The sequence below is a fragment of the Trachypithecus francoisi genome, unplaced genomic scaffold (genome assembly GCF_009764315.1).
Source record: "Trachypithecus francoisi isolate TF-2019V2 unplaced genomic scaffold, Tfra_2.0 Lachesis_group2, whole genome shotgun sequence".
Taxonomy (NCBI): domain Eukaryota; kingdom Metazoa; phylum Chordata; class Mammalia; order Primates; family Cercopithecidae; genus Trachypithecus; species Trachypithecus francoisi.
Window position 1 is genome coordinate 39,140,482 of NW_022681465.1, and position 51,704 is coordinate 39,192,185.

A 51,704-nucleotide genomic window follows, 5' to 3' on the forward strand; every position below is an offset into this window, starting at 1 on the left:
TAAAATATGATGATGCATTTAAATATTTACATTCAATTATGATTTAACCCAAAATATACAATGCAATCTAATTCTGCAAATTTCAAAAGATTTATTAAAAATGCAATGTTATATGAATTATATTCCTTTCTCTCTTGTATCTCTGTGAGGGCAGATTCAACTTCATTTGGAATGATCTCAAAAATCTACCCTTGAGGTGCTTCATGAATGTAAGGCTTAAACCAAATGGTATGAATCATATTCCTTTCCCTCTTGTATCTCTGTGAAGGCAGATTCATTCATTTGACCAGAGACCATTCATTTGGAATGGTCTCAAAAATCTACCCTTGAGGTTCTTCATGAATGTAAGACTTAAACCAAATGGTATGAATTATATTCCTTTCTCGCTTGTATCTCTGTAAGGCAGATTCATTCATTTGACCAGAGACCATTCATTTGGAATGATCTCAAAAATCTACCCTTGAGATTCTTCATGAATGTAAGACTTAACCCAAAAGGCCTTCCTGGCCTTCTTGATAAACCCTGACATCTAGTTCCTGATAATCTGAGATGTGGTGACAAGTCTCTGGTTTCCTGATCCTTGCCTTTCATAGTTTGTATCTTTTATGCATTGGCTAATTTTTCTTGGACGTAAAACTGGTTGGGCAAACTATAGAATACAAGGTTAAAAAAAAATTAAAGAAGCTAAATAGTGGCATAGAGTGAAGCAATGGAGAAAGTCGCTTGAGGCTAAATAATTACAGCTATATCTATATATCTATGTCTGTATCTCCACATAAATCCATTATTCGGGACGTTTACTTTTAAATAGGATACTGAACTGGCCTTCCCCCACCACTCCATCATCATGCATCTTTTGGCTGGATATGATAGCTGAAAGCAGGCAACTGCATTGTCTGATTTCTTGAAACTTCTTGTTAGACAGAATATCCGCAGCTCTCGACTTGAGCTTTGCTGGTGTTACCCTGTGTAACTTCATGCAGGTAGTCACGTCTGATGTACTTTTTCTTTTCTTTTCTTTTCTTTTCTTTTTTTTTTTTTTTTGAGACAGAGTCTCGCTCAGTCACCCAGGCTAGAGTGCAGTGGCGCAATCTCGACTCACTGCAAGCTCCACTTCCCAGGTTCATGCCATTCTCCTGCCTCAGCCTCCCGAGTAGCTGGGACTACAGGCGCCCACCACCACGCCCGGCTGATTTTGTGTATTTTTAGTAGAGACGGGGTTTCACCACATTAGCCAGGATGGTCTCGATCTCCTGACGGCGTGATCAGCCCACCTGGGTCTCCCAAAGTGCTGGGATTACAGGCGAGAGCCACCGTGCCTGGCCTACTTTTTCTATTGACCATTTAAGTATTAACCAGTAGCCACATCCTCAGAGTGGGAAGATTCTTCTCCAGCCATTTTATATTTTTGGTTATCGTTTCCAGAACAATTTGAAAAATATCCAGATGTGATCCTTGAGCCTCGAGAGATTCAAAAAATAGTTTCACCTGTAAAATATTGTAGAAAAAAAATTACTGACAGTTCATAAAACACTTTGTCTTGGCCGTGTGTGGTGGTTCACACCTGTAATCCCAGCACTTTAGGAGGCCAAGGCGGGCAGATCAATTGAACTCAGGAGTTCAATACCAGCCTAGGCAACATGCCAAAACCCCTGACTCTACAAAAACAACAACAACAACAACAAAATTAGCCGGACATGATGGTGCATGCCTGTAGTCCCAGCTACTTGGGAGGCTGAGGCGGGACGATTGCTTGAACCCAGCAGGTGGAGGTTACTGTGAGCCAAGATGATGCCATTGCACTCCAGTCTGGCTGACGGAGTGAGGCAGTTTCAAAAACAAAGAAACAATAAAACCACTTTGTCTTCCAAAAATTTTCAAAAGAGCTTGCAAATTATATACACACAGGTATAGGCATTTCTCTGTCAACCTCTACAAGATTATTTTCTACTTTTCTGCATAATTATTCACTTTATTTTTAAACAATAGGTAAAGTAAGACAAAAATTATAAATCCTTATCTTACAAGTGACCACGATGTGACTAAAGAAGTTAAATGATTTACCCAAGTCATAGAGTAAATGGTGAGCTGGGATTTAAGTTCTGGAATTCTGAATTTGCCTAAAGGGTAAATAAATTCAAGATTTATTGTGAAAAAAAGATGCAAAGACTATAATGCTTTAAAAAAAAAAAAAAAAAAAGGCTGGGCGCAGTGGCTCACGCCTGTAATGCCAGCACTTTGGGAGGCCAAGGTGGGTGGATTACGAGGTCAGGAGATCGAGACCATCCTGGCTAACACAGTGAAACCCCGTCTTTATTAAAAAAAAAAATACAAAAAAAAATTTAGCCTGCCATGGTGGCGGGCGCCTGTAGTCCTAGCTACTCGGTAGGCTAAAGGAGTAGAATGGCGTGAACCCGGGAGGCGGAGCTTGCAGTGAGCGGACATCAGGCCACTGCACTCCAGCCTGGGCGACAGAGCCAGACGCTGTCAAAAAAAAAAAAAAAAAAAGACAACTGGAATTACCAGCAATAGTTTTGTTAATAAGATCATTAAGTACGCTTCCAAACTTTAATATAATCACTCTTGCATCATAATACAATATGAAAGAAATAATACAAAAGGGTTCACCTCTCAAGTCTATTTTCATTTTGAATGCTACAAATATATGCATTTTAAGTATTTTAAGAGTCAGGGTTTGTTGTTGTTGTTGTTGTTTTGTTGAGATGTAGTCTGGCTCTGTCACCCAGGCTGGAGTGCAGTGGTGTGATCTCAGCTCACTGGAACCTCTGCCTCCTGGGTCCAAGTGATTCTTCTGTCTCAGCCTCCCAAGTAGCTGAGACTACAGGTGCGCACCACCACATTTGGCTAATTTTTGTATTTTTAGTAGAGACAGGGTTTCACCATATTGGTCAGGCTGGTCTCGAACTCCTGACCTCATGATCTGCCTGCCTTGGCCTCCCAAAGTGCTGGGATTACAGGTGTGAGCCTGGCCAAGTGTCAGATTTTAATCTTGTCCCTTCCATTTACTTGCTATGTGGCGTTGGGCAAACAACTTTTTTAAAAAATAAAATGAGAACTTCGAATCAGATTATATCTAAGTTTACTTTCAGTTCTACAATTTGAATTTTTTTTTGAAACTGTTAACAATAGAAAGTCACAAACCTCTTGCAACTGATCCTTGGAAGAAAAGTGAGATGTTGTGCCAGAGATGATGATCCTTATGGCAAATGAGCCCAAGTCAAACCTGAAAATAAAAAGAAACACCATAGAAAGTCATAGAAATACTGACCTTATGTTTATTATATCCTGTATTATATTTTTAATGTATATTAATAACTATGCAATAAGCTTATGTATTACAATAGATACTGTTAATTACCATAATAACATTCATTCAGTACAATTCTAAAGCTGTGAAACTTCTCAAATTTTACTATAAAATGAAAATGTAGATACAGCTTCTTTGGGAAATATGGTTAGTTATTCAGCAATGTTTATGTTTAATTTTATGTTTCTGTTTAAAGCAGTGTTCCCTACTTTCTTTTTTTTCACTGCATACTCCTGTCAGTAAAGATTTTTTGAGCAAGAACTTCTCAATATACACATTTTTATTTATAAATTATATGGGCTGGGTGCGGTGGCTCACACCTGTAATCCCAGCATTTGGGAGACTGAGGCGGGCGGATCACCTCATGTCAAGAGTTCGAGACCTGCTTGACCAACATGGAGAAACCCCATCTCTACTAAAATACAAAAAAATTAGCTGGGCGTGGTGGCACATGCCTGTAATCCCAGCTACTCGGGAGGCTGAGGTAGGAGAGTTGCTTGAACCCGGGAGGCAGAGGTTGCAGTGAGCCAAGATCGTGCCATTGCACTCCAGGCTGGGTAACAAGAGTGAAACTTCATCTCAAAAAAAATTAATTAATTAAAAAAATTATATGCATATGTTAAGGAATGATAAAAAAATTAAAAGCATGAGATAAATAATGCAAATAATATATTTAACTGTTTATGCTATATATCATTTATGTTTATAAATTTATAACAATATACAATTTAAAATTAGGTAAGAAATAATAGACACTCTAACGTATTGAACTTCTTGCACACTTTCTCATCCCATTTTGGATACCACTGTGTTTAAACATTGTGTTTAGTGGGGCAATGTTACTTGGTTGAACACTCATTAACGGCCACAGAATGCATCCTTCAACCCGATGTTTTATATATGGAAAACTTGTATTACGGGTCAAAGTGATTCATGCTGATAAAGCAGAGCACAGTTACAGCTCAGAAAAAATATGGTTCCAAGTCTGGGCTCTGCACATGGTTGGACAGGGACATCATTTCCTATTTAAAATGAAATCCACAGCATTGTAGAAAAAGTCTGATCATTTCAGGAGGAAAATGACAATCATGCAAACAGACAAACAATGGCTCAAGTAGAGTTTTAAAGGAAACATACACACACATACATATTAAAGCAGTTTCTATTTGGTCTCACGTGGACGTCAACTCCTTGAGCATTTGGGAGAGAAGTGGAAATGTGCTTTTTGCTTATGCAAAGCTGTCTGAGGACTCTAAACCTTCCATGGCTATGAAATGAAAGAGAAGGAACTAGGAATTAACGACATCAGGGATGCTAACTGGCCCTGACATAAACGAAGCAAACCATATCTCTCTGATTCAACATATTTCCATATAAGTCATAAATGACATTTTAAATTTGGATGGAGAATGGCTGAATGCCTTACAGGGTTTTGTGATGTGTGCGTGTGTGTGTGTGTGTGTGTGTGTGTGTGTGTGTGTGAGAGAGAGAGAGAGAGAGAGAGAGAAAGAGAGAGAGAGAGAGAGAGAAAGCAATGCTGTCTTATACATTCCATTCCAACAAAATCTAATTGTTACTGGTTATTTCTGAGGGATATTTTAGATCCAGGAACATATTGAAATGAGCTCCAGTTCTCCCCAAAGTTGAAACCACAGAAAAGACTTAGAACCAAAACAATTTGGAGTGAGGGCTCCCCAAACACTCCTGACTCGGTTTCTTTCACCTGAACCAAGGTCTCCACTGTGCCACCTCCACAGAGGCTCTCGGGGTGAGGAGTAGTTCTTACCAAAATTCCTGAGGTTCTCCCCCAGCACAAAACTGTATTAACAAACGAGGCCACACATGTGTGATGCACTATACAAGGCATCTTGGGATTCTTCTGGGCTGAGGAGACAGCCAAGAAGGAATGGTGGGAGGGGGCTGATGACTGCGTTTAATTTAACTCAGACTTGCTCCCAGTGGTTTCTTGCCTGTACTGAATGAGAGAAGGCTGTTTCCCATTCCCTTATTCTCACGTCTCTCCCTTACCCCTGGATAGGATAATTTGGGCTAGGGAGTTTCAAAGTTGACTCCACTGAACTATTTAGATACAAATGGTATCATTTATATACTTTGAGAAACATTCAGTTCCACTTGGTTTGAGGCAACTGAGACATCTGTATGGAAGAACACACACTGGATATAAACGAATACCAACTTTTTCAGAAGATGGGTCCAATTTTCTCTTACAAAATCCCACGCTAGTTGCTGCCCCTTTGGACGTCTGGCAATTGCATGAAGGAGAGCTGCCAAGTCCTGTGTCTTGATAACCTTTCCTTCCATTCCTAGTTCAATTAACCTGAAGAAAGAAAAATAATTTGTTTCTAAATAGTAGTTATTTTGTACATGGACATTAACTTAAGTTACCAATATATTAAAGGAATGGAACAGAAAGAGGGATGATAAAAGTATAATTACCAATTTTTTAATGTTCCAATTAAACTTTTACTTTTTTAGAAATAATTTTTATTTTGTTCCTAGCAAAAACGTTTACTTATTATTTCAAAGAACTTTGATTAGCATCATTTATACATCTTATATGCAAGCGTGTACTTTTACAACAATAATTTTCCTTCAAGGTTCTGAAGATAAAACATAACCACTTGTCTAGTATCAATCATATGATTAATAACTAGGGAATACCTATTTTCACTATTTGCATTTTGTCAATATATTCTTTTCTGAAAGTAAAGTTAAAGCCATATACATTCTGATTCAATTATCTTATGCCTTTAAAACTGGTGGCTGAAGTTTTAGTGACTTCATTGAATTTGTGTCAGTTTACTTATAACCATTTAGTTAAACTATTGAACTTACTTCTGTAACTTTTCCTGATGCTTGCTCGTTGACAAAGCATACAGAATTTTGTTTTTTTCAGCACTTGACATTGACAGTTCATATAGCTCTAAAAGGTAGTTCCATCCTGTTGTCGTCTGAGCACCCACAGAATACACAATCTTTAAAACATCTGTTGGTATACTGTAATATAAAGCACAAAAATGAAGAAAAAGTTTTATGAAAGAAAAACTCTTTTCTCTTATGACAATTTTAAGTTCCATAACAGAATAATCTCTGAATTGTTTTCAGTACTCAATGTATTAAATCTTTTTCTCTGCCAAACTCTATAAAAATATTTTATGTGCTTTTACTCTGCAAATCATTTGTGTTTTATCTCCTACTGATGACAAAATGTTAGCAAGAAAATAAGCATAAAATTTTAACCCACTCTGTGGTGAAAATAGAAAGTTGATGCCGTCAACAAATATAAAAGCTTTCTGAAATACAAAACTACTGGTTTATATAAATTCTACCATGTAGTAACCACTATTGGTGCTATAAGAATTTCTTTAAAAGATGATTACTTGATGCTTTTTCATCACCAAGTTGAGGGCATTTTTTTCTTTTCTTGTTCTTTTGTTTTTTTGAAATGGGGTCTTACTCTGTTGTTCAGGTTGGAGTGCAGTGGCGTGATCATGGCTCCCTGTAGCCTCAGCCTCCTGCACAATCCTCTTGCCTCAGCCTCCTGAGCAGCTGAGATTATAGGCACACAGTACCATGCCTGGCTAATTTTTAAATTTGTTTGTAGAGACGGGCTCTCACTATGTTCACAAGGCTGGTCTTGAATTCCTGGGCTCAAGTGATCTTCTCACCCCTTGGCCTTACAGGCATGAGCCACTGCACTTAGCCTAGTTGAAAGCATTTTCTGAGGCCTGTCTAGGAGTCATCTGACTCTCTAGGCCTAGAGCATCTTAATTTAGTACAAGTCATTAGTGTCTAGTTATTTTGTAATTTTTTAAAACTGATAAGATGCAGTGACATGATTTTCTGTCCTTCTACAAAAGACACCACTATTTTGATTTTTATTATCTTGAGGACATTAACCAGTTTTTATTCTAAATGGGCATATGACTTTTTAATCCCAAATGTCAATGGATCAACAAGAACTGTTATTGATGTCTCAGAAAAAACACAACACGGAGCATTGAGGAGGGAGCTAGAAACTTGCATTTGTGAAGCCAGAAACTTGCATTTGTCACGAAGTGACTATGTGGTAGAGATTGTACTAGCCTCCATACATCTTATTTGACTCTCAAAAGCTACCCTCTGAGATAGCTATTATCCTGATTTTTTTAAAGCGGAAATAAATCTCAGAAAAGTTAAGGAACTTGCTTGCACAAGATGACATAATTTGCAATTTTGCAGATGGGATTTAAACCTATGACTCTAATACTTGTGCTACTTCTGCTATACTATATGTATTTAAATACTTCAAGTGACATTGAATAATATAATGAAGATCAAATAATTAAATTATAATATATTGTTTTCACTTTGTGTATTTTGCTGAACAAATTTATAACAATTGGTAACAAACACACTGTAAGCTTCTTGAAGGTAGGCCACATGGTTGTTTTGTTCACCACTTTATCCTTAGCTCCTACAGCAATACCTGGCTGGCATAAAGGAAATATGCAACTAGTTACATTTCAAATCCACAAATGAATGAAGTAATCAATTAATCTATGTAAAGAAATTCTTCGTTAAAAGTCATACTAGCAATCTTGGAGTTTAGAAAAAACCAACAATATTTAATTACATATTTTTGTTTATGAGCATAAGTAAGTTTACCTAGAATATTCTCATAGGTATATTCAACATGTTGAACATTTATATCTACTGTAGGTGGGTTACTGCAGGTTAAGATTATCCTTCTTGTAACCAGCATAAAGATGAAATAACAGTATTCTATTTTGTATAGGGCAGTGGGATGTTTACATTTTAGCTTCATTCATACAACCCATTCAAACAGAAACAAAAAGAAGAGAATAATAGATTTAAAAGGTTTTTTTTAAGTTTTTTTTTTTTTTCTTTTGGTAAAACAGATTTCAGGCTTGAATTCCAACAAGAAAAAAAGTCCAAAAAGAAGAAAAGTTGAATTACTTTTTTAAAAAGAAGAATTCAAGAAAGGATTTCAAAAAGCTCACTGAGATTTAGTTATAGCGAGAGAAGTTATGTTATGATAGCATCTTATAACAATTTGACATGGGAAATTTTTTTTTTTTTTTGATACAGAGCCTTTCTGTGTTGCCCAGACTGGAGTGCAGTGAAGTGATCTCGGCTCACAGCAACCTCTGCTTCCCAGGTTCAAGCAATTCTCCCACCTCAGTGTCCCAGGTAGCTGGGATTACAAGCATGCACCACCACACTTGGCTAATTTTTGCATTTTTAGTACAGACAGGGTTTCACTGTGTTGGCCAGGTTGGTCTTGAACTCCTGACCTCAGTGATTCACCCTCCTCGGCCTCCCAAAGTGCTGGGATTATAGGCATGGGCCACTGCACCCAGCCAGCACAGGAATAATGGACACCATTACATTTCATGGTAGAGATTGTACTAGTCTCCATACATAGCACTTACAGTGTGAGAGCATGAAACAGGGTTTGTAATTCTCAGCATGGTTTTTTTTTTTTTCTATCCTCACTAAAAGGTTTTAGATCTAATGTCTTGCTTGATCAAAGACTTTTACATCAAAGAGAAAAGAACAAAGAGTAGGACAGAAGTCTATATCTACTTTAATTTTCCACTGGATTCCATCCACTGAGAGAAGAGTTCAGCAGCTTTCTGGATGCAAGGAGCATGGTTCAGGTCACAGGCCAGCTTCAAGAGAGCCGAGCGGAGCATCCTGTCCCAGACTGAGCCCTCGTCACTCCAGCTTTGCCTGTCAATCACTGGCTTAAAATACTGAAGAAGGTAACGCTGCAGAAAATATGACATGGTTAACAGAGAGGCTAAATTTAGTCCTTAACACAGCTCTTGCCCATCTAAAAGGCTCAACTCTAAACTTTCTGCATATTTCCCAATCTTTCCCCAAACAGTGTATCTTTGTATTTCTCTTATCTTTTTCTGGCTCCTACCCACCACACTTAGGAAACAGTTTTTGCATTAAAACATGGTTTAATTTCCTATCTGAAAGGGGAATATCAATGGATATAAAATAAAATCACCTTTAGTAGAGATGCTTTGCACGTGATCCTGGTATCTAGTTCTTAGGATTGGCAATGATAAAGAATGAGGGCCATTGACCATTAAATGCTATCAGTCAGTCTCCTGAGCTGCTCCAGATTTAACCTCAAGGACTTCCAACAAAACAGACTGAGCCTCACTGATACTCCAGACACCGTGTATTTACTTAATACATTTTCTAAAAGCAACACAAACCTTGAGGTTTTCAGAGATATCTGAAATATTCCTTCTGTCCATCATGTGGTAAAACAATTCCAAGTAACTCAGACCTTTGAGAAGTGCGGGGCTGCTTGTTTCATGTTGGAGGTATTGAGTCATGTCAAGAGCTTTGTCTAGGGTCAGTCTCCCAGCACTGAGGTATAAAAAAAAATGTTGGTGGTTTGTGCGTATCTTATGGTTTTTAATATTTTTAACATTAAAACAAATATGAAATAAAGAACAATAACAGAAGTAGGTCATTCTAGCTGGACCATTCAGTTTAAATCTTAGCTCTGCCACTGACTAGCTGGGTAATCTTGGACAAATTACCAAACCTCTCTGGACCTATTGCCTTCTTTGTACAATGGGGATAATAATACTATCTTCGTCATAAGTTTGTTGTGGGGACTAAGGAGCTAATATTTTAAAAAGCATTTGGAATAGTGTCTACCACATAGCAAAAGGTTAATAAATGAAATAAATATTAGCCAATATTAACATTTAGTACTAAATAATATCAAACTTTTACATATAAGATCATTCTCTAATTGCTTCACGTGTGGGTTTGACTTGTTTCTCCAAGTACATTGGGAACTTTGAGGACAGGTGCCATGTCTTGTTTTTCTTTGATGTTTGTCCTTAATCCTACCAGAGAAGTGATAATCATTGTGAATAGGGCAAAACAAGTATTTTCACTTTTTAGATTCTAAAGTTACATGCCTTCTCTATGTTTTCTTTTAATGAGAAGAATAAATAACATGTTTATTATTCTAAGTACCAAAATGCTGGCGCATCTTCTGTAGAGAAAACAAACCATTATAACCTCACTATTAGAAAGTGCTTCTCACCTGTGTTTCTGGGAGATTATGTGCGCACACAGGGTCTATAAGCCATTCTTGTGAGCACCCAACTCCCAGACTAACACAATCATGTAATGTGGAAACTGATTCCAGAACAAAGGATATCTTTCCGAGCTAATCATTAACATAATGCTCTACCTCTGCTGGGCTTATAAATTTTTTAAATTCCTGTCTAAAAAGAGGAATGAAAAAGGAAGGAAATGAAAAAGAACCAATCTTTGTTGTGCCTTTAATCTCCTCAATCATGATGACTTACTGCTTTAAAATAGACTTATGGAAATTTTTTTCAAAAATTTCGCTTGAAGACAGAAGGCTGGACCATATACTCATGATTCTGTGGTCTGCCGTATTTTTTTTTTTTTTTTTTTTTTTGGAGACAGAGTTTTGCTCTTGTCAACCAGGCTGCAGTGCAACGGCATAATCTCAGCTCACTGCAACCTCTGCCTCCTGGGTTCAAGCGATTTTCCTGCCTCAGCCTCCCGAGTAGCTGGGATTACAGCCATGTGCCACCATGCCCGGCTAATTTGTAATTATTAGTAGAGATGGGGTTTCACCATGTTGGCCAGGCTAGTCTTGAACTCCTCCTGCCCTCAGGTGATCCACCCGCCTCAGCCTCCCAAAGTGCTGGGATTACAGTGCTAAGCCAACCCCGCCCAGCTAGTCTGCAGTATTAAAAAAAAAAATCCACAAAATGTTACTACTCCTTCCCACCTGTGTGAGTAGCACAATACCTGGCACAGTTGATACCTTAGAATCAGAAATAGGTGGAAATGATATTCCAGGGTCACGAGTTTAGAAAGAATATTTGACATATTAAAACTACTTTATATTAAACCAGTTTTTCTTTTCAGCCCAGCCTAATTGATTCTTACTAAAATCAATGCCATTATTAAAAATACTTACTTTTATAGTTGCCTATTTCTTTTAATTTTAATATTTATTCATAAGCGACTCCTTTTCTTTTTATATAGTTACTAAATTGGTTAATAAAAAAAATCTAAGTCCTCATTACTCAACCTATGCTTCAAAAATGCATAGAATATTTTCTGAATGTTTGTTTAGCTTAAAGAATAAAAATAGATAAACATAAACTTTAGCCCAACAGTAAAAATCTACACCTACTTACTTGTATACAATTTCAGCTAGATTGTACCCTTTGAGAAATAACATCATAGTCTTGAAGCACCAATTTGGGCTTTTTTTTTTTTTTTGAAACGGAGTTTCGCTCCTGTTGCCCAGGCTGGAGTGCAATGGCACAATCTTGGCTCACTGCAACCTCTGCCTCTTGGGTTCAAGCGATTCTCCTGCCTCAGCCTCCCAAGTAGCTGGGATTACAGGCATCCACCACCATGCTTGGCTAATTTTTTTTAATTTTAGTAGAGGTGGAGTTTCAACATGTTGGCCAGGCTGGTCTTGAATTCCCGACCTCAGGTGATCTGCCCGCCTCGGCCTCACAAAGTGCTGGGATTACAGGCGTCAGCCACCAAGCCCAAACTGGGGGTTTCTTTTTAAGGTGTGGGACTAAAAGAAACAAATATAGCTTTTTCTATAGGCAAATTGAAGTTGTCATTTCAATTCCACTCAACTTATACAAGACCCATGTCTTTAAATTACATTTAAAATGTATGAAAACCTAACTAAAATAAATATCAACTCTTGCATCAAATTCTGTCTCCATGCTGGGTGCAGTTGCTCATACCTGTAATCCCAGCAATTGGGGAAACTGAGGCAGGAGGATTGCTTCAGCCCAGAAGTTTGAGACCAGCCTGGGCAACATAGGCAGACCCCATCTCTGTCAAAAATTTTAAAAATTGGTTGGGCGTGGTGGTGTGTGCCTGTAGTCCCAGATACTCAGAAAGCTGAGGTGGGAGGATCGCTTGAGCCCAGGATATTGAGGCTGCAGTGAGCCATGCTCACACCACTGCACTCCAGTCTGAGTAACAGAGCAAAGCCCTCAAAAAAGGATGAAGAAGGAGAAGGAGAAGGAGAAGGAGGAGAAGGAGAAGGAGGGGAGGGAAGGGGAAGGAAAAAAAAAAGAGACAGTGTTGTGTTGTGGTTAGGAGAATGGCTCTGGAGCAAGCCCTTGGATAACGATGTCTTGTCCATTAAGAACTAAATAGTATCACCTCTTGTAAAGATCGATTTACACTGGGTGTGGTGGCTCATGCCTGTAAACTCAGCAATTTGGGAGGCTGAGCAGGAGAAGTGCTTGAGGCCAAGAATTCAATATCAGCCTGAACAATATAGGGAGATCCTGTCACTACAAAAATAAATAAATAAATAAATAAATTTAATTAAAAAGAAAAAATTCTGTCTCCAAACTAAATATGATCACTATTGTTTCCTTTAATTCTTTTTTTGTTTGTTTTTTGAGACAGAGTATCATGCGGTCACTCAGGCTGGAGTTCAGTGGTGTGATCTTCTGGGTTCATACGATTCATGTGCCTCAGCCACCTGAGTAGCTGGGATTACAGGCATACACCACCACACTGGGCTAATTTTTGTGTTTTTAGTAGAGACGGGGTTTCACCATGTTGCCCAAGCTGGTCTCAAACTCCTGGCTTCAAGTGATCTGCCCACTTCAACCTCCCAAAATGCTGGGGTTACAGGTGTGAGCCACCATGCCGGGCCTCAATTCTTTAATAGAAGTTTCATAAAGCAGGGAGGAAAGTGGTTTATAGTATTGAGAAAGAACAGCAAGTAAAAATATTTTATTTATTTTTATCTATTATGAGAGCTTTAAATTGTTTTCCTATACAATTGTTTTTTGTTATAAAAGTAATATAAGTAAATATAAACAAATTACAGAACAACTGGAAATGAGACTCATAATGACAAAACAACCAGAAATTAGAGAAGACTCATAATTTCAATACCCTACACACTCACCAATAGCATTTTAAAATAATTCCTTCAGGTTTTTGTTTCCCCTTCGCACTTATTTTTTTCATATGCAGTTGCAAACAAACATAATAATACACAAACTTACATTCTGCCTTTTTCCTAACTTCACATTATTTGAAATGTACTTTCCTATGTTGTCACCTCCTCTTCCTATTCATCTCATGACATTTCAACTAATTTGTATTCGATCATACTAATAATGTTAACAGCTGACATTTTTTGAGTAAGTACTGTACGTACTACTTTATCTTCATTACCTGCGCAATCCTCCAAACCCTGTATGTCAGATATTATTAGTAATAAAGTTTTAAAGACGGTAAAATTTAGGCTTAAAAAGGTTAAAAAAAAACTTGCCCAAGTTCAAAAAATTAGTAAGTGAAGGCATAGTACTTGAAATCTTCTGTTTTCATATAAAATTTGTATTCTTAACTTCATTAATCTGTTTACTTAGTGAAGAAAAGGTGATTGGTTTTCCACCAATGCACCAGTAACTGCAAATTTCCTCTGGCTAAATTTAGACAATCTTAAGTGTATAGGCTAGAAATAGCAAAAAAGACTTCACAACTACCTAAAAGATTAATTTGCTCAGCTGTCAATATTCTCCATTTTTTCCTAGTCTTGCATTGTTAATCTGTCTTCTCTTCAGTCTGCTCAGAGCTTCCTCCTTTGAGCAGGCAAGCCTCCTTCAGCCAGCAATAGCCTGCTTCTTAGCGCACCTTTCATGCATTCACTCATATGTAGGATGGTGTTTTTCCTAATTTTGGCCTCCAATGAGCTGTGCCTCCAAGATGTTCCTGAGACCCATGGTACTGAGGATTAAGCCTCACTTTCTCTTTTCTTTCTAACTGAAGGATTCTAGTGTACTAAGAAACTTTGTTTCAGAGATGTCCTGCTGGTCACTGTCACTCAATTTGACCTAAACAAGCTTCTGAAAGAAAATTTTATGCCAAGTTGAGTTAAGTGAGTGCATCACAGTAATTCTCAGAATAAAGAAAGCTTACAATGCACAATATACTTCCTGGTCCTCAATTCCCTCCACCCATTGGTGATCTTGTGACCCAATTCATTCTACACATTATTCTGTTGATGATACATAGAAAAGGAAAGAAAACATTTTGTCCTTCCAGGAAAGTCTAGAGGGGAATAAATGCAAAGAGCCAATTATTACTTCATTTCCCTATAAACTTCATACTAATTTCTCCAGTGTAAGTAATGATTAGATTTCATAACAACCCATTTAAAATTGTAAAGATTAAGCCTATATTTGTACTTTTTATTTAAGAGATTACACAGGTATTTGGTGTAGCAGCTACTATCATAAATACATTTTAAATGTGAGGTCAAAAGCTCAAATACTTAGAGAGTCCACACTAAGTGAATGAAACAGGCCATTTGGAATATTGGTGCTTGGGAGAAAGTAGGCCTGGCATAAAGGGAGTTTGGCCCACTGCACTCTCCTTTATAGCTATCCTGTGGCTCACAGGATAAAGACCCACAGTTGCCAGATATCATTTTTAAAAGATTCCAGGGGTCAGGATTTTTAGGTAAGGTTCTCCACATTTTAAAATATTGGATTACATTTATAAACACAGTGTGGGTCAAAATGTGTTATTAGTGGATAGCCTTTGGACTAGTGTTACTGTTTGAATTCCATTCAAATCCATATCAAATGAATGATCAATGCTGAACATTCGATATTGAAGTCTAGCATATCTGGTTACAAATCAGTTATTTCCCATGAAGTCAGAGAAAATGTTGCCTTACCCAACTAGCTGAAACACATCATGAATCAGACCTATTCTGTCCTTAGGTCTGAGAAGTGTGTGGTTCTGATTCAGCTGTGTGATGAGTTGGTCCCATCCATGACCCTCATAGTGAACAATGTAGTAACCATTTGAGTCCACATTAAATTTCACCCAACTGGTCTTTTCAGGTAAATCCAGAATATCTAAGAGGATAAAATTGGCATAGGCATTTTATTATCAACATACTTATTCAGAATATCTCCACAACTGTTAGTTTTAATCCAATTACTTATAAATTAATGGGAAGAGGAAGTTTGGGGAGAGTCATAATGATATTCATTTACATAGTTCACTGGATGATTTCTTTTGGGAAGATGGTCTTATTAAATTAATAAATAAGTTGATTCATAGGAATAAGACTGCTGAATTTGTTCTAAAAAGTTGTCTATGCAGGTCTAAGAGGCATGCAAGGGCCCAGTGAGCCAGATAACTAGCATGACGGGAATTTGGCTTAATTTGATGATGTCCTTGTCTCAAGATTTAGTCACTAGTCATTGAAATATGTATGTGTAAATAGGTGATCCATTTGTTCATTTTAGAAAAAGAAGGACTCCAGGTTAAGCATGACTTTGTGATGGGAAACCTCTCAAATTGTATTAAAGTGTTTAGAGGAAAATTAAAATTATACTATGTATTTTTAATATGGCATATATTATACTAGAGGGTAAAATTACATTATAATATTCTCTCAACAACTCTGTGAGATTTAGTCCTTATTCAACATGAGATGAAAAAATTGAAGCTCAAGATGAGCTTGTAAATTTTCTTAAGGTCACACATCTAGTAAGTGAGAGAGTGAGGATTTGAATCCAGAAGCAATCGATTTTAAAGTATATGCTTTTTTCCACATTTTTTGCCTCATCCATAACCTGTAAAAATAGATTAGTGTGTATTATAAGACATAAGATGAATTTCTGTTATTTCTTGATGTAAATAATCTATCTCTAAATGATAAAAGCACGAGAGAACTTCCCACTGAATGAAAAATCCAGATTTTCTTTCTAAAAGAGTTATTTTAGTAACATATGGATAAATGACAATTTCTCTCAAATACAAATCTTTTATTATTAGATTTACTTATTGTATCTTTCCTTCAAATAGCTCAACACATGTTTAATTTCAACATTGAAATACCTGTTTGGCTAATGAGTTCATTACCTGTCTTTGATTTTAGAATGTGTCTGTGGATCACATTAGAGGAACTCGTGGAGTAGGTCAATGGGATATGCCACAGGTACCTGTGACAGAGAGTAAAGACAGTTACAGACCAAAAGAATGCTGCTGTGATTTTTCACATTGTCAGACTCAGATAGACTGTAAAAGGCACCTAAGTACCCATCATCCTTCACACCACCCACAAGTGGTCCTATAAATTTTATAGGCTAAGATTAGCATATCCTTAATTATGCAAAAAATTACTCCATGATAATCATAAAGCAGCAGCCATGTCTACCTAGTTGAACTCTGCCACAAATAATTGTGTCATTTGCTGTCCTAATCTCTTATCATAACAAATTCTGCTGTTTGTATGAGAAAGAAAATCCAATATTCCCTTCACATTTTCAAAAACTACCAGCCTGATGCTGATTCAAATAACTAAACCAAAGCTGTCGGGAAAGCCCTTAAGAGGTAAATAACTTACTCCAGTATGATTTTTTAATTATACTTTTGTTCAACAGTACCACTCACATCCAACCTCCCAACTGCTGAATGACTGCAAATAAATAGTCAATGATACTACAGCTCAGGATTTGTAGGAGAGCTAAGTGCAGAGAGCAGAAAAGCAGAATGGATTAGAGGAAAAGTTCTCAGCTACTTTTCAATGGCCCTGCTGTAGTAAAGAGGCGAAATTGGCTTTTTCTGATTAACTTTCTAGCAGCCTCTAGAATTAATTTCCTCTATTAAATCAAGTCATATTAGCTAAAATAATCCTGCATATTTAATATCATGTGCTTGATAACACCAACAGGTGTAAAGCAGACAAAAGAGAAACTGAGATCTTTACACAAAAAGGTAAAAAAGGCCAGGTGTGGTGGCTCACGCCTGTAATCTCAGCACTTTGGGAGGCTGAGGCAGGCAGATCACTTGAGGTCAGGAGTTCGAGACCAGCCTGACCAACATGATGAAACCCCGTCTCTACCAAAAACAACAACAACAACAAAATTAGCCAAGCATGGTGGTACGTGCCTCTATAATTCTGGCTACTTGGGAGGCTAAGACAGGAGAACTGCTTTAACCCAGGAGGCCAAGGTTGTAGTGAGCCAAAATTGGCCATACTCCAGCTTGGGCAACAGAGTGAGAATTTCTCTCAAAAAAAAAAAAAAAGAAAGATGAAAAAAACTCCACATAGATGAATTTCTAAGACTTAATTGATTGGGATCGGTCAGTGCATCTTGGCTCCAGAAGAGAAAGGATTTTTCCAAATAAACACATCTGGGGCTAGAGAGAGGGAGAGTAGCACTTCATGAGTTTGGATAGCCATGAAATAGCGGGCCATCATTTTATAAGAATTGTCTAAATACTGCCTCAGAAGGAGGAAAAATACAGATTATTGTAGTAGATCTTTGTTATTCTGGGTCATTCACAGTTTTGAACTCTCTCATCATACTTTGATAAGTTACAAAATTGTGAGTCCTGTTTTCCCAATAATGAAGCAGACATTAAATTATTCAGCCCTGTTTACCAAGCTGCAACTTGTGTAAGCTCTCTGAAGTTCAGACTTCAGAACAACACACAGAAAAAATAGAAGGATGCATACATAAGAAGTGGCATAAGAGTTGGTTCCACTGGATTGGAAATGTGTAACTGATTAAACAAGCCAGCCCCAGTAATTTTATATGTCGAAGCTCTCTAATTGTTTCTGATTTCCAGAAAAATTCTAGCATTGACAGCTCAGTTCTTAGAAAACAAAATTATCATCATAAGAACCAGAAAAGGTTCACTTGGATTATTTCATTTTAAATTAACCTCATTCATCTTATTAACAGAGCTAATAGTGAGACAGAGTAGGAAGGGGACTTAACTTCAATTCACTCCCACTAGAGCATTCTTTCCTGTATCCCCAGGGATCACAAAACCTACACCACTACCTCACTGATGCCATAATGTTTGAATCATGCCTCTTAATTTAATGTTTGAACCATTCCTTTTAATTCCAGGAGCTGGCCTTAGGAGATAACCAAGGTCATGGAGTGTCCTACTTAGGGAAGAAATGCTGAACAACTGATTTACAGCCTTGTTGCTTCTGGCCAGACTACCAGGTAGCCCATTACTCAAGGTAATTGTAGCAACCAGGTAATGCTTATCTGCCTACCTTATCCTTCATGTGCTTTGACCAGTCCAACCTGCATACCCTACCCCTGATACCTATTCTTTCGCCTAATGAAAAGGTTCTACCAGCTCTTTTTAAAATGTCAGTCAAGGAATTCTCTCTTTCTCTGTGTGTGTCTCTCTCTCTGCCTCCCTTATGTCTGGGCATAAGCTCAAATGAAGCCTTCTCTGGGAAAACTCTTTTGGCTTCTTGTCAATTTCTATTGCACTGACGGCCCAAGAACCCAGGTTAATAGCAATAGTTCAGAGAAATGTTTACAGTGTGTTACTTGATTTCGGTAGTCTTTACTAGGATTTTTTCAGGATGGGCTGGTGAACATGATGACAGTGTGTTTAATTGGATTTGCTTTTATTATTACTCATAACATCATATGTTTTAAGACAGTATAGTTTATTACTGAAAAATGAAAGGCAACAGGAGATCTTAGCATCTAATTTATCACATAGGGGATATCTTTTGTCTGATGATAAGAAGCATTGTTGTCATACTTCCTAGGTATAGACCAGTCACAAAGCTTATTAGGGCCCAGAAGTCAGTGCATTGTAACATAAGTTTAACTAACCACCATTGGCGTTAGAACTGAGGTTCTCAAGGCTGATGGAATTGCTAAGAATGGTGCTGCTGAACAAAGAAGTCTGGGTCATATAAAGCTCTAAATCTTACCAAGTCTACTTTAGGCCTTCGATTCCTATATGGAACTAGCCTCCTACAAAATTGCCAGAGGAGCTGAGAGAAAGCTAAGGAAATGATGAGGAAACTGAGATGAGGTAAGCTAGACCTAAAGAGGAAAAGCAGCCACCTCTCCTGCAGGGCCCTCCATTCAGGGTCCTCCTGGAAAACCCCCTGGAGGAAGCGCTCCTGTTGCAGTCGGAGTGAATGTCCATCTTGTTTAACCACCAGCAGGGGGATTCCTTTCTGGAGAGTCCACGTAGTCATCATCTCTTTGACCTCTGCATTTTCCCCCAGAAAGGTGAGCTGAAATGACAGGTGACTATGATAACTCAAGAGAGAGGAGACAACCCAAAGATAGAGGGACAGAAACTTCCATCTCCTTTGGATGCCAGAAATAAGACTTGGGGAACAGAAGACTCGGGCTGCTATCTCAGGGAAGAGCAATCCAGGCAACTGGATGAGGGATGGCTATCCCAGGGCTGCTCTCTGACAATTACTTGAATTGAGGGATATATATAGGATTTCGTAGAGTTAATACATGGCAGGAAAAGCCAGTGAAAAGGGGGTTGAGACTGGAGTCTCTTTCCTGCCCTCTTTCAAAAACAAATAAACAAAATCAAACAAACAAACAAAAACCCTCTAATAACAGTAAAATCCAAGAGGAGTGGTATAAGAGGGAAATATCTGTCTTCAGGGAAGCTTTAAATATTTCAACAGAACAATTTTATATCAATAGAGGTATAGTGAATGGAGAACAAAACCTCTGGCTGCTGCACTTCCAGTATGGGTTTCTGATCACTGGATAACGCTGAATCTTCCTTTAGAAAACACAATTTAGTGCTGGGTGCGGTGGCTCACACCTGTGATCCCAGCACTTTGGGAGGCCGAGGTGGGCGAATTGCATGAGGTCAGTCTGGCCAACATGGTGCAACCCTGTCTCTACTAAAAATACAAAAAAATTAGCCAGGCGTGGTGGTGTGCACCTGTAACCCCAGCTACTCGGGAGGCTGAGGCAGAGGAATTGCTTGAACCAGAGAGGTGGAGGTTTCAGTGAGCCGAGATCATGCCACTACACTCCATCCTGGGCAACAGAGCAAGGCTTTGTCAAAAAAAAAAAAAAAATTAGAGGGATTAACACGACTCTTTTTTTAAATAAAAAGTTTTCCTTTTTTCCCCTGTGATGACTGACTTTCTTTTCTCTTTCCTGTAGTGATTCTATAACTTCCCAGAAGGAAAAAGAAAAACATATACTGTATTTCCAAACCTAACAGCATACTTATTTTGCCATTTTTCAGAGCTTAAGGGATGCCAATGCAATAGTAACCACTCAAAAACATTTTGAGCTGATTTTTAGCTAGCAGTGGGGTTGTGGGAAAGCTGAACTATAACAACAAAAATGTAGTAGCAACAGCATCATCCCCCTAAATATCCCAACCATTTCCCCTTCAGTTTTGTTTTACAGAAAATTGTGGGGACTCTCTTTCTCTCCAGCTTTTAAAAGGGACAGGTGGGCTACTCTGTATGTCATACTCACTCCAGGTCAGGCTATTCCACAGATCTCTTCTACTCTTTGACTCTCTTTATCCTTACCATGTTACTTGTCATCTTGGGATCTGAATGACAAACTCCACCAGATGTAAAATCACTTTCTAAACAACTCTACAAAACAAGAACAAAAGAGCACTGCCATGTAGGCATCATTAGTTGGCTGAACATGCACAGTAGCCACGGATGCAGGCATTTATTAAAAGAGCTGTATGAAATAATTCATCCAGACATGATAATGAACATGAAAATGAAAAAAAAGGCATGTTTGTAGTGACCTAGGATAGAAGTTCACAAAAGTTATTTATTTGTGCTATATATATGCATGTGTAAAGTTTCCTTAAAAAGTTCAATAAAGTCAATAACTGTTCTAAGGAAGAATCAATTTGTTGAATTTTCTATCCAATTCTTCTCTTTCCCTTAAGAAAGGTCTTATTTTATTATTTCATTATGCATGTTACGCATGCCCCTATTTAGCATGTAGGCAACTCTGGTACTATTAACTCTCCCCTGACATATTGCAAGTTCTTTGACAGTAGTGGAAACACCTCTGTTTACCTGGGTATTCCTACAGTGCCTAGCACAACAGCATTTGATGACTGTGCAATATTTTAAACTAACTGGGAATAAAATAAGAATTAAGAAAAGTACCAACTTGGCAATCAATCTTGAATAACCAGTAGTTAAGGGCAACTGCAAATGAGAAAAAAATGAAGTATGTGCTAAGGCTCTCAAATGCCTTTAATTGATCTTATGAAAAATAACAGCAAAGAATTCTTCTCATTCTCAAGTTGCTATTGGCAAGTATTAGAATTGACTTTATGTGACACAATGGTGGACAAGATATTTTCAGTAATTTGTTATTTTAATACTACAGGGCCCTTTGGTGTCAGAAGGGAGTCGGTTAAAATCTAAGACCTTTAGGGGAAGGTTGATGGGGGACTTTTCTTATAACTAGGAAGTAGCTGTGATACAATTGAAAGAATAACTATTGGACTTGGAGTCAGAAGACAAATTTTAAGTACTGATTTTCTCACTGACTTGGTGACTTTGGGCAAATCTCTCCCTTAGTATCAGTTTTCTCACCTATAAACATGGAGTAATGATGATTACTTTAATCTCTTGAGATGATTATAAGCATGATGTGACCAAAAATAACACGGGAATCTACACTGCTGGACTAAAATGATCTGGTAACTGCTGGCCACATTTTCTTTCTAACTCCCACTCTTTACTGCCAGCATGCACACCAAATGATAGATTCTTCCGTGTTGGAGAGGGGCTAAACTGATGTCTACAAACATGCATACATGCACACACACATAGCAAGGGAGAGGGAAATGGAGAGAGATGAGAGAGAGAAGCAACACAATACTTGGTGTTGAGAAGCTTAAGCGGAAGCATGGAGAAAGAGTGTCTGGACCACTGACGGTGGGTGATGGAAATGGATAGTAAAGAGCATCTTTATATTTTTTTGTTTGTTTGTTTGTTTTGGTTTTGAGACAGAGTCTCACTCTGTCACCAGGCTGGAGTCCAATGTCGTGATCTCAGCTCATTGCAACTTCCACCTCCTGGGTTCAAGTGATTCTTCTGCCTCAGCCTCCCGAGTAGCTGTGATTACAGGTGCGCCACCATGCCTGGCTAATGTTTTTTTTTTTTTTTTGTATTTTAGTAGAGATGGGATTTCACCATATTGGCCAGTATGGCCTCGATCTCCTGACCCCATGATCTGCCCGCCTAGGCCTCTCAAAGTGCTGGGATTACAGGCATGAGCCACCACACCTGGCCTATAAGTATTTTTATAAGTAAGAACTATGTATTTCAATATGCCTCAGGATTTTCAAGAAATGCAAGTAAAAAATTAGAGCTGTGAAATAATTTTTGATTGTTGGAATTTGTTTATTTAACCACAAAATCACACATCAATTGGACCATAAGAGTGTTTTATAAGGGCACAAAAATATCAAATGAGATAATGAACATGAAAGTGCTTTTTATTCTTTAACATTGATTCTTATTTATTATTAATTATTGTTGTTATTGTTATTATTATTATTATTGAGACAGAGTCTCGCTCTGTCACCCAGGCTGGAGTGCAGTAGTGTAATCTCGGCTCACTGCAACCTCCAGCTGCTGGGTTCAAGTGATTCTCCTGCCTTAGCCTCCCGAATAGCTGGGATTACAGGCAAGTGCCACCATGCCAAGCTAATGTTTGTATTTCTAGTAGAGACGGGGTTCCACAAATTGTCCAGGCTGGTCTCAAACTTCTGACCTGAAGTGATCTACCCACCTCAACCTCCCAAAGTCTTGGGATTACAGGCCTGAGCCACTGTACCCGGCCATGAAAGTGCTTTTTAAACTGTAAACTGCTGCACAAATATTAAGCAATATTATTACTGTCCCTGGGACACAAGTGCTTATAAAAAAGAAAGGATCTCTTCTGTCTACAATGACTTGGGGTTCTTCTAATTACAGGTATGAGTTCTCTGGGTCTAATGGTTCTATAAAAAATTTTCTTTGCAGTTGGAAATTTTAAAATATTTTAATAATTATTAGAATCATCTGAATTAACTGAATTTTTCTGCTTTGCCTCTCCTATGATCTACATGAATCCCAAAGATAAAGAGACCATGAGTTCTTTAATCAATCATTAACCACTTGTTAATCACTATTACAGGATCAGCATATGCTAGGTGCTATCACATTTTTTAAAAAAGACTAGACACAATTTTTGTTCTTAAGCACATTATCATTATTGAACTAATAAAAACAATAAAAGAGGGTACTATTATGTGGAACAGATTATAAGTGCACTTCTAAGAATTTAGCAGACAGGCAAACGAATGAGAGCTGGAACAGTCTGTAAGGAGGAGGTGAAATCTCAGCTGGATCTTGAAAGTTGGGTGGCATTTGAATTGTTGGAAAGAAGAAAGAGCATTTCAGATAGTAAAGGCACTAGAAATATAGACACAATGATCCAGGGATTGAGCAAGATTTCTTCTTATGAGGGAGAAGATTAGTTTTGCTAAACAAATAATATACGTTGGGGAATATGGTTGACAACCTTAAAATTTGCCAGAGATTAGGTGCTATATGGTAGAAATGACAACATTTTAAAGATTTTGGATCAAAGCAACATAAAAATGTAGGATTGGCCATAGAAGAGAAACCAAAGAAAGTCAGGTCAAATAGTGAGCCCCTGGGGCCACTCCAGCATGACATCCTACTGTGACGTTAGAGGAAAAAGGGAAGTGCTGCCTTCTATGGACCACGACAACCTAGCAAGCAGAATAAATATGGTTGACTGACAATATATAACTATAAACATTCACAATTATTCTGTTACTTTCTAGATTAAATACCAGTCTACCGTTACCCAACATATGACTTACATTTGACAGACTGTTCCACAAATCGTCATTCTTAGCATTTCTATAGCTGAACTTCTTTAAGTACTGAATTATTCCTTTCTGGAATTTCTCCTCACCCAGAAAATCCTTGAGCATATTCAAAATACAAGCTCCCTTTAAAAAAAAACAAAAGAGTTGAAAAAAGAGATAAAGAAAAGGGTAGTATGGTATGTTTTTAACGGAAGCTTAAATTTTATGGAACATGTGTGATGTCTGAAAAATGAACAAATAAAAACTGAAACAAGTAGCAAGAACTGGCACCAATGACCTAAACTGTTGATTTTATAGTCATTATCACATTTCTTCTGAAAGCAGAGCTTCCACCTGCACGTGATATTTACTACCTTGTTATAGGAAACTTCATCAAACATTTCCTGTATTTGAGTCGGAGTTTCTGCTGGTTTGGAGATAGGGCGGGATGAATTCAATGAATCTTTTGTAATTACTTCAAAACACACATCCAAAAAATGGTAATCCTAAACAGGGAGAAAAATGTTTAGTTTTAGTTTCTATTTGACACTGTAAAAGCAATAGAAAACACAGTAGGTTTAGTAAGATATTCTTAGAGGTAAGATTTCAATCAATATTTCTTGGAAGATGTTTCTTTTCATTTATGTATTCCCTTTTCACCGTTTCTCTACTTTAAAAAGATACAAATCCAATATTCCTTCAGACATTGCCTGAATGTTTACCATGTACCAGCCCTTCAATACAGAAATAAAATAATGGTTTCCATTTACTGAATACTTGTTCTGTGACTAGACCTATCATCTGCAATCCTGTCAACACCTCTGCAAGGGAGATGTAATATAAGCTTGTTACAAATGAGAATATATAAAGCTTTGGCATTAAACCACAACTTCAGTACATACACCGTAACAAGAAGAGCCTAAGTTTGAATCCATGTCTGTCTATAGTGTACTGGACTAAATATAGATCCTAAAGACCTCATTAACCATTACTAACCACCTTGATATGCAAATTTGTATAGTGTTCAGATCACTATATTTGTTTTTAAAAAAGACATACCTGAAGAAATCCCTTCACACATTTTGGGGAAGCCAGCAGACTCTTTAATGTTGATTTCAGGTTACATGCCAAGAACTCTGTATAGTACCTAGTAGCTGTGGGCATTCCTGTGCGGATGTATACAAACAGTGTATACAACCCACATACACAGCTCTACATTTGTATTAGTTTGTCTTCTCTGTTTACAAACTTTGGGGTGACAGATTTATGTTGATTGTTTTCTAAAACTTTCAATGTTTCATCCAGTTCTGTGATCTGTTTCATGTATCAAACAAAATGCCATATGTTCAAAAACCACAACATTATGTAGTTTTTCTCTTTAACATTAACTTGAAATTTTAACAGTGAATTGATGATTCTTTACACCATATAGTATGATACACAGAATTGTGAACTTACAAATTGCAGCTCTGGATATGTAGCATTAACAGCAATAAGTTCCATGTAATTTGCAAAACCTTCATTAAGCCAAATATCATTCCACCATTCCATGGTGACCAGGTTGCCAAACCACTAGGAGGTAAAAACTCAATGTTATTAGAAGTTAAACAAATAAAAGTTATTAACTTTAGCAAAAAGAAAAGTTGCTAACTTTTTTTATTAGTTAGGATGTCTCTTCTCCCTTTGCTACCCTTTTCTCTTTGTACAGTTTTCTTCTACTGATTTTCTTGCCTTCTTATTCTCACCACCACATTTTTGCTTGATTTTCTTTTTTCTTTTTTTTGTATGTTCTCAATGCCCTTAACTCTTCGACTTTCATTCTATCTGCCCAACATTTCCTAGCTATTAGATTTAATATTAAGAAAGAAAATGGAACACTTTGTGGAGGTAGTTTTTTTTTCCTGCACAATAAGAACAATCTCACCTTGTCCTTGGTATATGATGATGTTCAAGGGAGAAATGTAAACCCAAGTGTCCTGGGTGAAGTTATATTTTTATATTAAGTAGCAGGTACTTAGGAGAATCATAAGAATTCATTTAGGGCTCTCAGATTGTTATATAATTGTTATATAATATTACTGAAGAGCAAATTCTGTTGTTAGCCTCTGCCCCTGACTTACTTCCATGGGCCACTAGAAACAATAAAGGTCTAAGATTTAAAATATATACAAATAAAATAAAAAGGATGCGTAAAGATAATCGACATGTTTACCCTTTACCTATATTTGATCTGTATTATACATTTTAAATATTACTATTCTTTTATATGCTTTTATATTTTATTTATTTAGTCTATATGCCTAATACTGTACATCTAGTGTATGTCTCTAAAATTGCAATCTCTAGAAGGACCAAAGCTTCAACAATAAGATTCTAAGATTCAGAAGAGCCTGGTTATAGTTACAGAACAGAAAATTATAAGTCTGTAGCTTCTAGAAACCGTTTAAGCACTATGCCTTTTCTGACAGCCTTCACATTACTTTACAAGTGGGCACCAACTTTCTGAAGGGCATTCATGGAAAGGGAGAGGCGTTTCCTCAATTTGAAAACTGGTGAATAAAAGAAGTACAGGATAAACTGACTCTGGTCACTTCACCAGTTAGTAAAAATAGTTTATTCATTCATTCAATAAATACCTATGGAGAAACTACTGCATTCCTGGCACCATGCCATATGTTAGAAATACAAAGATGTATATAATACAGCCACTCCCTCAATACAAATGATGGAGGTCAACCAGTAGACAAATAAATACAGTAAAGCAGGTGCTAAGATCAATGTCTTTGCCAGGGACAGAGGGGATTCTAGGAGGAAATAAACAGTTTTGCCAGGACGGTATTCATTTCCTGAGCCTTGCAAATAGTACTCAGGTATGCTGAATATCAGGTAGCAGGAGCAAAGGCAGAGTGATACAACCTGTCATGCTCAGAAAATGGCAGATAATCTTGGATGGCTAAAGTTTAGGTGTAGGCAAGAGATGAGGCTGGAGAGGTAAAAAGGAGCTGGGTCATGGGGACCTTGTATGCCAGGCTAAGACAGTTGGCATTGGAGAATCCTTGCCAGGATTATGCACAGAGTGACATGTTAATATGGTCATCAATGGGAAGACAAAAATGTGGGGGCAAAAATTCCAGTGCTGTTTGCTGCTTCAGCACTTGACTGCATCTCCGTGGAAGAGAAGCTATTAAAGGGAGGGCCAGAGGGAGCGTGGAGCCTCAGAGGTAGAGCTCACAGAGCACTTCCCTACAAACAATGGGCAGAAAGAGAGAAATCCCCAGACTCAGTGAAGTGCTTTAGAGCTCCTGGTGACTCATGATCAAAACACCTAAAATGAGCCAGTGGGGAGATTCTGAACCAGAGGAAGCAGCCCATGTGTTCTCGAAGCACAGTGCTGAGCGTGGCTCTCTGTGTAACGGAGTATTCAGTTCACTGGTTTAAAGAACAACAAGTCATTATTGTGGTGATGATAAAGGATAAAGTTAAAATGTTTTAAATAACAGATTTTACCAGATTCTACAACGGAATGGTATTTGCCCACTTGGTGAAAGACAATTTTGGTGCCTTTAATAATTTACTGCTTTACAGAGAGTTTTCAGAAATGAAAGAGGTAATAGTCTCTAATCTCTATAGACCTAGCTTTACAATTCCAAATTTGTAGGTAACACAGTGTTGATAGATGGCCCTTAGATACCTTATTCTGTAAGAAATAATAGTATTTCTTGTAGATGTAGTGGCCATTGTCATCATCATTAATAACTAACACTTATTGAGTGCTTACTATGTGATCTGCACACTTTCCCTATCCATAATCCTCACAATGACTTTATGAAACAGAACTATTATTAATTTCGTTTTATAGATGGGGACACTGAACTTCAGAGAGTTAGGTAATGTGCCCAGGATCATCAACCCATCTAGTTTCACTTGAAGTATTTCATTATGGCCGTGTAAGCACAGGTTCCAACTGAAGGAAGATTGATTTTGCCCTAGATTGGAATGTCAGAGTACCAGGGGATATAAGGAGAAATATTTTTAGTAGAAATCTTTATTTGTAAGGTTCCCAATTCTGTGCTTCATGTGTCTGTATAGTCGCTTCCCTTCTTTTCCCAAATGACATTTGAAGGCTTTGCTTTGAAAGGTTTTAGAGGATAAATGTAATGGCTACTTCTCGTGATAAAATTCCAGTATGCACACCGCAGTTCAGAGACTGAGTACTCTGCTACTTGACATGTTGTATTAGGTTTAGTAATCTCTAAGTTCCCCTCTAGAGGTAAATGAGTTGATTTATTTTGTTTCAGAAAGATTGGTGGTGTTCTATATAATGTTATTTTGAACTGATATCGAGATAATGTCATGAGTGCCAAGTACCTGGTGTGCCAGTTCATGGGCTATGACTCTGGTGACCCACAGTTTATCAGAAGCAGAAGAGGTCTTCGGGTCAAAAAACAGTGATGTCTCCCTATATGTAATGAGGCCCCAATTTTCCATGGCTCCAGATGCAAAGTCAGGAATAGCAATCAAATCTAAGAAATAAGAACAACCACAGTTGATTTTTATGGCTCCCACACCAGAAATAGAATTTGCTCCCTGCTCAAATACACTATGATCCTTTAAGTATATGTAAGCACACTTTTTGAAAACATCAAGAATATCTTAACACTGACAGGGTGTCTTATAGTTGCGCTGAAAATAATCAGTGCCCATTATCAAGTGGAATAAGTTGTATAAAGCATTTTGTAGATGAAATAACATATTGACATTTAACCATTTTCTTCCTGAAAGTGCTGAACTCTGAAAATATTTTGGGTGCCTTACCACCAAGAAAATAATTTATTTAAAAACAATCATATTGTATTTTATGTTAGTACTGCTGAAAACTTTAAAAAAGGTATCAAATAATTTCTAATATGTTTGAGATTCATCAAAACATATAATGAACTCATTTCTAGAAAAAACAAAAAGATACATGATTTTAATTTCAGGAGAACACCTCTTATGGGCCGTCTCTATAGTCAATATTTTGACTGATATTTCTAGCACATCCAGCCTCTATTATGAGCACAAGTCCTTCTAAGACAGCAGAGGAAAAAAGCTCTGGGCAGCATTGATTCTTTCTGACTTCAATTTCCTTTTCAACACTGGTATTTCCTCTACTTCTTAAGAAAGTGTTGTGGGGGATAAAAGTGCAACCTAATCATCTTTAAACAACTCAGGTATAATGCATTAATTTGCATTATGTGTATGTGTGTGTATATATATGGTATATGTGTGTGTATATATTATATATATACTTGTATATGTGTGTGTGTATATATATATACACATATATACACATATGCACACATATATACATACACATATATACACATATGCACACATATATATGTGTATATATATACATATATATACACACATATGCACACATATATACATACACAGGTATATGTATATGTGCATTGTTTACTATCCTTTGCTAATGATTTCACGTAAGCTAAAAAATTTCTGGCTAATATTTAGTCTTTGAATTCTGCTAGCTAAAATGTTCTGTTTAGCTGGAAAAAAAGATAATTTTTTAAAAGTTCAAAATGAACCAAGTCACTTGGCTTATAATTGCATTGTCTGGAGTTAATACTGGTTAATTCTAGTAGATTAAAAACAAGTATACATAACACAATCAAAAACCAAATTAGCGCTAATAAAGATTAGTATTCATTAGCACTTCAAATGTGGGAATGACTTTTCTTCTAAATTGCGTTGATGATTTTATAGTAGTGGGACTTACATCTGCTCTATTTTTTCTTAAGCTGCATGTTTCCTCTCTGTTAGTCTTAAAGGTATTTCATATGCTTTTTAAGACTGCATTTTTCAAGAACATGCATTAATATGGTTGATGGTTGTTATTAATCTTTCCTTGACTTTTGACCTAAAGTACAGCAATAAATTATGTATAAATTGGATTTAGTATATCTGACCTAAAGGGTATGTAGAATCTGCACAATAATAATAGAGTAAGACTCAGGAACTATCAAAATAAGCCCCTGGATATAGCTTTTAATTTTCTTAAGCCTAGAACTGTATGCCAATTGAGGATCCCTTTTAATTTATGGAGGGAACATGCATTGGAGTTGGGGGCAAGAGGTGAGAAAGGACAGGATAAGAAGTATATCTTAAATTCCAAAGGAAAAAAATTGTTTTGTCATTATCAGAAACCCCAAGCACTAATCTTTATATGCTATGAAACTTTCTTCACAGTTTTTATATGCTCTACAACAGGGGTCCCCAATGCCGGGGCCGCAGACCAGTACCTGTCAATGGCCTATTAGAAACTGGGTTGCATGGCAGGAGGTGAGCAGTGGGCGAGAGAGCATGACTGCCTGAGCTCTGCCTCCTGCCAGATCAGTGGTGGCATTAGATTCTCATAGGAGCACGAATCCTATTGTGAACTGCTCATATGAGGGATCTAAGTTGCGTGTTCCTTATGAGAATCTAATGCCTAATGCTCTGAGGTGGAACAGTTTTATCCAAAAACCATCCCCTCAACCTTCGTGGAAAAATTGTTTCCACAAATCTGGTCCCTAGTGTCAAAAAGGTTGGGGGTCGCTTCTCTACAACATTCTAAAAATAACGTTTTTATTTTTTAAGATAGAAAATTAAAAGCAAGATAGACTATGAGTATCATCTCGTGTAAAGACCTACTACCACACCCAGATGATCTGTTTCCTGCAATTTTTTTTAATCTGTTCCACAGTCTTACCATCCAACCTCAGTGCCCAATACAGATAACAGATGGAGGCACAGTTTTCAGTTATCTCTCTATATAAACTTTTGATAACTTTTATAAAAGATTGCTGATCTTGTACAAATAGGGTAGAGCGATTCCTCCCGAAATCCCTCTAATTCTAATATGCAATGTGTGTGTGCGCGCGCGCATATGTGTGTGTGTGTGTGTACTTTATAATGGAAAATCTATTCTCTAATCAGTGCTGCTGGGGCATAGAAGAGCAGCATGATGGGAGGTGTGTTTCCCTCCCATAGAAGAGGAACATAATGGGTGAGAGCCTTGATGTCCGCCACAGGGAGCCACAGCATCACTGTGGTAGACAAATATTCAAAGAGCATTCCTGTGATGAACTCTTGGACATATAGACCCTTATTTTGAACAGAACAGTCACTGTTTTCCTTCTCTTTTTCTCCCCATCTCTTTCCAGGGCCCTCTACCTGGCTTCCGTACCAGCCTCCAGCGTGTGCCCTTTTTGATCGGCCTGGGAAAGAGTGCAATGCAGATATGTTAGCATTAAATCTGATAAAATAATACAGAAATGATCCACACTACTGAGGCATCTCATAAATATTTTATTTTCTAAGATCAAGAATCATCTCTGAGGAATAAATTATTTTTTCCTGGGCTAACTGAATTCCTCAGTGCTCATTTAAGTCCCACAGAAAGAGAAAGAGGGAAGAAATCAAAGCAAGTTCTATGAGCAAAAATGAAGACAATAATGTGGAATTTGAACATACCCAGTTTGGGGAGTGGATAGTTGATATCAAAGTACTTTTCATAAAAATCAAGTAGCTTCAGTGACACCTGCAAAGCATAATGTGTTTGATTCCGTTTGTCCGGGGATGCATAGATGGACACCTGGGAAATGTGGATCAGAAGAGGTTTTTGAATGACAGCTCTCTGGCAAAATTTCATTTCTGATAACCCTCTCACACAGAAAGGCAGACTGCATCTTTTCAAGGAAGTATTAAGATACCATTAAGCATGTTGTCAATAAGGATAAGAGTTTCTGTGACGTATTAAAGCAAGTCAGTCTTGAAAATTACAAACACCCTGGACCTTCTATTACAATCCATTTCCTCAGTGCTCATCGGTAACTTTCAAATTATATTAACCCATCGTATCATAACCCAAGTATATCATAGAGATGAACCCACTTGAGTTCATCTCTATGATATACTTTAGCACTTGACAACTAGCTTTCCAAAATAATGACCACAGACACAATTCAAATAAAACATAGGTTTCTTCTAGACCTACGTAGGGAAGCCATGAAGAATTTATTGGATCCGCCGTCTGTCAAGTTTGCTTTAAACTAAGAAATGCTCAAATATGTTCAATGGTTCCCCCAAAGAAACTAGCTATCAAGTAGAAAAAATAGAACTAGATTCAAATTTTATTGCCTTCCAAGTATAGGGCTACTTTTATTTCATGACCCACATTTACGCTCTGAATTAACTGAAGTCCTGCAAAACTTTCATGTGGAGAAAATGTAAATGGCCACCATTTTTTGACAGTTTACCAGGCACTGTGCTGAATGCTTACACATAAAATCTAATTTAATACTTGCACCCACTCTATGAAGCAGGTGCCATTTTATAGATGAAACAATAAAAACACATAAAGATTTAGTAACTTGCTCCTGATCACCCAGGCTGAAAGTTGTAGAGCTGGGATGTGAATCCAAAGAGGCTGACAGGAACCTGTCCTCTGAAGTGCCATTCACCTCCTGCACATCCATGTCTATGCATATATACATACATAAGTGCAGAGGTGCCATGATGTGTATGTGTAGCTACACAACTCATATATCTACCTATTCATAAACATAATACGTATGTAAATTGCAATAGATATTTTATACCGATTTTTCTTTTTTTCTTTTTTTTTTTTTTTTTGAGACCAAGTCTCACTCTTGTCACCCAGGCTGGAGTGCATGGCGCGATGTCAGTTTACTGCAACATCTGCCTCCCAGGTTTAAGCGATTCTCCTGCCTCAGCCTCCTGAGTAGCTGGGATTACAGGTGCCTGCCACCATGTCTGGCTAATTTTTGTATTTTTAGTAGAGACAGTTTCACCATGTTGGCCAGGCTGGTCTCAAACTCCTGACCTCAGGCAATCTGCCAGCCTCGGCCTCCCAAATGCTGGGATTACAGGCATCAGCCACTGTGCCCACCCTATACCCATTTTTCAAAAGCATTATTTTATAACTCTTTAAAGATGTTTTTATGTCTATAATTTGGTCCCTTGGGATAAGAAGTTCTTTTTTATGTATTTAATGTGTCCACTGATGTTTGCAAATATTTAACTACAAAGATAATCATTAGGTATTGTAAGTTTTTGCAAACAATGAAGACTCTAAAAATTATAAAGACCTTTTTTCATTGAGGGAAAAAAGTAAAAAAAAAAAAAAAGTGGGAAACGGTCAGGCATGGTGTCTCATGCCTGTAATCCCAACACTTTGGAAGGCCAAGGCAGGAGGATCACCTGAGGTCAGGAGTTCAAGACCAGCCTGGTCAACATGGTGAAATCCCATCTCTACAAATAAAAATTAGCCAGGCATGATGGCCCGTGCCTGTTATCCCAGCTACTCGGGAGGCTGAGGCAGGAGAATCACTTGAACTCAAGAGGTGGAGATTGCAGTGAACTGAGATCGCATCACTGCACTCCAGCCTGGGCAACAGAGTGAGAATCTGTCTCAAAAAAAAAAAAAAAAAAGTGGGAAACAACATACATGTCCAAAAATAAGGTGCTGATTTTAAAATCCTTATTAAACATCCATGAAATATTAATATAATATTATTTAAAATTTTTAGTGACATTCAACTTTTATGGCATATTTTGATGAAAAATTGGTTAAAATAGTCAATATACTATTTTGCAAAGGGTATGTGTGTGTCTGTGTGTGTGTGTGTACATATATATATATATATATGTACACACACTTTGAAAACTACCTTTACATATATATAGTCAGTAAATACTGTTACTATGTACACCCGTATATGCTGACATACATATAGAAAATATTTGGAAGGCTTCCATTAATATGATCAGTAGTTGTATCTTGGTAATAAGACTATGGATATTTTTTTTCTTTTTTTTTTTTTTGAGACGGAGTCTCGCTCTGTCGCCCAGGCTGGAGTGCAGTGGCCGGATCTCAGCTCACTGCAAGCTCTGCCTCCTGGGTTTACGCCATTCTTCTGCCTCGGCCTCCCGAGTAGCTGGGACCACAGATGCCTGCCACCTTGCCCAGCTAGTTTTTTGTATTTTTTAGTAGAGACAGGGTTTCACCATGTTAGCCAGGATGGTCTCGATCTCCTGACCTCGTGATCTGCCTGTCTCAGCCTCCCAAAGTGCTGGGATTACAGGCTTGAGCCACTGCGCCAGGCCTGGATAATTTTTAATTTAGTTTTTTATCTGTCTCTTTTTGTAATATAAACTTAATACTTTGATAATAAGGAAAAACATGAGAAAATAAAAGTTCACTGCTCTCAGGACACTTTTCTGCACTGCGTAGAAAATTAGAACTCAGTCTCACCTTGACTCCTGATGAGGTGATGCCACTCACAGAGTGGAAATCACAAACAATGTAGGCTACAAGGTATGTACTCATTTTTACAGTAGTTTCAAAGTGATCTTCCAAAAGACCTCCTTCAAGTTCAATTGTCTTAACCTACAGAAACGAAAAGGAATAATCAGTACTTGAAAACTGGAGTATTTCACAACCATGCCTATGACTTATGTCAAGTGAGAGGCAAGCCTGATACTCTAAAGGACAATTGATGACCTCCTAGGAGAGAAATGGCCTCTCCTAGTATTCTGTGGCCTCTCTTACCTCTATTGCTTTTACCCTGGCACTCTGTTGAAGACACAAAGCCCTGCTTTTGAGATCCCCAAAGCACAAAAATGCCAAATCTCATTTTGTTGATTGAAAGCACTAAAATATTAGATATTTCTGTTTTCTTAAAATGCAATAATCTCCAACACTGGCATCAATTCAACTTCTGGGCTTTTAAGTAAAATACCAGATAATGGCCCCTTTCCCTTTGTTGTACAAGAAATACACCTCTGTGGAAAAAGGAAACAGGAAGTGAAACTGAACTAGAGGCCTCACATTATCTTTTAAACCTCTTATGTGGGTGTGAGGTTGCTGTTATTTCTCAGGTGAGGAAACAGAAGCTCAGAAACGTTCACAGAATTGTTGGAGATCACATGGCTAGTTCCACGGTAGGACCAAGATGTGGATGGTGACTGTGTGATGCCAAAGATGATGCTCATTCTCTCACTTGCGGCATGACAGCTTGAGTCACGGTCTTATTTTATCTTTGCTTCATTGATTCAGCAATGAAAGCAATCAGGCCAAGGAGGTCATTAGTAATTTAAGCTTCTGCCCATCTCCTGAGGAAGCAGAAGCTTTTCAGCCTGCAGTCTCGTCAGCTGCATCCATCAAGATCACTGGGTAATGACTGAATTCCATCTTCATTTGGTCTGGGCAGCTTGTCTCAGAGATAGTCTTCACCATAGTACAATGCCTCCAAATACTGAATGGGTACAGATTCAAAAATCTGAAAACATTTTCTTCCAGCTAGTCACAACTCTTAGACGGGCTCTTCCCCACCTCTATCCCTGAGCCCTTTCTGTGAGTCAGGCTTGTGATGATGCCGACTGCAGCTTATTAAGCATGTTTGACATGTTGGAGAAGATTACAGTTTGCTTTGGTGAGAGAAAATAGCTTGAAGCATTATCATAAATTATCTAGTCTACTTCGATGGCAAATGTTTTTGCTATTAAATTCTACAGAATTTAATTTTACTGAATTCTATTTGAAATCTATTTCTAAGTTCCAATAAAGAAGAAGGTACTGACCAAATACTCTAAGAAAGGTAGAAGTATATACAGGGCTGTAATTTTTTAAAACTCTATCCAGCAAATTAATTTTCCCTAACAACAGTCTCCATTTTTAGGAATCTAATTCAACCAACGTTCTCTGGATATCCACTCCCAGCAGAGGAGATGCTGTCTTATGGTGGGGACTGAGAGCTGGGGTATTGGTGGTCTTCTGACCAAACTCAGCAGCAAAACCATTTAGTCAAGTGTGTGGAGGGGTTACTGGTGGACTGGTGAGGCTGTGAGACTATGGGGAAATCAGTCTGGGCTACTAGAAGGCTGATGGCAGAGATAGTTAGGAGGCAAATGGGTGTTTGCTATGGTTTATTCCCCCTAGATGAAGACGATATAGTCCATGGAAGCTGAGTTTTGCTCAGAAACCTGGAGTGGCCCATGTAGATTAACATTGTCCTAAATGGACATGTATGGGGTATCAGTGTAAGTTCTTCCAGGATGGTGATGTAAGCTCCAAGTACAAAACACTGGTTGCTAGACAAGGATTTGGCTGTTTTCTCAATACCAGCAGTACTTTACTGGCATAGCAGTTGTCACCAGTGAGTATGTGTTTCCTTACAGGATGAAAGAGACGAATGAGTGTCCAAAAGATATGCTGCCTCTACTAGCACTTGGGTGCCTCCTCACTTCTCTTAAATCCTGCATTCTTAACTAAGGAAATTGAGAACTGAGTGTGTATTGTTTCTTCCCACCAGTCTACATAACCCAGCTTAGGTGCTACAACTGTTATCTAGAGAGTATGATTGTGACATTACTTCGGTTCTCCTTTTTTGACTAAACATGCGAGCCTGGGTTGGTCAATGTTTATAAGAAGCAGAATGTTAAATCAGTATTCGCTGAAAAGGGCATGATCCAGCGAGCTGCTTCAGTCAACTGAGCGAAGAAGAGATTCAAGGACCTTAGAAAATATTTTCAAAGTGTTTGCTTCTTTTCCTTAAACATGAGAAATTACTGGAGATTTCTGAGATATAAATTTTAAATTTTAGCATAATAATGATAATAGCAATTTATGTTTGCATTCTATTTTTATGAAAAGGGTTGTGTTTTTACTTTACCCACCATGATTATTCAGATAAAAAATTATATTAATAAAAAACTTCCAGGAAAGCTACTTCAATGGTACACTGTCTTGAAACGAACATGCTGTTGGAAAGATGTAATTGTGTACATGAGTGATGTCCTAAGTTGTATCAAAGTAGCAACTTGTTGCTACCTGAAAATGAAGGGCTAATTAAACTGCTATCTATTATGTAAAATCACAGAAAAACTGAGCTATGGGTCCCATGGAGGTTTGCCACTTTTTCCTTTGGTCCGCTCTGCCAGTCTTTCAAAGCAAACGTCTTTTCCAGCAGTGAGTAGAAATTGGGGAGATGCAGCATCTAGATTATGGGCTCATTTCTCTCCTGCATCTGTAGAGGCAGAGAGGAAAATGGACGTGCGGCCACTTGCTGGCTGTGGATGACCTGCTGCCTCCTGTGCTCCACCTTTCTGAAGCACTGTCAGGAAAGCCTCTACTTTTGTTCTACTTTCCAAGCAGTGTTACAGAAATATTTTACATTTTGTTCAACAGCACAAATGGCAAGCACATCATTTAGTGAGGAAGTATCAAACAAGGAAAAGGGTCTATGGTGTCTTCCAGAGTCTCTGTATTTTGAGTACTAATATGAGCCAAATAAGAGTCCCAAAGTTCTCTTTCAATTAAAAAAGTTGTATAGGCCCGGCGCTGTGGCTCACGCCTGTAATCCCAGCACTTTGGGAGGCCGAGGCAGGTGGATCACCTGAGGTCAGGAGTTCGAGACCAGCCTGACTAACATGGTGAAACCCCGTCTCTACTGAAAATACAAAAAAAATTAGTTGGGTGTAGTGGTGGGAGCCTGTAATCCCAGCTACTTGGGAGGCTGAGGCAGGAGAATCACTTGAACCCAGGAGGCGGAGGTTGCAGTGAGCCGAGATCACACCATTGCACTCCACCTGGGCAACAGAGTGAGACTCTGTCTCAAAAAAAAAAAAGTTGTATAATCACAATTAATAATTTTCATATACAAATTTAAGAATTACTTGTGAAACTTAAAAGAGGGGATTTCTAAGTTCCATCACAGACTTCTAGATCAGAATTTCCTGGATTGGGGCCCTGCAGGGTCCCTGAGGTCCTTGCCACTGCAAAAGGGGTCTCTGGACCATCAGCAGTGGCATCACCTGGGGGCTTGTTAGAAAAGTAGAGCTTCGAGCTTTACCCCAAGACCTCTTGAATCAGAATCTGAGTTTTAGCAAGATCCTCAGACCGTTAATCTGCACCCTAAAGTTTGAGAAGTGCTGCTCTAGGAGATTCTGAATTTCATCCCTGGCCAAGAAACACTGATTTAAGATACTGTTTCCATATGAACACAAAATATAAATCATTTTGCTTGGGAAGAAATAAAAAAGCTCTGTAACAATGCCCCAAATGGAATGATGTTAAAGTCTAGAAGGATTGAAATTATGATGATTGATAGACAGACAGACAGATAGATGGATAAATAGATAAAAACAAATTAATGGCTGAAATCCTGAAAGTAATTTTAAAAAACAAACAAAGACTGAGTCTCAACTTGAGAACAATTTCTAAAAGTTTCTGTAAGTGGAAATACCTTTGGCATGTTGGATAGTGCAGTATGCCCGCTCTCTCTTCGTATCTTGATTGAAAAGTTGGCTTTGAACAACGGTTCATCAAAGCAAGGGAAAGCCATACGTGCCTGGGTTGGCTCAAAATCTGTTACTGCAAGTATTCTGTGAAAAGACCCACCCCCAGCCAAAATGCACAAGTGAAATCAAGAAGAGAAATGAATCTTTACATTTAGCAAACAGCTTATCAAACCTGGGGGCAATAGACTTGATTTCTCAAACTGCAATCTTTGTGAATCTCAACTGTCTTTTCGAGGAAAATGGAGGTAAAATCTTATTTAGCAGCCACGAATCATGAGCAATGCCCTGTTCTGGGAACCCTAATTACACTATTTCGTTCATACTCAGGTCAAACAAGGATATTGAGGCTCAGACAACTTGAACGACCTTAGCAGGATCTGTGGCCAGTAAATGACTGAGATAGTACACATGTTGTCTACATGGCTTCAAAATTCACTAGGAAATTAAACGTTCAGTACCGTCTCTAAACCTGAAAGGGCCTCACGCAGACATTTGAGTAATTGTGTAGATGAGTGATGTCCTAAGATGTATTTCCAGAAAGCAGATCCTGACTTACTGAGAACATCCTGCCAGGAGAAACAGGTAAGGGAGTGAAGGAAGCAGGACAGGGAAAAGGGAGAAGCCAGGCAAGAGTGCAGGCCAGGCAAAGTCCCAGCATCAACCTGATTCCCATGTTGCTCTGGGATGCAAACTACGCCTTCATATGTCCCCCACTGGAGGCAAGGAGCTGGGTTTTCATATTCTTGTACCGTTGTTGGCTAACGATCTCTCTGTTGCACCTGTGTCCCCAGGTACTTCTAGTTCTCTCTGCTTGGCACTCTTCAGACGATGATAGGTATAATAGATATATACTCTGACAAACTTCTCTACCCCAACACCTGGATATGCCTGAAACTGTACGGTTGCAGATTTACTCCTTGGACATTAAGCTTCAATTAAGAAGTGAATCTGGAGAGCAGATTTTGACTGGAAAAGGAAGGGAGAATAGAATAGCTCAAATAAGAGGGAGAGAGAGATCAGGAGGGCAAAAAGAGAAGCTGTCAGCATATTTTACTTTAGCTTACTTTATTTCTATGCCACAGGCTGGGAAACTGAGACTAGGGATGTAAATGATTCACTTGTGGCCTCAAGGTTTTATTTGTATTTGGTAGCAGTTTCTGCAAATGTAAAGGAATTCTAAGTGGCTGGAATAATTTTCCCTCACATGAAATTTTGGTTGTAATGAGTCTACATTGAAAAAACAAAAAAACTGAATCTTTGTTGCTTACATGATTAATTTGAGCTCTACAGGCAACATGTGACTTTCTGCATCTCAAAAGAACCACCATCAACTGAATTATGTGTGTATTTTAGATGAAGAAGTGAGGAAGAAAGAGAGAGAGAAAGAGAGATTCAATTGACACTGTGCAGTACATTATCATACATGTCAGACCTACTAGGTGACTGAGTATGAGGGGAACTGACTAATTAACCATAAGAAGCATCAGGAATAGCCTGCAATTAATCATGGGAGGCATGCTGGAAAGCTCTCCAGCTTAACTCCAAATATCTCCCCATCTCATCTCCCACAGCCCTCAGAATAGTATCCCTAAGATGTATGTCCTTTGGATGGGGCCTTCAGCATCTGAAAAAAGTGAAAAAAGCCATTGTTGTTTACATGGTGCCTTAGTGAGAAGAGGTTGATACTTTTCCCATCCAATACTATGCTGAGCCTGAGAACAAGTCCCTGAGTATTGTGGCTGCAATGAGGGGAAGTGTCACCAAGGGAATGTGGAAAGAGATGAGCCTGGGGAAGAGCTGTCCTACGTGGACAGCTGGAGTCTGTGCAGTGAGCACCCAAGGTGGAGAATGGAAGAGCAGGTATGTAGTAGACACAGTTAGCTACTTTCCTGGTACCTATTCCCCTTCCTTGGTTCCAGTGGAATCCTGATTTTATTCAGGAAGGCAGCAAGTCCAGATAAGGGAGTTACTTCTTCAGGCTCCCTTGTGACTTCGTGAGGCTATGACTCATTCTGGCCTAGCTGAAGTCGTTGGGTGCGTAATCTTTGTAAAGAGTGTTAGATTCAACTAGAATGTTCCTTTTTGCCCTTATCTCTGCCCCATGTCCCCCTTCTTCCTGCCTAGAATGTGGACTTGATGCCTAGAGGTGCAGCAATCATCTTGCAAGTATTAGGAAGAAAGCCGTAGGATGACTGAGCAGAAAGACAGAAGGAGCCTGGGTCCTGGATGACGCTGAACAGCACTACAGCAACTCTGAGCTGCTCCACTTCTGGACTTCTTGTTGCATGAGAAAAATATGCCTCTGTGTGGTTAAGCCATGGAATTTAGTTTTCTCCAAATGGCAATTGAACACAATTCATATAACGTCAGAGTGCACTGAGCCAGACTCCTCTTACCTCCCAGATGGATCCTGGCCCTGGGAAACCAAACAGTCCACTCTATGAAGCATCCTTGATTCTTCTCTTTCCCTCACCTCACATGACCAACATGTCAGCAATCTCTGTTATTTTGCCCTCGAAAATAACTGCCAAGTTCAATTGCTTCACTCCATAAGCACTGTCACTAGCCTGTCCCAAATTAGCACCACTTCTTACCTGAACTACTGCAGCAACTTCCCAAATGATTACTCTGCTTCTCTATAACATACCCTCAACATAGACTTGCTCTTTTTAAAGCATAAATCAGAGCAGAATCTTCCAATGACTTCCCATTCCATCTGAGTTAAAGTCAAAACTCCTTACAAGATGCCCCAAGGCTCCACATGATCTGATCCCTTTCTCCCTCTTGTTCACTCTCCTCAGCTCACACTCACCTTCTTCTCCCAACCAATCCCACTTTAGAGCCTTTGCACTTGCCCTGAGATGCTCTCACAAATGTCTCTTAAAAAAAAAAAAAAAAAGCTCTCAATTTAAATTCACTTCCTCAACAAACACTGCCCTGCCCAGTCAACTGAGTTAGTCTCAATCCTCAGTCACATTTTCTACCTTTTTTGCACCTTGTTTTATTTCATTCATAACACTGGCCCCTTACCTTGCCAGTTTTATTTATTTTCTTGCCCTGGTTGTCTGTTCCATCAGATCCCACCATGATACATTCAGTGCCTAGTGCAGTGCCTGGCACATAGTTTGTGCTCAATGAATGTGACTTGATCAAATAGACTATATTTCTCAATTTTCCAAACAAACTTGTTCCTTATTTCTGCCTATTCTATGTGAGTCATGGTGTTACCTAGGCGATGTATACTCTGTTACTTCCTCTCTCCCAACCCCAATCTCACTTACATTTCCTTCTGGTCCCAGATGAAGACTCGCTTCTTTTGAGAAACATTTCCTATTTCAACCCTCTCTGCACTGACCATCTCTTTCCCTAGCACATAAACATATCCATCATATTAGTTATATACTGTACTCTTCTCCTAGTTATTCACCCTCCAGCTGTTTATGCCTCTGTGTCCTGTCTTCCATCTCTACTGTGGTTTCCTTAAGGAATGGTAGAGCTTTTCCTTCTTCTGGGTTCCCCATAGTTTACTGGATTTCTCATAAATGGCTGCCGAAGTCTGCTCCTGGCAAAGAGATGTAACTCATAAGGAAATTATCACAAGAGAATGTAAATTACCTGAGCAAGTTCTTACCTTGTTTCACCACCAAGAGTTCTGTATGTGCTTTTATAAAACCCTTTAAAGCCATCAGATAACCTGGCTTGGAAGTCAATAGCCACATAGTATTTCAGGTGAGGCATAAGTTTCTCTGGAACCAGCAGTGCAATTTGTTGATGAGCAGGATAACTCAAAACTTTCAGCTCTTTTCCTGACTTCATGTATCTTGAATCTTCCTCTGACTGAAGGGTGGCATTTGTGATTTCAAGATCTTTGCTGTGCAAGATGATAAACTGGGTAGCATTGCTGACCAAGACCTCGATCTTCTCAGATGCAACAAAGTCCAGAGAGGTGAGATTGGGGTGGACAAAGAGGTCATAATGGAGGGGAATGACCACGTTGGGGAGTCTTAGCTCCTGCCAAGGAAATGGTTCCCCATTGGAGGCTACTGGAAAAGCCCCAGGATCCTCAGTGAAGTGATAACTAGATGGCACTGAGAATTGAGAACAAATGCATATCTGGAGCAAGATGGCTACTAAGCAGTAAAATCCTGTGTGAATAGTAAACATTGGTTTTCTGTGTGAATTAACCATTGCAGAAGAATGGAACATGAAATCTATTTTCTAGAAGACAAGTTAATATCCAGGCTAATCTCGTAGTTCTTCATAACACTGCACTCTCTCCTGTTCTGTCACACGGGGTCTGGACAATATTTTCAATATATGAATTTAATCTAGAAGAAAAAAACACTCTTACAGCATGAAGAAAAAGATTTCAATTTACAAATAAAATCTTAAACATGTAAAAAGTATGTGTGAGTAAGTAATTTCTGTCTGAATTATGCCAAGTATCCATAAAATAAAGCAGAAATTAAGCTGTTATCTGGTTATTACAAATAAAAACCCTTTAGGATTCCCCCAAAAAACCCTACCTTAAAATTGAATGTAATGAATTTCTTCTGAATTCTTGTGCAATGAGCGGAAAGCAGATGTTTAAATTCATTGCATGTTGAATGTTTTTAACATTTGTTTATATTTTAAATTTTTGTTTATTTATTTATGTTTTAGACAGGGTCTTGCTCTGTTGCCCAGGTGGGAGTAGAGTGTGCAGTCATGATCACAGCTCACCATGGCCTCAACTTCCTGGGCTCAAGTGATCCTTCCACCTCAGCCCCCAGAGTAACTGGGACGACAGACACACACTGCCACACCTGGCTACTTTTTGGAGAGAGGGGTGTCTCCCTGTGTTACCCAGGCTGGTCTCAAACTCCTGAACTCAAGCAATCCTCCCCGCTTAGCCTCCCAAAGTGTTGGGATTACAGGCGTGAACCACTGTGACCAACCTATTTTATTTTTTTTATTTATTTATGTTTTTGCGATGGAATCTCTCTCTGTTGTCCAGGCTGGAGTACAGTGGCGCTGTCTCAGCTCACTGCAACCTCTGACTCGCGGGTTCAAGTGGTTCTTCTGCTTCAGCCTCCCGAGTAGCTGGGATTACAGTTATGTGCCGCCATGCCCAGCTAATTTTTGTATTTTTAGTAGAGACGGGGTTTCACCATGTTGGCCTGGCTGGTCTCGAACTCCTGATCTCAGGTGATCCACTTGCCTCGGCTTCCCAAAGTGCTGGGATTACAGGTGTGAGCCACTGCGCCCAGCCATATTTTATTTTTTTTAAAAGACAATGTCTCACTATGTTGCCTAGGCTGGCCTCAAATTCCTGCGGTCAAGCAATCCTGATGCCTCAGCCTCCCAAGTAGCTGGAACCACAGGCACATGTGTAATTTTAAGAGTATGCCTGAAAGTAAACTGTGCAAGATATCTCTATTTTGTCTTCACAAGTCACAAAGAATATTCTGTATATATTCTATATTCTTTGGATACCAGATATTATTATTACTACCACTAATGACATTGAACTTCACCTCTTTCAATAACATTATCTGAATGGCCTCATTTCATGGCTACTGGTGTAAAGGTTGCTGGTCAAGGTAGGTGTTTATCCTCAGTTTATTTTCAATATGTCAAAAGCCATTGAAATAAATTTTGAGTTTATAATATTCTCACATAATTTTTTAAAGGTTTAGTTCTTTTCCTTTACACTACTTTTGAAAGCACAATTAAATCAAACTGAATTTACTACCTTTGTAAATAGAACTAAGTTTCTTACTCTTCGAAGGGTAAAGTTACCACACATATAAAATTAGGATGAACAGCATAGTTAATTTAGGAGAATCAATTCTTACTCTCACCCTGCCACTTGCCTCTACTTACCTCCTTACTGCTCCAACTGAAACCATGAAGGTTTTCTCTGCTACTGCTTTTTATAATCCTTAACAAGTTCTGCAGTATTAATTACCCAAATAATTACTTCAGTTTTTCAATTTGCAATACTAATGCAGATAACAGGTATTATTAAAGGAACAAAAATAAAATAAAATAATATTAAATAAAGATACTTCTCCCTCCTTTTGAAAAACAAGCATTAAATTACTGCTACAAATCTCAATGTTCCAAGAACCTCTGATAAGTACACTCATAACTGGTCTATTAGCTTGAGTTTTGGAGGGTTTAAAAAAAAATGGAATGACTTATTAGGTGAGTCTGAGGCTTTGGAATCAGACCAGATTCCAATACTAAGTCCACCAACCTCACCTGTGTCATCATGGGCAAAGTTTCTGACTTTTTGAGCTTCATTTATCTCGCCCATAAAACAGTGTAATAATTATATCTTCCTCATGTTGGTATGATTAAAGGAAATAATTCATGTGAAGAAGTTGGCACAGCACAGCATGGAGCATATAGGAAGCAAGTAATGAGTGTTGGATAGGAAATTATTATTGGGGTTATAACTTGCATTCAATGACCAAAATGAAGGAGTAGCTCTGCCCCTACTTGTAGCAGACACTCCCAGAGATGTACTTGATTGATAAGAGTAGAGAGAAAAGCTTTACTCACACAGTCTTTAACTTTAGAACTAGTAAGGGTTTTAAAGACCATCTAGTACAAGTCCTTAGTGTTCAGGTAAAGAAACGGGATCAGGCACAGTGACTCAGGTCTGTAATCCCAGCATTTTGGGAGGCTGAGGTTGGCAGATCACCTGAGGTCAGGAATTCGACACCAACCTCACCAACATGGTGAAATCCTGTCTCTACTAAAAATACAACAATTAGCCGGACATGGTGGCACATGTCTGTAGTCTCAGCTACTCAGGAGGCTGAGGCACTAGAATCGCTTGAACCCGGGAGGTGGAGGTTGCAGTAAGCTGAATAGTGCTGCTGCACTCCAGCCTCGGTGACAGAGCGAGGCTCTGTCTCAAAATAAATAAATAAGTACATAAATTACATAAAATAAACAGGTAAAGAAACAGGATGGTGACTTCTCAAAATCCATACAGGAAGTTTGAAGCAGAATCAGGACTAAAACACAGCTCTTTGACCTCTGGCTTTCTATTATACTGCACTGTACCTTAAATAGCAATGCAGTGAACAAAACATCCTGGGATTGAAGAGGCAAGAATTGTCACAAATGTTTAGAAAAGACAAAAAGATCTCTGAAAGAGAGTGAGTCAGTGCAGCAGAGTCTTAGATCAAGTCCCACCCTCAACTGCATACACTTTCTAATACAGCCGTGCCCAATTTCCCCCGGTCCTCCAGAACCTTGCCTTGGATTACAAAACCTTCTCAACACAGCAGTTCTATATCTTCAGTTCATTATTCTCATTAAAAAATTCTAATTTAAAACAAACCCAAGAGAAATGTTTGATACATTACCTTAAGTCATGCTGCTGTAGATTTGACTGAAGGGGAATTTATTTTTGCTTTCACTTTCTGGTCTAAGATTTAGAACTTTGCACGCTTCCTGAGTACAGTGCTAGCTGGTTCATTATCACGCAGGTGTGAATGGAGCTTAGGATCTGAGCTTTATTCCAAAAAGGACAAGAAACTTTTTGCAGAATGCACTAATAAGTGGCTTTGGAGTAGAAGCCAAACCATGGAAAGAAAGGATTGCCAGTGGCTGCCACTTCTGCTGTTATCGCCTCCATTTCCTTATCCCCAGGGTAAAGCCTTCAGAACATACTTCATGTTTTTTAGTGCCAAGTTGCCTTAGGAATTGATCTTGAACTTCTCCTTGTGCTGCCTCCTCAGTGCTATGAAATCTGACTTCTGCCCCTCCACCCCACAAATGTAACTAACTCCAAGTGTACCAAACACCTCCCGGGCAACTTCTGTGGTCTTTATCAGAGGTGATTATTCTCAGCTTTTCCATGTCTGTAACCTCCTGGTCTCCTTGGGTACGAGGGGACTGTATCTCACCCTCATCTCTTTGATCCCTCTTTATCTGCCTGTTTGAGTTGGGCTTCTACTTCCTCTTTGCTCTGAATATAGACCTTCCACAAAGATGAAACCTCTGGACTTTGCTCTGTCCTCTCTTTATCATTTCCAGTACCCAGATTTAGCATTTATCCCCATTCATCCCACATTGCCCCCATTGTGATCCCTCCTCCAAGGGTTCTGCTGCTGTAATTCCAACAGCCCGATGGACTGACATTACATGGATGTCTAACCCTAACCTGAACCAGAACCCTAACAACTCAAACAGTGTTTTCTTTCCCCAGATTAACACCTTTTGCTTGAACTTTATATGCTTCCAGCCTTCTTCCATTATCTGGGATTGAACCATATAGTTAGTTATTTTGATTCTATCCCTCTCCAATTTGTTACCAAAGCCTGTAGATTTTTCCTTTTCCTTTTTTTTTTTTTTGTTTGAGAGACCCAGGCTGGAGTGCAGTGGTGCCATCCCAGCTCACTGCAGCCTCGAATTCCTCAGCTCAAATGATCCTCCCACCTCAGCCTCCCAAGTAGCTGGGGCTACAGGCGTACACCACTACACCCAGCTAATTTATTATTACTATTCTTTCATAGATGAGGTCTTCCTAGGTTGCTCAGGCTGGTCTCAAACTCCTAGGTTCAAGTGATCCTTCTGCCTCAGCCTCCCAAAGGGTTGGGATTACAGGCATGAGCCACCACAATTGGCCCTTTTGAATCATTTTCAATCTCTTTCTATCCAATGAAGAAAAACTCCCACCACTTATTAAAGTAGTCCAGGTCCTCATCCTTCCTCACAATGGCCTTCAACCATATCTTCCCGGCTGTGCAAGCTCAGCTTCTTGCAGTTTACTTGTACAATGCCACCAGATTAATCCTTTCAACTACTGCTTGACCATGCCTCCCCCACTGCTCAAGATCTTTCCTTGATTTCCCCATTTACAGAGGGGCAAGTCCTAGTGTGGGAACCATGGTGGCCTACTGGCAGCCTATATGCCAGCCTATAGTTGTTTTGTTTGAGTCACAGTCTATTAAAAGGCAATACATCCATACGAGTTCTATTGTCGAGTGAAATATAGCAAGCTTAGCTCTTACCATGTTGCAGACGCTCTTCATAGACTTGTATCATGTGCCTTGTTCTGCTGTGGTTTGTGTTTGCAACCTATATTTGGCCCAAGAGCACATGTTGCCATGATTAGATCCTAGTTAAGTCTCAAGCTTTAATTTTTCCCCATTTCTACATTTTATTATTTCAACCTGAATGAACAAGTCGATAACGTAGAAGGGGCAGAAAGCAAGGCAGTTACCTACACCTAAGTCCGAGGCATAAGACTGAATGGGGTCCCTCAGAGCTGAATTTCATGTAGTGAGAGGGGCACCACAGGAAGGGGGATGGCTGGAAACCAGCAAGTGGGAAAAAGAAGGGGACAAAGAGGACAAAGAAGAGGAGGCCCCAAGGGCTTATCTACGGACTCTTACTCTGCAGGGTGTGGGGGCAAGTAGAAGAGGTATAGGAGGCTGGGAGTATTTCTGTGATATTCCTTGTCACAGGATCCAGCCTAGCTATGGGTATGTGGGCGAGTGCATGTGTGTTTTCAGAGCTCTCTCCTGCCCACTGGAACAGAAGTGGTGATGGAGAATGAAGAAACAGGCTATGGGAATGAGCTGCAGAATCCCAGAAGTGAAAATTGAGCAGGATTCAAGTACTTTGCAGCTTATTTAAAAGAGTTTCTCAGCAAAATGGGCTCCTAACTTTTCTTTTCTTTGCTTTGCTTTCTTTCTTCTTTTCTTTGTTTTTTTCTTTTCTTGTCTCTTCTTTTCTTTTCTTTGGGATAAGCTTTGGAAGGTTTGTTGCTTAGGAATTCGTGTCTCAGTTTTCCATTTCATCCTGGTCCCTGAATTGTCTCTTACTCAGAGAGACCCTCCTTGTTGGCTCTAAGGCAGTACCACCCCTCTCTAAATCCACCCTGCCACCACCAAGGCCTATCCCATCAGCCTGATTTATGTTTCTTCTTAGCATTGGTCAGTTCCTGATACTTCATTATATAGTTGTTTGTTTGTTTTCTTGTCTCCTCACTAGAACGTAAGCTTTTTGCAGGTAGCAACTCTGCCCTCTAACTGCCTAGTGCCCAGTCTAGAGCAGAGCCTGCCGTGTAAGAGACCCTCAACAAATGTTAGCTTAGTGGATGAATGCATTTTCAGTGTTTTAGTTTTAGTTTTAGTTTTTCCTAGATTGCCCAACAGTTTGCTTCATGCTTCAGGCACATCAGGGTACTTTCCACTTCTGGATGAGCCCTGTGTTTCCTCAGCTTTTCTGCACCTGCATCTCCATTGATCTAGAGTATCTATGGAACACTCAGAGTGTCCCCTGTGTAAACCACCTATCACAAGGTAAATGCCAGCCCCAAGAAGCCACTTTGGAAGTAACGCATGCTTCCTTTCCAGTCCCTAACTACAGGTATTTGTTTAGTAGGTCTACTGGCCCTCATCTGAGGCTACCATGTTTGTGTTTTATTTTCTTCCTCAGATTATCAACTTCAGGCGATGGGCCATGCACCAGGATTCCTCCTCTTTCTAGCACCTATCAGTGTTGCACACATCATAGGCCCTCAAGAAACAGGTGAGAATGAATGAGTTAAAAGTGAATTTTCCAAAGAGATGAGACTTTATTGTCAAAATATTTTAAAGATTTCACTAATTTGCATGGTTTTTTTTTTTTTTTTTTTTTTTTTTGACAAAGTCTCACTCTGTCGCCCAGGCTGGAGCGTGGTGGCACGATCTCTGCTCACTGCAACCTTCGCCTCCTGGGTTCAAGTGATTCTTGTGCCTCAGCCTCCCGAGTAGCTGGGATTACAGGCTCCCACCACCATGGCTGACTAAATTTTGTATTTTTAGTAAATACGGGGTTTCACCATGTTGGTCAGGCTGGTCTCAAACTCCTGACCTCTGGTAATCCACCCACCTAGGCCTCCCAAAGTGTTGGGATTACAGGCGTGAGCCACCACACCCTGCGGATAATTTTTATTAAATATATTACATATGTTTCTATCCTCTTAGGGTGTTCTCAACAGATTTAAATCTTAATGACTTCATTTTTTTAAAATTATAAACTGAATCTAGGATAAAGAGAATTGAATCATCTTCTTAAAATAATTCACTTCCTCATCTCCAAATTAGACACATTGATACTTTGCTACAGAGGATTATTGTCAATCTGAGAATCAATTAGGGGAAATATATGAAAGACAATTCATAAATGTTTTGTAAACTTTAAAGTTCTTTACTTGCATCAGTTACTTTTATTCTTTTTTTTTATTTTTTGGGACAGAGTCTTGCTCTGTTGACCAGGCTGTAATGCAGTGGCACAATTACAGCTTACTGGAGCCTCAACCTCCTGGGCTCAAGCAATTCTCTTGTTTCAGCCATCCAAGTAGCTGGGTCTACAGACGTGCACCATGACACCTGGCTAATTTTTTTAATTTTTTGTAGAGATGGGTTTTTGCCATGTTTCCCAGGCTGGTTTTGAACTCCTGAGCTCAAGTGATTCACCTACCTTAGCCTTTCTTCCTTTTTTTTTTTTGAGACAGGGTCTCACTTGGTCGCCCAGGCTGGAGTGCAGTGACATGATCTCGGCTCACTGCAACCTCTGCCTCCTGGGTTCAAGCGATTCTCCTGGCTCAGTCTCCCTAGTAGCTAGAACTACAGGCACCCACCCCCATATCTGGCTAATTTTTGTATTTTTAGTAGAGACAAGGTTTCGTCATGTTGGTCAGGCTGGTCTCGAACTCCTGACCTCAGGTGATCTGCCAGCTTACAGGCATGAGCCACCATGCCTGGCCCTGCCTTGGCCTTTCAAAGTGCTGGAATTGCAGGTGAGAGTCACCATGCCCAGCCTACTTTTATTATAGTAACCTCTTATGTTATATTGTATTACAGGGCTGTTCTTGTGGCAAACGAGATGTAATAAACGACCCCATGTTGCTATATCTTTTTGAATTCTTGTGAGTACTGTACAAAGTTTATTCCAACCCCTCCATTATTATCCAATTTGTATTTACCTTCTATTGTCACCTTCAGTTATCCCTAACCACCATCCTAAACCTCTCTCGGAATTGTTTCTTTCAGTATACTGCTGTCCCGACCTGCAGGACAGTCGAACGGGTCCTGGAAGGGGGAGTGGGAATGGAGGAGACAAGAAAACACGAGAAATGGAGACAAGACAAATAGCCTGATCAAGTCTCGTTTATTGAATGCAGGGTCATGCCTTATATAGGCTGGCAGGGGAAGAGGTTGGGCCAGGGCGGTGACAGGGGGCCGGTCTTCTCAAATTACAATCGCGCATGCGCCGTGGGTTTGTACTGTTCCCGGGCGCGGGATCGCGCCTGCGCCCTAGGCTGCATATCTTCCTGGGCGGGAAAATGTTTGCGCGCGCGCGGGAAAGGTTGGCGCGGGCGGGAACAGTTTAGGCGCGCCCGGGAAAAGCTTAGGCGCGCGCGGGAAAAGCTTTGGGCGCGCGCGGGAACAGTTTAGGCGCCCGCGGGAAGGGTTTGTAATAAAGAACCCGGAAATGTGCCGTCTTGTCCCCGCTTTGCGGAGATCAAGCAACAAAGGTCGGCTAATTCCGGGCCTCATGGCTCCGGACATACTGCAAACTGAAAAATCAACAAACGAAGCTAGTTGAACATTATTTCAGGTACTCAGATGCCTTAAAATTTACTTCCTGGCCTGGCGCGGTGGCTCATACCTGTAATCCCAGGCAGGCAGGCAGATCGCGAGGTTAGGAGATCGAGATCATCCTACCTAACACGGTAAAACCCCATCTCTACTAAAAATACAAAAAATTAGCCAGGCATGATGGCGTGCCTCTGTAGTTCCAGCTACTCAGGAGGCTGAGGCAGGAGAAAAGCTTGAACCTGGGAGGCGGATGTTGCAGTGAGCAGAGATCATGCGACTGCACTCCAGCCTGGGCAACAGAGTGAGACTGTGTAAAACAAACAAACAAAAAAGTACTTCCTAATTCTGTCTGTGTTGCCAGTGAAGAGATACAGAATGAATAAAATGACAAATAGCTTCCTGACAAACAAAACTGTATTGAATCTCCTTCTCCCTTTTTGCTAATGTGGCTGTTGAACTTCTTCCTCTTAATAGAGTCACAGCTTGGCCTTGGTCAGTGTTAGATGCTTGTCACTCTCAAGCCAACTTATCGTTTAAAAAATAGCTTCCTTTTCTCTGACTTCCATTTTATTTTTCAAAAGGATCTCTATAAAAAATCTATTAAAAATACTTCTAAGAATTATTGTTATGCCTATGTTCATTTTCAGACAAAATAGAAG

At 39.1% G+C, this 51,704-nt stretch overlaps 1 protein-coding gene across 2 annotated transcripts; it reads right to left on the reverse strand.

Moving 5' to 3' along the window:
- Positions 1 to 240: 240 nt before the first annotated feature.
- Positions 241 to 46,397, reverse strand: ERAP2 (endoplasmic reticulum aminopeptidase 2). Of its 2 annotated transcripts, XM_033179049.1 has the most exons (20): positions 45,817 to 46,326; positions 42,707 to 42,780; positions 42,084 to 42,648; positions 38,398 to 38,536; positions 34,407 to 34,541; positions 31,604 to 31,724; positions 28,454 to 28,608; positions 25,544 to 25,657; positions 24,460 to 24,591; positions 24,098 to 24,229; positions 20,751 to 20,819; positions 19,288 to 19,463; positions 16,316 to 16,395; positions 15,117 to 15,300; positions 9,586 to 9,742; positions 8,939 to 9,123; positions 6,185 to 6,346; positions 5,526 to 5,666; positions 3,163 to 3,244; positions 241 to 1,488 (listed from the first exon to the last, which is right to left on the reverse strand). In XM_033179049.1, exons 3-20 carry the CDS (start codon positions 42,638 to 42,640, stop codon positions 1,345 to 1,347), a joined length of 2,865 nt encoding a protein of 954 aa, XP_033034940.1. In that variant the 5' UTR covers positions 42,641 to 42,648; positions 42,707 to 42,780; positions 45,817 to 46,326; the 3' UTR covers positions 241 to 1,344. The 2 variants fall into 2 exon arrangements, with proteins under 2 accessions (XP_033034940.1, XP_033034939.1); XM_033179048.1 differs by having other exon boundaries at positions 42,084 to 42,780; positions 45,817 to 46,397.
- Positions 46,398 to 51,704: the final 5,307 nt, after the last annotated feature.

Excerpts from the sequence above, each read along its gene's own strand:
- ERAP2 (XM_033179048.1), bottom strand. The coding sequence starts at position 42,658 with ATGTTCCATTCTTCTGCAATGGTTAATTCACACAGAAAACCAATGTTT. Across the intron at positions 25,658-28,453 it reads CCCATGAACTGGCACACCAG|TGGTTTGGCAACCTGGTCAC; the intron begins GTACTTGGCACT and ends TTTACCTCCTAG. Across the intron at positions 24,592-25,543 it reads CATATCCAGAGCTGCAATTT|GATTACCATTTTTTGGATGT; the intron begins GTAAGTTCACAA and ends CTCCCTGTTTAG.